Source organism: Varanus komodoensis, unplaced genomic scaffold (assembly GCF_004798865.1).
Source record: "Varanus komodoensis strain SLA01 unplaced genomic scaffold, ASM479886v1 scaffold59_1, whole genome shotgun sequence".
Taxonomy (NCBI): Eukaryota; Metazoa; Chordata; class Lepidosauria; order Squamata; family Varanidae; genus Varanus; species Varanus komodoensis.
In genome coordinates, this window is record NW_025336221.1 from 1,980,992 (window position 1) to 2,052,758 (window position 71,767).

The window sequence follows — 71,767 nt, forward strand, 5'->3', positions numbered from 1 at the left end:
GCCATCCACCCATCCGGCTGTGCTGCTGTTTGCTACCTGTGCGGGCGGGGAGGTGGTGGCTTGCTCGCTGGGAGATCTCTGAGCGAGCGAGCGAGCCACCACCACGCACGCCCAATGCTGCCTCGTGTGCACCCGACGGCACCCCACTGGCCCGCGCCCCCAGGCATCCCCACCTCACCGGCCCGCAAAGGTCAACGCAGCCTTTCAACTGGCCCCCTATTCAAAAAGTCTGAGGACCCCTGATTTAGACTCTGTCCCATCTGGCCTCGGCATGTGCTTCCTTTATAGCAGACCAGTCTTTTGGGGTTGGGGCAGAGCCACAGTGTGGGACCTCTTCAGCAGGCACATGAATGCGCATGCATGGCCAGCAGAAGTACAATTCAGGTGAGAAAGACCTTTGTTACTGGTCCTACCCTGCTTTCTTGCAGGATCCCACAAAGTTAAGAAACAGCCCATGTGTACATGAGAGGAGAGGAGGAGGAGGGAGGGGCTTGAGGGCAAAAAACCAGACATCTGCCTCCAACATTTGATATCTGTGGTTTCCATTTTAATGTTTCCAATTTTTACTTAAAAGCACCTGAGTTAGATTGAAGCAGTTGAAGGTGCAGGAGGCAATGCTGAACTACCGTGTTATTTCCCTGACCATATTATTTAAGTTTTTATTGCTTCTGTTTATAAAAATTTAGTTTATACCCTGTTCATCAACTGAAAGATGGAATGGAATTAAACAAGAATACTCAAAATTAAAATTAATAAACTTGTAACTGCACAGCAGAAAACACAAGCTGTTGCAGAGATTTAGATGGAGAGCCAGTGTGGTGTGGTGGTGAAGAGCGTGGGACTGGGACTCAGGCGATCCGGGTTCAAGTCCCCGCTCAGCCATGGAGCCAACTGGGTGGCTTTGGGCCAGTCACAGACTCTCAGCCCAACCTCCCTCACAGGGTTGTTGTTGTGGGGATGAGATGGAGGAGGATGATGATGTAAGCTGCCTTGAGCCCTTTGTAGGAAAAAGGCAGGATATAAATTGAAAAATAAATAGGGAGCTGACCATCATTTGACCATCTGCGAGGATCCGGAGTGGTGTTCACACCACGTGTGCATGTGTTCCTATAAACTAAAGAGACGACAGAGCCAAGAAGTACTTTCCTCTGCACTGCGAACGGTTTTCGATAAATAGATCAATAGTTCCTGCGTTTCCCCAGGGTGGTATAAAATAACGTGCTCTATCTGTAGCTCGCTTCGCGGCGGAGTTCTGCACCCCGCTCTGACGAGCGAACCAACCAAGATCCCTCCTTTACTTGTCAAGATCGCTATCTTCTAGGGATGCTCCTCCGCTGGGCATCTCCCTGCCTGAGCGCTTTAAGGTCGCCGAAGCAAACAGAGGTCTTATCGAAGCGATCGTGCCCGAGCCCCCTCCCTCGCCGTCCATTTTCTAGGACAATAGCTGGGACGCGGAGCGTTCATTAATAAAAAGAGCGCGCGCGTGTGTGGCGGCTCCTCGCCCGCGCGCTCGGCGAATGTATCCACCGATCGCAGGCATGTGCAGCCACCCCCGCTCCGCCGCACCCCCGCCACCTGACCGTCCAATCAGGGAAGCCCGGAGGGGAGTCGGAGCTGGCTGAAGGGCCAATGGGAAGTGTCCGGGTGACACCCGCCCGCGCGGTTTTGGGCGCACGCAGGGAGCGCGTCAGAGCTGCCAAGTCCTCTGAAGTGTGTCTCCTGAGGTGCGGTGGCGGCAGGAGGGAAGGTGCCTGCCTGCCTGCCTGCGTTTAGCGCGCTGCCGTTCGGGGCGCAGCGCAGCGCAGAGGGGCACCATTCATTCCGCGGCGGGCGGGGGATGGATTAGGACTGCAGTCGTAAGCACACGCACCTGGATGTAAGTCTCCTCTGAAACCCATCGCTTCCGTGCCAAGTTGACTCGGTTAGGATGAGGGTGAACAGCAGCCGCGGTCGTGCGCCTTCTCTTATAAAACCTGTCCTTTCTTGAACACCACCACCACCACCAACGCAGAATTGTCCCACCGTCGCCACGTCCACATTTTCCCCCCGTCCGGTTTTAAAATCCCGGGAATAGGTTTCGGGAAACTTTTCTGAGAGGATCCACCTCGATTCTTCAAAGTGAAGGTACCAGTTACTTTCAAATACTGATCCCCAGATATTGGACCAATGCGGCCTGTGACCCACTCCCAGCCTCACAATTTAAAAATAAAATACTTAATCCTTCCAGCACATAAATACCACATGATGCAATTTGATGTAGATTTACAAGAGCAGACCAGGGCTGTCATGGACAGGATATTTTGGAGGGCCTTCATTCATAGGATCACCCTAGGTTGGAGGCAACTTGATGCCACATGCCAACCACAATAAATTCAATGTAGAGTTGTTGAAATGCCATTAAATTCTATTTTAGTCCAGGTGAAGATTTTGGCCTAGACTGATGGATGCTAAGAAAGAATGAGGCAGGGAGGGAGGCTCCAGAAGGGATGCCTTCTGCCCCTCTATTTTCTGCATTAAAAAAAAAAAAGGTTACCTGCTTGCATTTGGTCAGGAGCTTTAACAATGACAAGGGTTGACCCATTCCAGCATTGGATGGTGGAAATTCTAAGGTCATAGTTGCTCTGTGCATTGCCTCTGCATCCTACACAGGTTGTGAGGAGCAAGCTGGGGTGAAGTGCATCCAGCAGCAACAGAAATGCATGCTCTAAGTTACAAGAGCTTATCTGGAAAGCTAATTATAGGTTGCACAGAGTCCTTGTATTAATGCACATGACATTTACAAAAAAGGCAGCTGAAACTGATTTCTGGAAACTATGGACCACATATGTAATGCTTTGAGTTCTTGCTCCAGTAGGAGTGCAGCCCCTAGCACACTGTGAGGCACTGCTTTCTGTAATGCACCCAACTTGGGTCTGTGAACCCTAGAGTCCTATGGAGAGTAAGGAACACCTAACCCCACTGATTTGACCAGTCTGGGCATGGGAAATTCTACATAGGATTAGGCTTAACAATTGCACATCTATGTAACTTAGTGGGAGCGCCACCAAGCAAACACAATGGGACGACAGTGTGAAGGAACATGCATAGGACTGAGCTGTAACCTTGTACACATATGCTTGGGAGTAAGTCAATGTTTTCCAAACATTTTATAATAGGACACAGGGCTTCATTCTGAATTAAAATCAATGAAATGTTTCACTGTTGCACTCAAAAACAGCCACATAAGTTTTCTTGATCAGCTTCCAGAACAACAGGCAAGGATTCTTCTGACAGCTGGGAAATAGCATAAGAATCCCAGCCACCAGGGTTTCAGAAAGGATCCATACCTCTGGGTCATGCTTCTGGAATTCCTGTCATTGCTCAGCATGGACCTGGGCAGTGAAACCTTGTTTGTTCTGTCTCCAGATAAGGTTGGATATACTGACAAAAAGAGAGGAAGGAAATCTATGCTGCTTACTCTAAGAGCCAGAGAGCACTAGGCTTGTCCTTGGTGTTGCAGTCTTTCAAGGTGCGCTTCTGCCTGTCCTACACTACACGGTATGAGAATCATTGACATAAGCCCTGCTGACCAACCTCAGTGAGACTTGCTTCTGAATAAGCATTTATACTAAGAACTGGGAGGCACAATAACTTAAATGAAAGTACTTCCTTCCAGTTCCACCCCCTCTAAGTTTCTACTACCAGGAAGGGTTCTGCCTTTGAAAATCTGGTTCCTCATTCAAGAGGGTAATTTTATGTAACTATGTAGGACCAAATGATCTGGAGGGGAAAATGCTGGGGAAAGCACCTGGCACACGATGTGGATTGCCATACATAAACTGTAATGATGCATGTGAGCCCTACTTTGTTCAATAGGATTTCCAAGAAATGTGCATATGGAATTTTATCTGTTTGTCCCAAGGCAACAAGCAATCCATGCTCACTTGCATGGAAGTAGGCTTGGGGTAAACATTCTTAGGATCAGGCTGCAAGTCATCTACATCCTCTTGAGTGCCTTCAGTTAGAAAAAAGCCCTGTGGTTCCCATGTATTTGTCCAGCTCCTAGCACAATGGGCTCTGCTGCATGATAAAAACTAATTATAATAATATGATTAAAGGCAATCGTTCTACTATTGAGAAAAAGACACCAGTTGCCAAGTTTTATGCATGGTTATTAGTCTTGCTTGTTTTGAAAATGCAATTAAAAATTAAATCCTTGAATTAAGCACATAGATGGAGACAAGAAAAATGTGTGTGCGCGTGTGTGTGTGCATAAAGGAGTAAATTAAAATGAAGAGAAAAACAGAATGGAATCACTGAGTTCAGATGCACTGTGGCAATAGAACTTCCATAAAGTTCAGAGGTTTTGGATTTCTGTATTCTGGGACTGCCCATAAAATAAAATAAAAACCCCCTAAAAGACAACAGATCCAGACTTCATAAGGGAACTGAGTATAATGGGGGAAGGGAGGTGGATTGGCTTGAAACCTGCACGCCAGATCCAATCTCTAATTAGAACCTTTTGTCTAAGTCTTTTCTAAAGCATTCCGTGTCTGTTTAATATTTAACATATGGGGGGGAGTGAACAGAATTTTGTTGGTGTGCCAGTTATATTACAATCAGATATTGTTTAGTTAAGATGCAGAATAAAAAGAAAGAAAAGGAAAAGGCCAATTTTCTAACATGAAACTTTAAAGAAGAAGGTCGTGGGGGAGGGGGGTTATACCGCAAAATGATTTCACAGTCTTGCACTACTAAAGTTGACCGTCGGTCCCCCCTCCCTCCTTTCCTCCCTCCCGCCTTCTCCCCCTCCAAAAGAGCAATACAGCAGTTGCTTTGCATTGTATGGGAAAATAAAAGGAAGAGAGTTCAAACAGCAATTGATCTTTATCTCATGGGGGGAAGGAGTAGGGGGAAGGAATGATAGTTTGCAAAGAAAGGGTTGAGTTGCTTGAGCAACGGAAGGGTTAAAGGCAGGGAGTGGAGCTGGCAGAACCGGGAGGAGGGAATGTTGCCTGTCCCTTTAAGGTTCCTGCAGCAATGAGAGAATTGCAGGGATAATACGATTGGGGCGGCAGGATCACTTACTTCTGACGTTCCAAAGCCTGGGGGAGTTGGCTAGAGATTGTTTCCCTTTGATAAGGTCCTGGCAACTTAGTAACAACTGAAGAGGCAATAATAATAATACTCATCTAAGTCTAAAAGCTTTAGCGTAAAAAATAAAATCTCTAAAGGGGGACAAAATAATTAGCCCTCTAGCACATGCCTGTACACAGTGTTAGCATCTCGGCTGATACTGCGCCAGTAAGAAGTGTGTCTTTTATTCTATGTCATGTTTTGTGTGTGTGTGTGTGTATGTGTGTGTGTTTTTAAAGGGGGGAAGGTGTTGCAGAAAAGACGCTTATCTCCCTTACAGGACCGTTCTCTCGGTTGTTCACTTTGATGTGCACAGTTAAACCCACAGCTCAGTGTTTGTTGGAATAGCCCGGAGGACATTTGGTGTATGGAATGACTGCTTGAAACAGGACCTGAGTTGAAAGAAGGGGGGTGGGTGGGGGGTAAGGAGAAGTGGGGGAGGGATCAGGTCTTTTGATTTTTTTCCCTCTCTTTTGGGTTAAAGAAGAAGGGGGCAGTGGAGGGAGGAGAGGATCACACTGAACTCTCTCTCCACTTATACATTTCCTGCAACGTCCTAATCCACCCCCCATTCCCCCTTTTTTACTCTCAGATGCTACTGCGAAGCTTGAGAGGAGGTGGATGATGAAAATATAGAGGGGGGGAGATCGGCTCGAGATTGCGGATTATTTTTCTCCTTTCCTAAAGGAGGCGAATTTGAGTGTGAGGGGGGCTATTCTGAAGGAAGTGCTGAGCGCCCGTTTACGGAGGGGGCGGAAAAAGAGCCCCACCAGAACTACTGGATCAATGGTAAGTTGTAAAAGAATGTATGTGATTCCCGAGCTGGCTGATGCCTGCCTGCCTCCCTCCCCTTTCTCCCGGATCGCTTTGATGTCCTCTTGGCTGGAGCTTTGAAGTTGTTAAGGAAAGCTATTTATGTGTTAGTTATGAGCAAGCAGAGCCTGGTAAGAAGATAGATCAGGGTTTGTATGAATAAACATGATAACAACTGAGGCGTCGGGAGATGAAGAGGGGGGATATCTGGTGGTAAAGGGGGTTCTTCCACAGCCCCCCCCCCCCCGGTCAGTGAAGTGGGAAGGGTTTGTGTTCTTGTTTTCCATAATGTTTTCTGGTTTGGCAGGAGAGCTAGAGACCCAGGATGTATTTTTGTTTGTAGGTAAGATGTAGTGAGGAGGATGCGATGCCTCTCTGTCTCTCTTCCCTCACCTCCTCTTGTACACCCCTCCCATTCCAATCAGCACCCTCTGTGAACTCCAAAGAGGCACTGCATGCTTACTTAGGGGTCAGTTGTTGTGCAGGACTTGGGAAAAGCAACTGGTTTTAAGACTTCTCGTCCTCCCCCCCACCCCATTCCTCTTTGCTGTTCCTGAGCTCTCTCGTCAAACCTCTCCCACTCCTTTCAGTCAGTCGCCATTTCTGGAGATTTTTTCTTTAATTTTTTTTAACCCCCTCTTAAGGATTATTCTTTGAGGGCATGGTGCCTCACAGCCTATAAATTCTTCTTTTTACAGAACAATTTATTACTAAAGGCAGCGACGACACCCAGCCCCATACACACACATGCATGCAGACACACATACACTGTGTGTGTGTGTGTGTGAGAGAGAGAGAGTGAGAGAGAGTGTGAGAGAGAGATCCGATGTGATGGTTGATCTAAGGTAGGGAGAGAGAGCTTGAGGATATAACAGCCAGTTGGACTGTCTGCTGCTGTTCAGGTATATTGCAGGAGAGTAGCAATGCTGTCTTCTTCTTCTTGAAACAGGGTTTTATTGCAAGCCAAACTGTAGCAAAAGTTGCTTGAGCGGCGAAAACAGCACATTGAACTTCTCTCTCTGTGTTAATTTCTGTCTTTGGGTGGTGAGGGAGAGGTTAGTGGGGTTACTGGAACCTGGGAACTGACTTGCTTATATGTTCTGATTAGTTGTGAACTCTTATTAGATTGGATGTTGTTGATTTTATTGAAAGTATGTAGAGAGCTTTGGAAGACCTTTCTGTGCTGTACAACCTACTGAAAGGTGTTGGGAAGTAATACAAAGTGCTTAATGATGGAACTTGACCAGGTTAGAATGAATCAAGGGATGGGAGCAGAATTGCAATCCTTTGCTGCCAATGGGTGGAAGTTTTACATGTGTGGCTAGTATAACAACCAAGCTCAGGTGAAAAACAACTGAAATGAATTGGACCTATTTTAAGATAACTCTGGTCAGGTTTAATTTGTTCTTCCCATTTTCTTTAAACACTTTCTTAATGTGCAGCTTTGGAGAAGCATCCAGTGTTGTGCTTAGAAGGGTTTCTGGTGATCATAATCTAAATGTTTAAGGAGTTGAAGAGTTGGAGGGGGAGAGAAATGGAAACCAGATGCTGAGGAGAGCACGTTTTGTTCTTTGCCTTGAGTTATCTACCAAAGAAAGAGGGAGGGAGGCAAAACTTGAAGGATATTTTGTGGTGCAAAATGGGTATAACAATGCAGAGATCCAAGATCCTGGGACTTCTCAGATGTTATCATTAGTAGGAGGAAAAAGTTCATGATGGTTTTCTTTTTGCATGTTTTGACTTTATAGGCAATGTAATAATTAAGAAGCGGTCTGTTTCCAACTCCCCTTTTGCTCCCTCCACACCAAAGTTAAAAGTGTGCCCAGAGTTCAGTCTTTCTCTTTGAAAAGCGTATCTGATACTTTTGATTAGCGGCAGATAGCTGCGGTTGCCTCTTTATTTTAATGTGAAGAGTTGAAAAGCCTGTTTACTTTTTGTCTTTGATGTTGGGTGGATCTGGTTTTGATTAGATCAATACTTCCCCCCTTTTTTCCTTCAAGAGAGAAGACTCAGAGGATCCCCTGCTGACTTGAGAAAGGAAAGAGAGAGAGAGAGAGGCACACAGATTCCTGAGGAACTTAAAAAGAAAAAAAGCTCTGCCAGAAGGAACTCCAGGAACCATGAGCAGTGCAGCATTGCTGACTCACCTTCCAGACCCCAGTAGCAGCTTCAGAGAGGATGCCCCACGCCCCCCTGTGCCAGGGGAAGAAGGAGAGACACCATGCCACCTGGCTGCCAATTTGTTTGCCATGAAAAACCAAAGCTTCAAGGCCATGTCAGTTTCTTCCACACCAAGGAGGAATGAGGATGGTCTTGGGGAGCCAGAAGGCAGTGCATCTCCAGACTCTCCTCTAGCACGATGGACCAAATCCTTGCATTCCTTACTGGGAGATCAAGATGGTGCTTATCTCTTCCGGACCTTCCTGGAAAGGGAGAAATGTGTGGATACTTTAGATTTCTGGTTTGCCTGCAATGGCTTCAGGCAGATGGACCTTAAGGATACCAAAACATTAAGAGTAGCCAAAGCTATCTACAAAAGGTACATCGAGAACAACAGCATTGTCTCCAAGCAGCTCAAACCTGCCACTAAAACCTACATAAGGGATAGTATCAAGAAACAGCAGATCGATTCTATAATGTTTGACCAGGCACAGACTGAGATTCAGACAGTGATGGAGGAAAATGCTTACCAGATGTTTTTAACTTCTGATATATACCTCGAATATGTAAGGAGTGGGGGAGAAAATCCTGCTTACATGAGCAGCAATGGACTGGGAAGCTTAAAAGTGGACTGTGGCTATCTCCCTACTTTGAATGAAGAGGAGGAATGGAGCTGTGCAGATTTTAAAAACAAACTCTTGCCATCTGTACTTGGGCTGTCCAGTAAGACACTGAGGGCTACAGCAAGTGTCCGGGCTACAGAAACAGTGGAAAATGGGTTCAGGTAAGGAAATAGTTTTGAATTAATATTGGAGTTGTTGCTCTTTAGGAAGTCTTGTAAAGTGGGCATGTATACCCATCACCAGTGTTGTATGTCTGTTGTAAATAGATTTTGTTACAGATTCCTTTTTAAATTTACCTTAAAACTTTGGCATTTATTTCTGGCTTGTGGGGATGGCAGCCTTTCTCCCTAATAAAGAAAGCAGTACATTGTGGTTCTTAAGACCCTAAAGCTCTCTTAGACATCAAAAAAGAACTTCAAAGCGACTCTTGTTCTTTGAGACATGCGTTAATTGTTACCACTTTAAACCACATTAAGAGGAACTGGGAAGAGCACCATCTAGGCATGTGAATGAGTAATGAAATACTAGTTTGCCAGCTTCAGCCCTAGCTAGTGTTGAAATATGTGGATTATATGTAGAAAATGGGAAGCAATTATGTGACACTGGAACAAGAAACTCCATATTATTGCAGTAACCTGTGTGACTGAACCAAGTCACTTACAAGGCAACAATGTATGGTGATTACACATACATACCGTCCTTGAGGATATCTTGTGTTAGTTTGGTAGTATGGTGAACCAAAGGAAATACACTTGGCCAATAAATGGTTTCAGCTGGAGGTGGTATGCTACCTGTCAGGTCAGAGTGCGAGTTCAAAATCCATAGGAAACTGCCTTGTTCCGTGTAAGACCATTGGTTCACTGAGTTCAGTAACACTTACTCTGGATTGGCAGTGGTTCTCAAGAATTTCAGAATGAGGTCTTTGCTAGTCCTACCTGGAGATGCTGCTGGGTGTCCTCGAAACCTTTTGCATGCAGTGAATAAGCTCTAGCAGCAAGTTACAGCCCTTTCGTATCAATAAAGTTCAGGCTCCATTAGAAGGTGGTTCTGTTTCAGATTCAGCATTTTCCATGGTAACCCAGGGGAGTGATATGTTCCCTTTCATTGCTATGTAGTTTGAAGAAAGTGGGCAAGAATAGTTTCTCACAGAAAGGCAACATCTTATTCTCTTTCTCTCTCTGATCATGATAAGTGTTATAAGCTTCTGACACCTTACTCTCTTTCTCCCCTCCCTTTCCCCTTCATAAATGGGAATTGGGTGAACAAGGATCTGTAGAGCAGAAGGACCTGCTCGCTCCCTCTATTGTGTGTATTCTGTCTTGTGTTGGAAGTTTCCTTCTCAATCTGGTAAGTATTTGACATCTGGTTTACAGGAATTTTTGTGAGTGTTTCTGTGATTCATGGACATCAAAGGACTTCAGGCATCTATTCTGTTTGCAGCTTGTTTCAACTATGGCCTGCCTCTAAGAGGAGGGTTCTCGAATTGCATCTGTTGTGTTTCTTGGTTGCCCTTTAGAAAAGCAGCAGAGTTTATGGTCTTTTCTAGTGATAGGTTTGGAAAGACAGCTGGTTCTAATTCAGCTTTCACTGACACCAGTGCAAATCTGGAGGGGCTCCAAATCTATAAGAAGCTTCTTCCAGTTGTTGCTTGTGCAAATGACATCAGTGTGTTACCTGTTGATTTCATCCCTGTGGCAGGAGATGCTTGGCAAAACTTCTGTTATTACCTAAGTACAGTATTAGCCAGTAAAGGAATGTTTCTGTGTTTGAAGTCCTAACAAGTAACTTTCTTTGTGGGGCCTCAGGAGTTGTGACCTATTCCAGCTACATAAGTTTAACATCTAAATTTGCTGTTACCCAGAACTTAAAAGTGGTTCTTTCTGTTTGTTTGCCTGTTTAGCTATCTATACTCACTCACCCCCTACCTCAGTCTAGGTTGAGAAAAAATTGTGGAAGGCATTGACACTTCTGGCACTCTAGTGCCAACAGAAGCTAGAAGACATGGATTCTGATGCTTTTCTGGTTTGGAGTTCGCAAAGTAGGAAACTTTCTGTAGTTACGAAATTTTCATTTGAACCTTCAACTTCACATGGATGCTTTTGGATGGCATGTATTGATGGTCACTTTATGCTGAAAGTATTTATGCCTTTATGGGCAGCAGATATGTGGCTTGGTGTGCTTTTTTTTCCCAAGAGGCAAGAAGTTGCTTCTTGTTTTGACTCTTCCCTCACCATGTTGCTTGTGGGTGAGTGAATTGAGGCTTGTCAGAGTTGACACTGAGTTCCAGTTCTACCACTGCCATGCCTTGTGCACTCTTAGGCAAGCCTGCTGTGAAATACCTCACAAGGTTGGTTGTAGGCTGGACCTCAATAAAGATTCTCAAACATTTCAACAGTTAGAAGTGCAGCACCACAGAAGAGAAGCAGTAGTTTTTTTGATGCAATCTCACAGTTATATGTTGCCCAAGGCAACTAGCTAAGAAACTGTTTCCTCAAGCTAAGAGGCCACCAATTTTGCTGCTTCTCTGCTTGCAAAGATATTAAAGTTAATATTTTTCCATTTGTGGAAGATTGTTGTTAAAGGGCTAGTTTACCTGTTTCTGGTACTAAAGGCTGACAAGGAGAATTTCTTCCAAGGAGAATGTCTTCCCTTTAGCTATTACTTGAATCCATCTATATACTCCCTGACTTGTAGGTAACAAAACCCCTTTTCACATCAAATGTAGAGAGTTGCCCAGCACTATACTGCTCACCAGCTCCAGCAAGCATGGTGAACGGCCAGTGAGGATGGGAGTTACAGCCCAGCAACATCTGGAGGGTACCAGGAAGGCTGGTTAGCATGTCAAATTCAGAGAGGGTTGAAGCTGTAACAGTTTTCATCTATTTTTATGCTCCTCGGTTTCAGTTATAGCATGAAGTTAATGTTGGCAAACCCCACCCAAACCAATCTAGTATGTGTTAAATGGTATATTTGATACATTTGGGGGTTCCTGCAGCAAGACAAATACATCCAGTTTGTCACTAGCCTACAAGTAGCACATTGATCATGAAGTTTTTTCCACTTTTGTTATACTGAGCTAACTAAAGTGGAACCAAAAAGTTTTATGTCAGATTCATGCACAAGTTCTTATGCATAAAACTGCCCTTTCAGGTGCAATTTTATACCCAAGAAGACAAACTCTTTGCTCTCTGTTAAGGTCTGTTGTAACTTCAGTGCAGCTGGCTTTGCCGCTTAATAAGCTGTCTCTAGGAAATTCCTCTCCATTGACTCCAAAGAGTTTGCTGATTGGAGATCATTTTGTGTGAATTTGCTGGAATCATGGTGGCTTCAGTTATCAAAATCTAGTTATGCCATTACTAAGAAGAGAGAAGAATTAATGCACCTTTGGGCACACACATACAATACCTTGTCATTCCATTGGGAGACACCTTGTGAGGAATGCCACATGTTTGCTCCATGTGAAAGTTATAAATGTTGCCAACATAAACTGGCCATCAATATTCCTGACCAAAAGAATACACCAGATAGATGGGCTGCAGTTTCAAATGAAACTTTCTCAACTACTAAGGGAGTCCAATTTAGTAGTTTCCAGTTACAGCAGCCTTCACCACCCTGGTGTTCTCCAGATGTGTTAGACTATAGTTGGCAAAGGATGATAGGTGTTTTAGTCTAATATATCAGGAGGTACCATAATGGGAAAAGCTGAGCTAAAGCATTTCACAGGTTCTTCAATGTACCATGGGCAGGATGGGCTGCTTTGGGTTTTCAGGTTATCTGATTGAAAAAGTAGCAGTCATGCAATGCCACCTTCTTTGTTCCCCAAACCCCCAGTAACAGTGGAGTCAAACTGGTTGATTTTGCAAAGTCTCTCTAGATCAGCCTTCCCCAGCCAGATATCCTCTGGACATTTGGGAAGATGTCCAGGATTTCTTATAATGATGTCTAGAGCTGATGGGGTTTGAAGTCTAAAACATCTGGAGAACACCAGATCAGGGTAGGTTGCTATAGGTTCCAAAACTAAAGCTTTTTGCACAGAGGTAAACAACCCCCTGAAAAGAATCTTAAATTCTGCCTTTTTTGCAAGGCCACCAGAAAAACCTTCCTTGAAAACATTAGTTCTTTGTACTTTTTCTGTGATACAGCTCTGCTCCTTAAGACAGCACATGGAGTGACATACTAAATGTCATTTTAAAAGGGAAGAGGTAATAATGTGAGACCAAGGGCCTACCTTGAAGATGGAGGGCAATGTCCATCTGAGACCAATGTCTATCTAAGTGTTGAAAGCACTTTCCCGTATAGCATCTTAAGATGGGGGTGGCCTTTGAGAGTGCATGTGTGCAGAAATGTGTGTTAGAGACCAGTGCTTGACACAGAAATCAAAACTCCATGAAGGGAACTTGATAGCATCTGGCTACAATTAAGGTTGTAGTGTGGTCAAGATTTTTTCTTCTTTTTTAAGTAACTATGAAAACATCTCTAATTGGTTTACTTAATGTACACAGGGATTTTCTGTGTAGATTTGTTTTTAAGAGAGCAAACTTCGATTATTATTGGTTTTTAAAAATCTATTTAATTATATGATTGTAGACAAATATTGTTACCCACCCCTGGTCAAAGTTCTGAAAAAGTTATTTTGCCCACTAAATGCCTCAGCAGTTTCTTGTGTTTGTGTTTTTGTGGATGATTTTGAGGTAGTTCTAAATGCATTTAACTTTGGAGCAGTACTTCTGAAGTTCAGCCTAACTTGAGAAGATGAACCCTCTAAAGGGACTTCCTAGAGCCGGTGAAGCGCTTCCCCTTAACCCTCTCATAAGGACAAACAGTAAACATCACTAATGGTTGTTCTTGTTTTGTCATGATGGTGGTTGTAACCTTTAAATGTGAGGCTGGCAGGATCCACCATTGGTTCTGTACAGATGGTGAGCATCTTGAAACCAGATACACTAGAACAATAAGTCCTAATGGGCCTGGATTTTGTTAAAGCAGGACATGAAACACTTTCAGGGAGAGTAATAAAAAGACAAGGCTTCAACCTTCCCTTCCTTAACCCCACTTCCCTGAAAACTCAGATCTCACAGTGGTGTGAAGAATGTCCTTGGAACGTTACAAACATGGGTCCTTTGTCAGGAGAGGCGGCCGTTCTAAGGTACAAAATTAGGATCTCCCTCCCTGCCTTGCTTTGCTGGCGGAGTAACTTTCACTTGGAAACATGTGGGGCCAATCTGACTACTACTTCTGTCACTCTTTGCTATCTCCCATTCTTTCTTTCATTCTCTCTCTCCCTCTGCCCGCCTCCTCTCCCCCACCATCATCTTTTGAATGTCTTGATCTTCCGACTGCAATATCTTTGTGTGCTTTGGAAAAGAATGTGATCCCAGCTGTGCTTAAATACCTGACTCTCTTGCAGCGAGGCCTCCTGCAAAGGTCAGCTTGAGACAGAGGCCTAGAACTTCACTCACGCTGTTTGCCATCATAACTTGAAGGGGGCTGGCTGTCCGTCTGTCTCTCTCTCCCACCTCGCTCTCTTCCTCTCTCTCTTCTCGCCCCACCATCCTCCCCACCTTCTTTCTTTGCTTAAGCCTTTGCAAGGGCTCATGTTTTTCCTCTTGCCAGTGAAACAGAGGAATGCAACGCAGCAGGGGAGTGAAGGGAGGGTGGGGGCGAGGAGACTCGTTTGTGAGGGAGCGGAGTAAAGACGACTGAAGAGGTCGAAAGTGGGTAACCAGGGCAAATGGAGACAAAGGGACTAGAATACTCGTGGTTGTGGAAGTGCTGCTTTTCATTAAGACTACCGGGCTGCTCACTTAAATCAAGCTTTGCATCTCTGAAAGTGGCTTGGGGGATTTTTTTTCGAAAAAAGTTTCTCTCCTTCTGTTTCGTCCTGAAAGAGCCACCCTTCCCCCACCCCCTTGCCTCTTGCCTCCCAAGTTGCTTGCAAGTGACTCTAATTTTAAGCAAGTGACTCCCTTAAAACTGAACAGCTCTCAAGAAGAGAAAAGCCTGGATTGATCAGAGTTGCCAAGCTGAATTTCTTAAGAATGAGGGATGTGGTCTGGCCTCTTGTGATGTCTCCTCTGTGGAATGTTATGGAAGTGGTATATGTTTGAAATAAGGGGTGTCCTTTTTTCCTATTCTGTGGAGCAAGCATCTGGAATAAGGGGTGATTGGTTAAATAAGGAACATCTGGTAAACTCAGTCTGGATTCCAGGCATTTGGGGCTTGTGTATTTGAAGATGGTGGTGTCTATAAACAAGATCTAAATCCTCCGCTATGAACAGTTATCACAGTCCTGCAAACTCCTGTAAATCATACTCGATCCTGAAACAAACCTTAAAAGTCTGTATAGTGTGTAAATACAGAATATAAAATGCAGACATGACCTCAATCCCTCTTGCTTTCCCTGTATTGTTCAGGGTGTTGCTGCCTTGCTAGTCCCACATAATCACGGAGAAATGGATGGCAGTGACCCCTTCTAATGGACCAGTTTAGTGGAAATACAAAACTGAAGTTTGCTCTTTCTTTTGCCCTTTCCCTATTATTTGGTTCTGCAAAGATTGATCTCCACCTAACCTGTCAGCAGGATCCTCTGATATTTGACACTTACAGACCTTTGGTGCGAGTTCCTGACATTTATGTCATGGTTCTGCAGCCCCTTTAAGCCTAGACCTTGTGGGCCTTTAGTAACAGTTAATATGCACCAGTTTCCTAAGCACTTCAGCCTAGTCTTTTCTACAGCCCTGTAAAGTAGGCCAGTAAAGTAATTATTCCTGTAAGAGATTGGAGAGCATTTGATATGCCATTAAAGCCACTTAGTGAATACATGACTGAAATTCACTTTCAAGGAAATCAGCTCATAAGAACTCATTTGTCCAAAGTCTTTCCCTATCCTATAGATGAACAAGCAATAAGAATATTCATGTAGGAAGGTTTAAACCAGGTTTTCCTAACCTGACATATTCAAGATGTTTTGGACTACATCTTTCAGCATTTTTTTACAAGTGCTGGTGCTGGTATTAAGTTGAAGTCTAAAATATTTGGAGAGTACCAGGTTGGGGAGGTAGGGAGGTAGGTTGAGTGCTGGAGGGAACTAATCCTAAATGTTACATAGTGGATTTGATAGTTTTTTCTTCCAAGTTATTTTTGAAGTCTAGACAGGGAAACTTTATTTAAGGATATTCCAACTAAGTACCATCCTACTGTAGTAAGGTGGACTGCACACCACGATCTGTCAACTTTGTGGAGCACAATGAAGCAATGGCAGTTATGTTCCTAAACCATGCTTCTCAGAAATGTAGCAATCTGTCACACTGTTGACTTGCATTAATTGACTTGACAAATGTTCGTGTGCCATACTGAGAACAAGCAAGACTGCTATCTTATACCCACTTAACTGGGAGCAAGGACCATTAAACTCAGTGGGGATACTTTTGAATAAACGTGTGTGGGATTCTGCTGAAAAACCATAAATATATTACAGTTTTATAATGGCCTTTCTTCCTCTCTAGACTTTTGCCATCCTTTCCATACTGAGACCCACATGGTGGACAAGCTTGTGTGTGTAAGATCAGGAAGACCCAGGTTCTAGCACCCACTTAGAAACAAAGATCCTTGGGTGACTTAGGCTCATCACTTTCTCTCAGTTTAATCTATCTCACAGGGCTGTCATGGAGATACAATAGGAACTGAACTCTTTGGATGAAGGGTGGGATAAAAAAAGATAAATCTTGTTATAATTAGGTATATTGTTTCTACATGGTGTAACACTCAATAATTTTAAAGTAGTGGAGGCAGATCTACTAGTGAAACTATATGGGAATACTTTATATGTACAGCAGTAGGTAGAAAATGTAGGCTATGATTCATTCTAGACACCTCTTACTTCCAACTGTTCCTTTGAAATTGGTGGGGCTTATTCCAATTACTGGGGATGCTAAGCCTGTAGTTTGCCCTGAGTGTAATATTCTAGCTAGCCCATTGTTCTTTGGTGTTTTCACATGTCTGTTTCCAGAGTTAAAAGAATAACTGGGCTTCCCATTTTTTGTTTACCTCCAGGTCCTTCAAGAGAAATGATCCTATTAACCCTTACCATGTGAACTCCGGCTATGTCTTTGCTCCTGCCACTAGTGCAAATGATAGTGAAATATCTAGTGATGCTCTTACTGATGATTCCATGTCAATGACAGACAGTAGTGTGTAAGTATTGTCCTCAGACAAATAAAAAAATGTTGGTCTTAAAATAATTTTGAGTATTTCTGATTTGAATTTGATTAAAATGCTGATAGCCAGTCAGACTTCAGCTGGATACTCACCACTATATAAAGTGAAATGAATTCAGAGCACAGCAGAGTTTGCTGTTGGTATATAATTTGGCTTTTCTAGTTCCACAACTTTACAGAAACTTTCATCCAGCCCTATGTGAATGAGCTAGTTCTCCCAGTAGGATTAGCAAGTCAGCCTCTGACCTATGGAACATATCTATCACCTTGTCACCATATCCACAACATTGCCTCAGACCTTGCTTTTAGTGCTGGATGTACCATTATCTAATTAAGAGCCATAAAAATAAATTGCTTCCTCTAGAAAATGCTCTCTGAATTTGCTGCTGAACTTAGGAATCTGACCTGAAGAGCCAGTCCTGCTTGTGCTGGTCCTAGATGACTTTCTGTAGGGTGGGTGGCTGGGCGGGCTCTTTGAGATACAATTACAAGTGATTTTTGTGAGTACTTGGAAGAAGAATGGGAAGAACAAGCTGTTGTGCAAAATCCTGGTTTTCTCTGGATTAAAAAAAAAGATCACCTGTATCGGCCAAACATCTGTGTAACCTATGGCAACTAGACATATTTTACTTAGACATGCTTGTCAGTTACCTTCTCTGGCTGCCCCTTCCTCATGTCTGGTTGTATCCCCCTGCTTGCTGCTGTGAAGAAGCTGTGCTTTATTGCCTAAGTATCCCAGGGAGCTGTGAGATGAGGGTGGTGGTATGTTAAAAAATGGACAACAGAAAGGGTACTTTTCAAGAATTGATCCATTTGGTATAACTTAGAGTTCCACCTCTAAGCCCCTATGCTCTTTTGAAGCCCTAAGTCCAGGTGCTTAATCCTGACACTGGGAATAATCCAGTTAAAAACAGCAGGGCTGACTTCTGTGTAAACATGTGTAGAAAAATTGTGTTGTCATTGTACTAACTGTAGTCTTGAAATCTGATGTTAAAAACACATCTTAACTGCTGTAACCGTTTTGGGGTGGTGGTGGCAACAATCAGTGATAAAAATAAATGCTTAAAAAAGAAACTCTCCATAACACTTGAGGCATCTAATGAAGTGGACTATAGTCCACAAAAGCTTGTGCCAGGATTATTTTTTTAGTCTTTAAAGTGTGCCTCAGGATTCTTTGTTGCTTTGCTGCAATAGATGAACAGCACCAGCCTCTGGAAAATATACATTTTCTTTGTTTGTTTTTAAAATTTATATACTGCATCCTAGAGCCCAATTTAGAACTCTCTATAACTATATGAAACCTATAGCTAGTTTTAAAAATATGCTAAAGAAGAACAGATTCCCGCCTCTCTGATTGAACAGCCCTGGCACCACCACCATCATTAAATGCAGCACTTTTTATTTCTGCTTGCTGGCTGGCTGTTTGTGGTGGCCTGTATGTGCTCATGTGTCAACAGAGCATTCATTGGGTTAGTCATTTCTGGACCAGTGTTGGGTCACTTGGGACACGCAGGGCTGGGATTATACCCTCTCTTCACAGTGATGCCAATTGTAGGGCCTTCCAGAGATGAGAGCACTGAGTGAGAAATAAAGTGCATGGTGGATGAAAGGCTTAACTGAATCGCTTTCAGCCTATTGTTAGTCTAGGGGAGCTTAGAGGGGATAAGAGGGTAGCAGGCCGCTTTGAAATTTACTTGAACAAGTGAATAGGAGCTCCCCATAAAGCCTTGCATGAAAGGAGGCTGGCTGTTTTTTCCTACCATGACAATAGCCGGTACAGGCTGTGAGGAGCAGGGGAAGCTTGCTTGATTAAACTGCTGGGAGCTTCAATATTTGGGATGGGGAGAGGTGGAGTGGGGTTTGTGGGGCAGTGTGGCTGTCAATGGGATCTGGAGTGGCTGTATGACTTTAAAGAGCAACCTACCAAAACTCTGGCATCAAGTCTGTTCCTGCTGCAAGCAGATCCCAAACTCCACAGTCCTCTCACTCAGGGAGTTGAGAAATTGGCTGTAGCCTGTCAGGAAAGGAGCAGTTGCTAAGAATTGAGAAGCAGAGTTGTGTGCATGCACACAGTTGGAATACTTTCTTCCTTTTGGAGTTCTGTGGCTAAATAATGCTGCAAGCTCTCAGGTTTGAGAGTTTGTTGATAGGCTCAAGCAGCTGTTGCTAGTTGTGGTAATACCAGGACATGCACTAAGTTTGGGCTTGAATTTCTTTCCTTGCTATATGGGTGTAGGAAAGAAAAGTTTGAGCAAGCAGCCGGGAGGGCAAAGGGGAGAGGTTGGCGGAAGAGTGAACTCCGTGACTGCTGTGGTGGATGCACCACCTGTGATTCAGGGGCTTGGCATCCTGGTCCTGTCCGATAGTAGGTGACTGCTAAACTGTTCGGTGCTGACCTGCTGTGTCTGTATGTTGCATGTACAATAGCTTTGGTGGGGTATAAACCATGAGACAGAATCTACAGACGTCTGTAACCAATACAGTCCGGACTGTGTTTTCATGGCAGCTCCCAGGTGGCCTTCCCAGAAATAAAATGCATACACTCTTCTTCTGAATTTAGATTTAACCCCAAGGATCAATATTGTGTTTTTGTTTAATCTCTCTTTTTTGGTGTTGGCCACAAAGCATCAGGCAAATTAAAATTTCCATTTCTTGATTGGAGGGAAGGGGAGAGAGAGACGAAAGGGGCTTTTTTATTATTTGGTTATATCTTATTTATGGATTTACTTTGGACACAGGGGAATACTGCTGAGCGAACTTCAAATATTACCTTATCTTACAAACCAGGCTTTTGATGTTGGCAAGATCAGAGGCTCCGTTTCAGAGCCATTGCCAAATGAAGATGGGAGTGAATGCATATGCGCCATGAGTCTGATATTTCAAAAGAATCAGTGAAACTACATTCAGGTTAGGTCAGGCACATCTAAGTCAAAAGGCTAAGATAATTGGCTCAGCTTAAATGGCAGCTGACTGGAAAGAAGACTTCAAAACTAGTGTTTCCCCAGAAACAGATTGGCTTAGCACCAGACTGCTTAGCTAAAATGTTTATAATTAAACTGTGCTGCTCAGTGCCTAAAACTGTGCAGTTCTTTAGCCTAGAAAGTTGGATTTAGAACAGCACACACACACCAGGAAATTTAGCTCAAATATTGTACTGTGGGGGAAAAGAGGAAATTACAATCCAATGGGTATTTCAAATTCTCTCTCAAACAGCATTTCAGTTTTGGATAGACTAGTCTTTTGTTTAAGACGCCTTCAAATGTTTTCAGTGTTATCTGGATACATTGAGTGTCTTTCCACCCGTGTTTGTTTTTATTACTGTCTTGGATGTGTTCTTTATCAGATTTGTGTTCTTCATTTCTTCCATGGAGCTCAGCATGGTATATATGGGATTATACCATTCTAGTTGTACGCCTGTCTTACAATATATATTATTCTGAGATATAATGACTTACCCAATTGAGCTTCATGGCTGAGCAGAGATTTAGTATCACCCCTGCTTCAGGTCTCACACTGCCTGCTATATAGTACACTAACTCAATAAGCAAAGTACTTTACATTCTCTATTTTTCTTGGGCTTACAACTATTTTATGAGACGGAGTCACTAGTCCTTCCATTTTTGCAATGAGAAGTGGAGGGGAATTAACCAAGACCATCCTGTAACTCTGTGTCTGAAATTAGATGTGAACCAAAAGTCCAGAATACTTTCTTCTGTACCTCACCTTTGCTTACCCTTTCTTTGGCTACCCTTGGAGGTTTTAAAATTCAAGCACAAGCAGCTGTGTATCTTGTCTGTATTAATTCATCATCAATTCTCATTTTCCTTCAGTGCTCTTTTATCTTAAATGCTCAAGTAGCAAAGTTCTCATTAGGATGCCCAGTTGTGTTTCCTAGGGCTGTTAGGTAAACCTGCCACCCTCCTCCTCAAATGAAATTCACCAGGCCTTTTATTTAATTTTAATTAACATCTTGTTCCAAGATAACTGCTGTTTAAGCAAACCAATTAGGAGGATACCTTCATTTATCCAAATTACTGTGTTAGGAGGTATGCAAAACATTTGGGATAATTGGAGGGCTCGGTCAATGGACAGTGGGTGTTATATGGGCCTAGATTACTATATTGCTGCATGGTAGACCTGTAGTGTTCTTGTATTATGAGGGATTCATTAGATCAGCTTCCCCAGATGGGTGCCTTGCAGATGTCTTGGGCTGCCTCCTATCCTTTCTCAGTTTTATGACCATTATTTTCCATGCTGGCTGGAGATGACACATGTTGTAGTCCAGTACATGTGGAGGACACCAGTTGGGGAAAGACTGCTTAGAGGGCTTTTAAAATTCCTTACCACAAGCAGGAAGTTCTCCAAACGAGAAAATATAAAGCCACATAAGAAAGTGCTATGGGTCAGAGTTCAGTTGTGTACAAGATTATTTGTACCTTTATGCTTGATAATAACATTAGAAAGTAGCCAGTAGAAAGAGAAATGTTAAGCTTCCATGTTCCCTCTGGGTAACTGGTCTTCTCCCCAGGTATTTCTGAGCTTGCCTTACGCAGAGTTGGATCCTTTGAAAGTCTGTCTAGCCCAGCATTGTCTCCTTTGATTGGCAGCAGCCCTTCAAGGTCTCAGCTAGGGGTCCTGCAGGGCCTGCTGCTTGATATTATTTAAGTGGAGATGTGGAGGCCTGAACCTCTTTCAGGCAAAGCACCTGCTCTGCTGCTGATCTGCAACCAACCCCACGCCCCGATATCTTAGCCATTACTTACTCCTACTTTTTCTCCTGACATATTACCAAACAAGAGCACAGTCTATCTCCAAGAACTGCTGCCATTCATCCCGTGCTCCCTTTTGCCTCTGTCAAGCTTTAGACTGTAAGCTCCATGTGGCGGAGACCTATCTCTCTTCATTATTTTTACTTTGCAGTAAAGACCCCACATATACACTGGTGTTGTAAATGATTTCCGACATGGCGTATGGACAGTTCTTGGCTGAGGCATTACTGAATGCGATCTCGCTTGAACAGTGGGCATTTGGTAAAACGTGCCTCTTCTCCCACCCCTCAGGCTTGATAGACTTGTTGTACTTGACGGAGTTGTGCTTTGCCTCTTCCTAGACTTGTCAAGTCTGAAATCACTCGGATGTGTTTGCCTTAGAAATGGCATGCTTTGGATCTTCTTCCCCGTGGATACTTGGACTGGCATCCTAGCCTGTCTTCGATTTACGATTGCCATTTCTGGATCTGTTGGCACTTAAGTTGAGACACAGAGATTCTGTATGAGATTTCTTTCTTGGTTGTCCAGCAGCTTTCTTGGCAGCACCCAAAGAATAAACATAATCTGGGAAGGGGGAAAAAACTTCCTTCTGGTTCACGGTGCAGCTGTCTTTTATTTTAGCGTGCCGCAGAAATTTGTTTTTGTGACATGCTGCTTTATCTGTCCAAAGGTTCCATATGCATGTTGCTGTAATTCCAGTTCATTTGGAGATGAAAGCCTAGAATGTTGGCACAGACTCTGAATTGAGCCACAGTCTACAAGCTTGTTTCACCCATATCTTGAAGAGCTTGAGGCAGGTGAAATTGCACAAATGTTAAAAGACACTGCCCCAGCCTCAGAAATGCCAGTCAAGATGAAACACATACAGTGTGTAATGTTTTAGGAAGATGTATAGCCTTGGGTGATAGCATGTCACCTGAGGAAGAGTGTGTGTAGGTGTTGCCTTTCTAGTGCATTTTTGCTGTCAGAATAGAGCTTGTAGATGGTATAGCAAAGACAGTTGCTTTTCGGTGATCCTATAACAATGTAGTGGGGATCTTTTAGGAGCAGAAGAACTCTCTTTTGGACTCTTACGACTTTTAGCCTTTATAGATTCAACCCAAGCTTAAATTGCTTCCAGAAAAATGTGTATCCAGTGCAAATGGTGACACATTGGTATTCCAGCAGAACCGCCCCCCCCCCCCCGCCCCACCACTCAAATAAGAGGCAGGTGGCAACATTTTAGACCAGTGTAAGATTGCAAACAGTCACTTAAGAAGTAGCCCTGTGGCATGACTTTTTGCTGGGAGTAAAATGCTTGTTGCTTTGGGAGGTTGGAAGGACAAGACATTCAGCCACAATGAAATGCTTTGGGTTGATGTGAACCTGCAGATAGAATTTGCAGAGTTCTGAAAGGGACACCACACCACATTTAACAGCCCACAATAATGTGGCAAACCAACCTCAAGGCCATGCGGAAGTGGGTGAAAGAGCAATGATTTGGGGGTTAGTTTCTCTCTTGCCCTTCTCACCCAGCAAACCCACAACTGCTGATTTGGATGGACTGTGCAACTTTGATACAGCCCAGCATGTACTTTAGAACGGATTGGTAAAACATCCAGTAGCAGATTTGTTCAAATGTAAAAACTTGCTTGAATGAAAAAATCTATTAGGAGGAAATCTGTAGAGTAGACTTGAAGGTTGCTGCCTCTTGGCATGGAGGGTCCAATGCTATTCATCCATTAGTGAAACAGAAGCCACTGGCAGAATGGATTTCAACTCTTGAGGGTTGAGGAAACCTCTGTAGAAAGTTTGGGACATGCATAGAAGGGAGAAGATGATGGGGCAGTTCCTCCCACCAGGGGAAATCTCATTGAAGTTGGGACCAAACTAAAACGCACTAAGCAGGGAAGCCTAGTGACTGATCAGTGCACCTTTGGGGAGGCAGCTCATTCCTTTCTCAGCCTTCCCCAACCTGGCACCCTCCAGTTGTGTTAAACTGCAATTTCCATCATTCCCAGGTAGCACCAGTTGAGGAAGACACTTTTATTTGCTGTTTATAGTGGAGTATGTTGGGGTCAGTGGATGGGAGAGCTGTAGGTACTATTAACTATTTATTTGGGGAATTCAGTGTCCTCTTCTTCAAGAGCCAGAATAAATCCTGGCAAACGCTTTCATCCCTAGCACTTTAATAAACAGAGGAAATCTTGTAAATCCATAGTCTTTCTCCACTCCAGCTAAAACAGTACCTTGTCACAAAGCTTAGCCCTGATTTAGACAGGACGTATGCCATCCGGAAAGTAGATACCTCATGCACCCCATAGGCTTAGATGGGCAGAAGCTTCACCATAGTCTGTCCTGTATACAATGTGGCCCTAGAATGACATGGGGAAGACCATATAACAATTCTGCCTAGATATCCCTATTTTCTTCTTATCATTCCTCCTGTTTTGCAGACATACAAATAACTAGAGCTGAGACTACAAGGCAGTGGCTTGTTCAAAGCTACCTAGTAAGTTTATGGCCAAGTGGAAATTTGTGACAGGGCTCTCCTGGTTTACAGCCCAGTCTATTAGCCCACTTCCCCAGCTCCCAGAGGTCAGTGTATTTGTTGCTCCTTGGCTGTGCTTGAAGGTTTTGTTTTTAAAATGTGAACATCTTATTTATTGTACAAAAAAGACTTTTGAAGCCCAGTTGGCTTCCATATGTTTCTGAACTGAGCAGATATACAGTGGCACTTGGAAGTAAGAGCCACTGTATTCAGTAGACATTATTAAGAAATGTTGTGTGTGAAGATTTCAGCCCTAAAGAAGCCATCCCTTGACACCAGGGATGGACTATTTGTGACTCTACAGCTGTTTTGGCATAGAATGTCCATCATCCTTTGCCTTGGATATGATTGTTCTGGATGATGGGAATTGGTTAAATACATATGGCCAACACATATGGAGGGACACAAGCTACCCTCCCAGATTCACAGAGACACAGTAGTGTAGTCTCATATTCTTTAGTTTAACAAGCTCCAGAGTGCAAAGAACAACAGTAACCTTACCCAGTCCTTCAAAATCGATAGCATGGCATTAACCTACCAAAGAGGTTGAAAGCAGGTAATATCCTGAAGGGCCAAACCCCATTCCTGACAGAAACTGAAGAATGGTGCCTTTAAAAACAGAAGAGGGGAGCGTCCTTCGTGTAGATCTACTATTCCCACAAAGGAAATAGGAAGATTTGCAACATGTTATACAGCAGTTTCTCACATTCTGCACCAAATATTTCTCACACTGCACTAGTGCTTTGCTATCCACAGCAAACACATACAATTTGGTTAACAAACGCTCATCTTCAAATACCCATGGACACATGGGGTCTACAAAAGTGTTCTTCAGACATTTCTTCTGAGGTGCTAGAGACGTGAAGTTTGGATTGCAGACATCTGTTAGGCAAAGAGAGTGCTTGAAACATGGCCCACAGCCTGTAGAGCAAACCTAGCTTAGCAACTGAAGTGACCTATGCCTGTCGGTGAACAGAATGGGGGCTCAGCCACCCCTCTGGCCCCTTGTACCCCATGCGTTTGTTGAACAGAGAGGACTTGCCAGGGCGCACCGTGCACGAAACCTGCAGGATTCTTTCTTTCCACAGAGCTTGATTCTTGAATGACTGGCACAGACTCTGTATCTGTATATCAATGCAATAAGAATGGCCCTGTGACTGCAGAACTATTACGCATTGCTGTTCTATGTTGCAATTTAGAATCTTTAGGTAGGTTTCCAACAGTTGCAGGTACATTGGCTGTTCCCATTCACAGAGCCGGGTCATGTTACACATCTGGTACTCCTAGATCACATCCTCGGAAAGCCCCACAATGCTTGCTTCTCATATTACAGCGTAAGTGTGGCAAAAAGCTGCACAAGTCAGTCTCTGCTGCTGCAGTTCCTGATTTAATGTACTATATAACCAGTCCATAGACAGGTTTCATAGGCAGAGGCAGGAAAACAAGAAGAACTTCCAACTTCAGTTATAACTTTTCAACACATTCATCCCAACACATTCATTTCACCGCATAACAAGCTATCACAAATTAACAAAATAGAATAAATAATGAAGGAGAAGGAATGGGGCATCTTAACAACCAGATTACAAAGCCTAACAAGTAGAGCATATTCTTCTTTAGCCCTGGAGGTGGTGTTCAGCCTGGGTTTTTTGTTTTTTTATTTTCTATTTTTGCACTCACAGAAATGTCTTTAGGTGCACTTAAATATGGAAGAAGAAGTAACAGACTTTGACTGGAAAGTATGACTAGTTATCTGAAAGCTTGGCTTCGGTTCCGGGCCTGGCTTTAGCTTTGTGTGGAGCCCTTAGCCCTGGCTGGTCCTTCAAGCTGCTTCTCTAAACCATAGCTAGCTAGTAGTATCTCTGAGTAGGATTAACTTCTGATACAAAGACAAAAACAAGATTCTGCTGCAGGGACAGGGATAGAACCAGTCATGGTTAAGCTTTCTTTCTTGAAAAAGTGTTTTCCACCCATGTTCGTTTTAATGCAGCCTTGAGGGCCTTGGCTGAAAAACAAAATCTTATGTTTTTCATTTCTAGTGATGGGATCCCTCCTTACAGACTTGGGAGCAAGAAGCAGCTCCAGAGAGAAATGCATCGTAGTGTCAAGGCCAACGGTCAAGTTTCTCTACCTCACTTCCCAGTAAGTACAAGAGATTTTGAGGCGGAGGAGAAAGTTTATAAGGCCCGAAAGCACTAATGATCTATTGCAGTAACCAAAGAGAAATGCCTGGGGAATGCTAGAGTCACAGGTCCTCTTTGCCCATACCCTCTTGCTCTATGGATAATAATGGTCAGATATTTGGGATATACAGATGCATCTTCTTTGGAGGAAATATATCTGAAGTTCACATTTCATCCAATAGTTCACTTAAATGATAGCAGACATAGACATCTGTCTTCTACCAGGATAGACTGTGGCCATTAGCCCAATTCCATAGAGCCACGTGATGGATTTTCACTCCATATTACTGCACCATGTATGGGGAAAACTGCTGCTTCTCTGAGCAATCCTGCCCATGAGGGTTTCTTATTTATAGCAAAGCTTATATTTATGGGCATAGGGATCTCTCTGCTATGATAAAGAGTTTCACAAGTCAAGCTCTTGCCACTGTCCTTCCCAAACACTACACCTCAACCAGCCAACCTTCCCCTTCACTCTCCACAGACTAACTCCAACCAGTCATACTTCACCTGTCATTTCCCAGCTGCTCTTTCTTCCCTGGCTAGAATACTCAGCCAATCAGAACTGAATTTACCCCATCTAACAATACTCAAAGCTACGAGGTCTTTTGTTACCTCCTCGGAAGGTCACTAGCAACTGCTGCACAGACCTTTGGCTTCTGCACGGTAAAGGAGGCCTTTGGCCTATGCGGATGCTTTGTAATTTCATTGAGCCTTCAGGAAAGATGCATTATATAACAATAGTAGTTGTATATAGGACATTTCTCCACATCTCTCCCCTTTTCTGGCTGCCTGATTAAGAAATATCAGTGCAAACTTTCCCCCCAATTTCCTATATTGAAAGGAAGGAACAACCTTGCTTTCACCAACTGGATGTATTTATAGACTAATTTTATTTGTAGGATCCTTTCTTTTGTTTTTCAACACTAAGCTGAACTGTTGACTTACTTACTGAGGATGAAAACTTTAAATATTCCTTCTCACATGTAAAATTCAGTTAAAGAACTATACGCACACAGCTTTTAGGAAAAAAACATAAGACTCAGTTCTGTATTAGCTTACTTTTCTACACCTTGCATGAATGGAAATAGTCTTGCATAGTGTACCATATCTGAGTTGGAAAATTAGCTGTTCACCCTTTTGCTTGTTTTCTGCATGGTCAGGTGCTCTGTGCAAAGAATATCATGTGCTAGTTCCAAAGTGTGTTCTCTGTACATATTTGGAACATCAAATTGGTTTAAGGTTCCAATTTCAGTTCCTATTTTTAGGCCAACATATCCAAAAAGTAAACCATCTTTCCAGGTCAGTCTCTCTCTGCTTTTGCTGGAATTTCCCATGGTCGAGCAGCTTCTGTGAGACTTCTGGTATTGGACCCCCATCTCTGGAATAACCTGCCTGCTGTGACCTGCCAAATTTGCCATCTTTTTGGCTCCAGGCCAAGACAGCCCTCTTCGTGGATGCCTTTTAAGACCTCTCTGGTCATTCAGGGGCCTGGCACAATTAGTCAGGTGCCTTTTTATTCTTGGCTGGCTCCTTTTAATTGTTTTAATTTTAGGCTATTTTAAATTAATTTTTAATTCTTGTTAATTGTTTTATCTATTGTATTTTACTGTTTTTAACCCTTGTTTTAAACTGCCCAGAGAGCTTCAGCTACGAGTGATATAGACATGTATAATAATAATAGCAGCAGCAGCAGCTTCCCTGAGAGTTCTTCACTTCCTCTTTAAACATTTTCCCATTTTGGAACTTAAACTATGCACCTATTTCTATATTGTCAGATACTTCTGGATCACTTACCAACCTTTGATGTAAACTTACATCTTCCTCACCTTCTTGTATGGGCTGATCATCTTTCTCTTCAGTCAGAACCATATTATGAATAGCCTGAGAATTTGTAGTCCGACTGTGTTTGCACTTACAGAACCCACAATGCCTCCATAGGACAAATGGATTCTCCATCACACCAGCCTCATGCAAACCTCTCCATCCCAGTGATAACCTAGTGCCTGAATGTCAAATAGAATGTTTCCCAAATCTGTGACCACAAGTAGCTTTCTGGGGGTGGTGGTGTATGTATTGTTTGGTTACCGAATCAGCTTTTATTAGTGATACAGATGTTTCTGCATCCAACATTCCCTTGCTGCTTTTATCCTGTAGTTGAATAAGTTCTTTGCACATGGAGTTTACCTCCTCAGCATTTGTTATCACAATGCTACTGGTATGTTTCACCTTTTGTACCACCTCTTCTCCAGTCTTGTTTGCCTTGTATCCACTAGGTCCTTGTTTACCTCCACAGGTCCTTTCTTGTTCAGGGCACTCTGCTTTAAAATGACCTCTGTGGCTACAATCATAGTAATTCTTCCCCATTCACTGAAGCATTGCAGTGTTAACTTTTTGCTAATTCATTATTTCTTTGGCCTGGATAAAAAGCACTTTTTATTGGAAATACTTTCTTTACCTTGTAAGCAAATTGGTTATCATTTTGAAATCATGATGTTTTAGTACCGTAACTTCCATGAATGAGAATCAGGTGGCTTGCGATTTCTGCAGCCTGCTTCAGGGTTTCTGGTGCCCTGTCTTGTATCTTGACCTTTATGTTACTGGAGATTTGAAAATAAAACTGATCCAGATCCATCAATTCAACCATTTTTTCTAAGCATCTACCTTGGCCCTTTAATCCATTCCCACAACAGAGCTTACATGTTAATTGCAAGCTGCATCATAGACCTAGATCCCTTCAGGTGAACCTGTTTAAAATGTTCTAATATTCTGAGGGTCCAACTGGTACTTTTTATAAACCATTTCCTTGAATTCCAGATAAGATATGTTTCCATCACCTGGTGTGCCATTAAAAACCATGTTTTATGAAGTCCACCCACTGAATCCCCAGCTCTTGGCAGCTGTTTTCAAGAAAGGACAAAAAGTGATTCAAACGTCGTCCTGCGATAAAGGAAGCAAAGCCCTTTCGGGTCACTCTCGTGGGCTGCTGTTGAAGTGGGCCACTTGGGTGAGAGTGTAAGGAGTGTAACCACCCTTTTCCAAACTCAGATTTATCAGCACACTGTTGAACTGCCATCTGCATATGCCTTTTGTCAGGCGGTTCTTGGTCCTTACAGTGCTCAGCCATGTGCCAAAGCAACACTTCGCACTGCATACACTTTTCTTCCAGCTGCCTCTGTTTTATCATGATCCAGCTGAAAGTTACTTGTTTTTATCTCTGGCTTTCTGCAACCACTTCTCCTTCAGCCTGCTCTGTTCTCAAGTCAGCTGCATAGCACCAGGCAACACTGAGCTAACATTTGCCACTGTTGCATCATCATGTCTAAAAGGCATAACTCCCCACTACTGCCACCACCTATGGGGAAACTACTCCTTCCCTGGGCAGCCTCACCTATGGGGTTTCTTATTGGGCCATCCATTCCTAGGGCTAAGGAACTCTCTGTCATTATAATAAAGAGTTCTGCAAGCTAGCCCTTTCGCACTGCCACACATTCTGTTAGAATATGTTATAACCCATACTAGCTGAGATGGGCATCAATGAAGGAGACAAACTGCACAATTAAACAAGCAATATCCTGAGGGAACATTTTGTAGAAAGGGATTACTTAATAGTTACTTTCAGGGCTACTCAAAAAGTAACTTCACAGAGCCTACATGAAGTTACAGAAGCACAATAAGTTATATACTGGACATTTTCCCATAAGCCATCTTTCTCATCCCACTCTCTGGCTGCTGAGAGTCTAGGTTTGCTCTCCAGATGGCCTTCCTAGGAATCCTTCCCTCTTTAAGTTTTGTTTGGGTACATGAGAGAGAGAAAGAGAGGGCGTGGGACACTGGTGAGCAGGTTGCGAAGATATGAAGTGGTAGAGAAAAAAAACACTAAGCAATGCAATAAAGTCTACCCAAATTTGGCTTTAGGTCTGCATATGACATCAGATTTGGCCTTCAACATACTTTTTCCCTTCACTGGAAGAAGGTTCTCCACCCTTGACATAGCCAAATATAGTCTACTCTGACTGGCAGCATCTCATGGGCAAATGGTCTTTCCTGTCACCTGTTACCAAATACTTTTTGAAACTGAAGATGCTAAAGACTGAATCTGGAACACTGAATGCGAAGAAAATGCTCTACCACTGAGCTCTGACCCCTTCCCAGTCTTTTATTCTTCATTCTGCAAACTTAATCTTACAGAGTAATAAAATAAGCCATGCATTTTTAATGTCAAGGGTTAAATCATATCTCTCTTTGTTCAGCCATGAAACTTTGACTAGGCTAAATAATCTATCGATAAGCTTTTATGCCAGTTCTTTTTCAGTTGCATCACTTTGGAAAAACTATAGGCCACTTTAGTTGTTTCAGACCAATTTGGTCACAATGCAGAAACCAATGCTTATTCCCCACCCCTCAAAAATTAAAATATGAATATGTGACTGTACAAGGACACATGGAAGCATTGCTCCCTGCTCCACACCATTTTTCTGCACTGTCAGGCATAGGAAATATCGGCAGCAAGTGTCCAGGGCTGGAGCACCAGTACCAGTAGAGGGTGATCGCAGCAGAATCCAGGAGGGCCAGAGACAAAAGTGAGGTCAGGAACAAGCAGGGACCAGATATCCAGCAAGGCATGGCAAGTCTAAAGGAAAAGGCAGAGCTAAGAACAAACAAGATCAGATACCAACAAGTCATGGCAGATCAGAAAGCAAAGGCAGAATCCAGAACAGGCAAGGATTGGATTCCAGCAAGGCATGGCAGAACCAAAGGCAAAAGCAAGATCAGGAACAGGCAAAGATCAGGTAACAACAAGTCATAGCAGTAGCAGAAGCAAAGGCAAGGTCCAGAGGCAAGCTGAGGTCAAATATCAGCAAGAGAAAGCAGGGTCCACAGCAAGATGAGTTCAAAAAGAACAAGGATGAGGTAAGGCAAGGGCAGAGGCAGGCGCTGACAGGAGAGAAGGCATGGGCAAAGCAAGGCTGGAAGCAGCATCAGGACCATGGTATTTGCCACCATAGATAATTTTCCAGAGCACCCAGCTGCACACAGTGTAATTACACAGGTTCCAATCCTTGCAAGTACCCGCAAATGTGATCCTATCGTGTGTTCACTGGCACAGTGAACCATACTGCAGATTTTGGTGTACATGGCTAAACCAAGGGATCAGGAATCCTATACCAGCAGCAAGTCAGTATGGTGGACCAGCTGTCTAAAAGTGCACTTCATCAGGATACGTTAGTGGGGAGTAGAAGGTAGCTCTCAGGGTGATTTTGAGTTGGTCAGCAAAAGTGTCTGAATCCCAAGTTTGTTGTTTTTTTTAAACAAGAATAGCACAAAATAACTCCTCCCGACAATTATCCTAGGAGTAGATTTTGAAAGGTAGTTTTTGTTGCTCAGTTCTGACACTTAAAAGACATCATTGGGTTCAGAATTCTTTACTTCCTAGTGTCTTACACTAGCCTCTGGATGGTTAGTCTTGGGATTCTAGGGGGAATAAAGGGAAAAAGTAGATTATGGAGGACTGAACTTTGTCCACCTCTGGGTGCACCATCTGGATCTTAAACAAGTGAACAAAAAGTTTCCAAAGAGTTTAATTCCTGGCAGATGGGAAGTTACTCCTAATGGAAGCTTTTCCCCTACCCCTTCCTGTTTTCTTTGGGTGTGCTTGCACAATCACTTCAGCCCACTATGGCTTATTGTACTGTGTGCTGGTGGTCATTTTGAATATTTAACCTTGGCAGGAGTTGCCTTGATTTGCTATGTCGTCCAAATCCAGGTAGCAAGGGCTGTTGGAAGGGCAACAACCTTCAAATAACCCAGGGTCTGTTGTAGGGGGAAATAAGCTGCAGTGGGCTATGAAACATGAAAACCCAGTCGTTGTCTCTGGAAAGCTACTTCCATAATAGCTTGAAGTTATACTGAAACTTTCCTCAACCCTTCAGATGAGTGAGCTACAGCTTCCATCGTCCCCAGCCAGCAGAATCAATGCGAAAGGCTGCTATTTTTCCTCTGCTTCAAGGGCAACCCAGATGATAACCTGGCAGTCATCTTTGTTCTTCACCTGGAAGCATCTGGCCAGCCACTATAAGAAAAAGGTTGCTGAACTAGAGAAACTTTTAGAAATGTCTTGTTTCCATCCTATTGTACCAAACCTTCCCCAGCCTGATGCCTCCCCGTGCTGTTGGACTACAGCACCCACAATTTGGGGTAGTTACTCAACACTGCTGGAGGGCACCCTTGTCACTGGATTACATGTGCCTGATCTTTCTCTTTCCATGGAAAAGGTAGAAATCTCTTCCCATCCCCCCCCTTTTTTTTGCGGGGGGGGGGGCGGTTGGAGGCCATTGCTGTGGACCTGCTTATCTTGTCTCCTGTCCATTTTAAACCATACAAGAAAAGGACTTGGAGAAGATGGGAAAGCCCGTCTTAAATCTCTTCTCTAACATCCATGGCTGATTTTTTTTTAAATCATGCCTTGTATTTTCTGCTCTGCTTCAGGTCCTCAAAGAGAGGGAAGCTCACCAGGAGAAATCCTGTGCTCATTGAAGTCAGTGGGAGCTCTGTTCTTTATCTGAGCAAAGCCAGGATTTCTCCCACCATTAGCAACTTCTTGGCAGGAAATAGATTTCCCAGTTCTTCCAAAGGGAAGAGATTATTTGTACCAAACGGTTACTCCCCCAAACCCCCTGCATGCACACGCACATACACACACATGTACTCTCTCTCTTACATGTACATACACATACTCCTATCCATATTCAGATATAGATACAGATATTTAAATCACAGCTTGCACATCTCTGGATATTTCACTTCCCTTTTCATCTAAATGCAGCAGATTTCAGGAAGATGCTAGCGTAATTCTTCTAGTGAATAATTATCTGCAAAATTGTTTACATAGACAAGTACAAACTTATCTTGTCTCATGATTAGAATAACCAAAATTCCTCTTCCTGCTGTCTCCTTAAGTAGTGAGGGGGGTGTGTGTGTGTGTGTGTGTGTGTAAAAGAAGTATGGAAGTGCTTTGTTTCTGTGTGCTTTATTTATTTATTATATTTTGCTCTTCTTCCATAAAGAAAGTTCTATAGCCTCTGCTTGTAAATTAGATTATTTTGTCCTGGGGCGTGCAAATCGACTTTCTCTGTAAGGCTGTGCTTTGATCAGGGAACTGAATAGAGCCAGCTTGTGTAAGAGTGACAATTTCCAGCAGAGTGGCCTTTTTCTACCCTCACATCATTTCTGAAGCTAAGTGGTTGCCGGAGAGAGAGGGAGAGAGAGGCCCCACCTCATCTCATGGGTAGTATGTGAAAGAGTTGGCAGTTCAGATTTCTGCTTTTTTAAAAGTGTGTGTGTGTATGTGCATGCATGTACAAGTATGTGTTGTGTGTGTATGCAGAATTTAAGGGCAAAGGAGAGAAATGGGGGAGTGCTTTTGGGGGGATGTGAGCAAAACTGTGATGGGGGGCTTTCCCCCATTCTTTGCTTCTTTTGGCAGAGATATTCGTTTGCCTTTTTATATTCTACATTTGATTTGGAGATGTTCCCTTTTCCCTTGATAGATCTGCTTGAGGCAGCCACGCTCAGCAGTGTATCACTGCTTGCCTGCAGCAGCTTCCTTCATTTTCTGTACAAAGAGTTGGGGCGGGGGGAGAAAAAGAGAGAGAGAGAGAGAGAGAGAGATCTAGGACACTGTTGAGACAACACTACCTCAAAGGTGCCCAGTGTGTAGCCAGGAAATAAATTACCAGCACTTCTCTGATCTGCAACCGTTTGACTTCTTTTTTCCTCAGTTCCCTTCCCTTTTTCTCCCCCATCTTATTTTTTTTTTAATTTCCAACTCCTTTCTGTTTATACTCCACTTTTATTCCTTGAGTTAAAGTCTCTCCCTCCCACCTCAGAGTTTTTTATTTGATGTTTGACAACAGTCTTTGAAGATTTTCTACTTCAGAGTAGCTACTGATGGGCTGGTTGTACTACAGAGAGAACAAGCAGGGTTCCTCGGAGTGCGACCAACTGCTCCTGCCGAAGGCAAACGCTATTGGGGAGGATGTCACTCCATGAGGCCACAGCACTAGCTCATAAAAATCCAGAGCAGACCATGCCTAGTTGCGGTCTTCTTTTCATCCAAACATGGAGACACAACAAGCTCTACGGGGCCAGAAATGCTGCTTGGGCTGAGCTTCCTTGGCTTGCACTGCTTGCTAAACATGGCTCATTGTCTTTGTCCCCGCGCTGCGTAGAGAACCCACCGTCTTCCTAAGGAAATGACCCCCGTGGAACCAGCTACTTTTGCAGCTGAACTCATCTCTCGGTTGGAAAAGCTGAAGCGAGAGCAAGAAACCATGGACTCTTTGGAGGAGAGGCTGCAACAAATCACAGAGGTAGGTGGATTAACCCTTTTGGCATGGATGCCTGCGGGTGTTCAGCCTCCCTTTGCTAAGGTTGGGTTGGTGTGGCACTGGGGAAGACAAACACGCTTGTGATGACAAGAGCACTGGCATCGTACGGCATATTTTTCAGAGTGGAGGCTATCTGTTGATTCTTACTTAGGCATGTACTGCACTTAAACAAAACCAAAACCTCAGTGAATCTGCCCACCCACCGCGTCATCTTCCTATTTCACTGGTATTCGAGCTGTCTTGGTACCTTACATGTATAACAAACCTAACTGTGTAGCTCTGTTCTTTCCTTGTGAGGCTACTGTTTGAAGGAATAACTAGATCTCTTATTCAGGTTGCTTGCTTGCTTGCTTGATAGTCTTCATCTTTTCCCTTTGAAGGATGAGGAGAAGGAAGTATCAGACCTACCTGTTAGTGCACAGAACAGCCGAGAAGTTACAGTGATGCAACACCAGCAGCACCCGCTCACCCTCTTACCATCTGGCAGCTATGAGGACGACCCTCAGGCAATCCTGGACGACCATCTTTCCCGAGTGCTGAAGACCCCAGGGTGCCAGTCTCCCGGCATGGGGCGGCACAGCCCTCGTGCACGCTCTCCAGACCGCCTCCCCAGCAGCAAGTTGCTGCTGACTCCAGGCACAGCCTCCACCCCTACGACCTGTGCCCTGGTCAGCAAAGGATTTGTCACGAAGCAAACCACCAAGCACGTGCACCACCACTACATCCACCACCACACCATCCCCAAGACAAAAGAGCAGATAGAAGCTGAAGCAGCCCAGCGGGTCCAGTGCTTGTGTGCCGGGGGCAGTGATTATTACTGCTACTCAAAGTGCAAGGGGCACTCGAAGGGGGCAGACCTTCCTGTGGCTCAGCTAGAGCCATTCAGGTGAGTTTCCTTTTGAGCATGTTTTGTAATTGAGCGAAGGGGGAGGGTCAGGATCTAGCTGCAGTGTTGTGAGCAATGTCAGCTTTTCTGAACATGGGGATTGTTGGTGGCTTGTGAAATCCTAAAGCTTTGGTGTTTGCGGAGGGGGGGCAGGAGAGGCAGTGAGGGGTGATGGCAGTGCGCGTGTGTTTTTGCCATAACTGACCCCTGTGACAAGCTAAGTGCTCTTCTTTCTTCTCTCATGGAAGCATCGGCAGAACTGGGACACTACCAAAAAGGAACTGTAAGCTACCAGATGGCCTTGTCCTGCCAGGTGGGGAAGGAGGAGGGGTTTCCATACCACCAGGGATCCAGCTACCTGGAGGGGAGGCGGACCACTCACATAACGTCTGGCAGTGGATGCTCGAGAGTGAAAGACAATCTAAGCACAAGCCCCATAGGTAAATATAAGCTGTCTGCAGCACTGTTGCTCCTGGTAAATATTTATCTATTACACAGCTGTCTATTTTTACAATCACTAAAAACAAATGAAGCTCTTTTGCTCCTCCAGTTTAATATGAAAGCTGTTCTGCGGAACCAGAAAAACCACAAAAATGTCATGTTTTTGGCAAGAGCCCCTTTTCATGTTATGACAGACTTTTCTTTTCTTTCTTGTTTTTTTGAGAGTGCACAGAACAGAAGCTGCTATTAAAATCATATTTTCCAGCTTTTATAACCTTGTACCTTCCTTCCCCGTCTCTCTTCCCTCAGCTCACAAAGCACAAAGAAGGCCTACAACTCAGAGTCCACCAGAGGCACATTCGCGGAGCGCCCCGCTCGTCACCATCTGTGGGGGAACAGCAGCCACCTGCGTGGTGCTCAGCCTGCTCACCCCTTTGTCCAGGACCCTGCCATGCCCCCGCTGCCACCACCTAACACCCTGGCCCAGTTAGAAGAAGCGTGCCGCAGGCTGGCGGAAGTGTCCAAGCCACCGAAGCAACGGTAACTTCCCACAGGTTGGGAGTGGGTGGGGTTGAAGCCCCATTTCTGCTCAAACCGGTACACACCCTGTGAAAGATGAGCTGGTGCAGGGGTCTGCTCACACATGGCTTCAAAATCTGTAGATCACCTAAAATGAGATCTAAAAAATGTTTATATCTAGACCCTAATTAGTTGGTGATTTAGGGCAAAAAGAGAGTCAATTTAAGTTATTACATGCTTAGGTATGATGAATGCTTGGAGAATAAAGGAGATGGCTTGGGAAGACTGTGTTGCTGATTATTTTCTACTCATTTCCTCCAGATAGATGAGTTGGGATTAAAGCACTGTGCCCAATCACTAACCCAGTATGTTTTTCTAACTAGGAAGAGAGTAGTTTAGTTTAAGTTCAACAGATACCTTTTAAGATGAAGAAACAGAACTGCTAAAAACAGTCTAATTTGCAAGTAATCTTGAGAGTGAGTTACATTTTTGTTTTATCATGTCACCCTATATTTTTAAAGTTTTAGCATTAGCATGTGCTTTTGGCCTTTTGTTGTGGAACTCTCATAGGCTCAAGTTTGTAAATAGGGCTGCAGCTAAACTGAAACATGATCTTGTGCCCTCCAGATTTTTCAATTACATTTTCCATCAGCCCCAGCCAACATGACCAAGTATCAGTGATGATGAATTTGTGGCCCAGTTTTTCCCTCTTTTTCACCATAAAGCATTAAAATACTGCATTCTCCTTTTGTTTATTTTTAATGGTCATGTAATTGTTTCTGGACTGTATTGAACTGGATCCAATTGTGGTTAATTCTGGGCCATTCAATAGCTCCTTGAGTGGTTCAGAAGAATTGGTCAAAGTGATGCTTTTGCTGTCTTTCACTGGAAGGTACTGGGTTACTTTCATTCTTGCATCCTTAATTCTCCCCTTGTTTTAGCTCATAGATCTTAGATGTACAAATGGGATTTTGAGAAGCTCACTTGTTTCTTTCTCTTTCCTCTCCTCAAACTCTAGAAGTTCAGCTTCAAATCAGCCAAGGGATCGCAACCACTTGACTTCTGTACCAGGAGGAAATGGTCCTTTTTGCAATGCAAGTGTAGCAGCAGAAGAGTGAGTGTTTTCAACATATATAACATATAGCTTAAATGCTTGCTAGTTTGTAAACATATTTTATCAATAGAATAGTGCTTTGAAAATGGAGCCTCTTCTTGGAGACTTAGTAGAGTTTTTTAAAATGTGGGTGAAACAAGAACAAAACATTTCCAAATCTTATCTTCTGATTCTTTTTAGCTTGCATTCCTATAAAGTGGACAAAGATTGGATTAGTCTAATTACAGGATAGTTCTTTTTTTAACAAGAAATCCGCTACAGTCTAAATAATTAAAGTTTTCTTTCTTACGCTCTTCATCTTAAGCAATGAGTAATGTTTGAAGTCCAAGCTAAGCCACCTGACTATAGGCTTTCATTTTTAATTGGTTGACCTTAAGTCCACCAGCTGTCTTTGCTAGTAGCTTTTTTCTCCTCCTGAAGCCACTCTACAAAGACTTGGAACAAATTAGGAAGAGTAAATTACTGTGGAGTAACACTTTGTGACCTTTTGACATGCCAAGTCAGTGTTGCCTCAGAAGTTGCCTCCATGGCATTCAAGGCACTGTTGCTACTCTGCTAGGTAGCTGGGCTATTTGTTATTCTGTAAGACAATCTCTGTTCCTCATGCTTCCAAGGTGTGAAGAGGGCATTACTTTTTCTGCCACTTCCACTTGCATCACAGGGCCAAGGCTCAAAACATCTGTATACCTGCAGCTGCAGAATCTGATGCAACAGGCATGTATCCAGCATGGAGCAGGAAGTTCTTGATAGGCACATTTTTTGCCCTTGTTAAGTGAGGTCTTTTTGAATTTTACCAGTTCAGAGCACTGGTAAACCTGACATCCAAATCCTGCTCAACTGGACACCTTCCAGATGTGTTGAATTATAACATCTGTGATCTCCAACCAGCAGTGGGAGTTGTAGTCGAATACATCTGGAAGCACCAGATTGAGGAAAGCTGGTATAGAAGGCAGTATAGAGTATTTCTTGATTTAAATGAAGAGGAAAGGCCTTTCTCATGTGAAGCGCCATGTCTGAGTTAGAACCACTCAAAATGTGGGTTATAAAACTTGGGGTATTACATGCCCCCTCAATAAAATAGACCAGATTCTATCCTTAAGTGCTGTGGAGACTTAGATAATAAGGAGCACTAAATACACTAAAACAGACCATGGATTATCTAAGGATCGTTTAACCCTTGCATAAACCAGGGTCATAGGGTTCTCACAATGTGACAGCTTCCAAATGGGGGTTGCATGTTCAGAATGGCAATATGTACATCTGAAGAAGAAAAGACAAGGGAGTCAAAAGGGCCAGGGTTACTACTCTTGTCAGTTAAAGATGATGATAGTCCAACACTGGGAGGGCCTCAAGTTCTCCAGCCCTACAATAGGGACACCAAAATATATTATGTACAAATAACATTTTAATTAGACAGTTATGGAATTTAAATGTTTAAGTACAAGATAATGGATGAAATGTGATTTAAACCATATTGACAAAGGTTCAAAAGTCAACTACTGTAATTTTTAATGAAAAAGCATGATAGCTAGTTGCTTGGTTGATTTTAGGAGATCCTTTTCATCCAATTTGTATTGATGAAAGTTCAAACCATTAACATGGAAGAACAATAATAGTCCTACCGCTTCCTAATCAGGACTGAGTTCTTCTCCTTGGAAGCTTACCAGACATATTCTGTGGAAATTTTGGATGTTCTTTAACCCTCAGAACCATAGCAGAAAGCTTCCTCAAGACTCATTCTTTCTCAGAAAGCACATATATAGATTTCAGCTCTTAAGAACAGTTCAGCTCAGCTTTCTTAAGGAATCACCATCCTGGGGCAGAGTGAAATTTGAGGGTCATGTGGGTAGGAAAATGGCCAGAGAGTACTTTGCCCAGTTGCTACCCATATTAGCCAGATCATAAAAGATGGGCAAGCCTAAACATGGAACATGGGCTTGACTGTACCAGTGCTCAGCTTCCCATGTAAGCTATCTACCCAACTCATGTACTGCATGGAGAAAAGTTTCTTTAAGGTCAGTGGTTTGTCTGTACCCATACAAATGAATTAGAAGTAGGAATGAGGCTATAGCTGCAGCCTTGGGTCCATATTTGTGGGAGCAAGTCCAGCCAAACTCCATGTGACTTATTTCTCTGTCGTTATCTGCAGGATTGCACTGGGAAGCCCTGTAGAGAGCTTTGGCCTGTGAAGCAAATAGTCTTTCAGTGATAACCCCAAACGTTATAAAAGCTAGCTTAACTTTCTCAACGTGTCAGGCTGGTAATTAAGGTTATGTATTTCTGACCTTTAACATCTTCACAATATATGAAGGTTTTTAATCAGGGGTCCTGAAACTTTTTCAATAGGGGGCCAGTTGAAAGGTGGTGGCTACACACACAGGCCGGAGAGGTGGGGGTGCCTGGGGGCATGAGCCGGTGAGGTGCCTTTGGGCGCATGCGAAGGGGCATCGGTGGCAGCTTGCTCGCTCGGAGACCATCTCTGAGCGAGCGAGCCACCACCTCCTCGCCCACGCAGCAAGTGTGCACACGGGCGGCGAACAGCGGTGCGGGCCGGATGATGGCCATGGCAGGCCGGATCCGTCCTGTGGGCCGTAGTTTGAGGACCCATGTTTTTAATACTCTGTGTGCAATATAATCCTAGTTTCTCAATGCACAAACTGTCAATGCTTATTTGTTGATCTGGCATCGATCTCCTCAGGGTTTGGTGTTTTTATTTTAAGGTCTGCTTTTGTTTTAATTTCCAGTTGCTATGAGTTGCTTTGCTTCATGCTGTTTGGCTCTTGACTATGGTATAAATGCTTTCTAAATGTTGTGAAGTCTGACCTATTTCCCTCCACCCTCTTTCATGTTTCAGTCATAAAGAACCAAAGAAACTCCCTGTTGCTCACTCCTCACAGCCGAGTGAGTTGGTTGTCACTTACTTTTTCTGTGGAGAAGAAATTCCCTATAGGAGGATGTTGAAGGCCCAGAGCCTGACACTTGGGCACTTTAAAGAGCAGCTGAGCAAAAAGGGAAATTATAGGTAAGGATCATTGTGGTTTCTTTCTTCTTTTTCTTGTGTTTGCACAGACTGTGTGCCAAAATAATCAAGAGATCTTTGTAAGTATGCCCTCACAGGGACAGATTTACGATGTCCCTTTGAAGGTTGGCTGGTGACTAGCTCCCTAGTCTTTCTGAGTTCTTGTGCCTCCTTCATATTTATCCACCAAACCAACATGGTTAATAAGTGGGTTAGTTACTCTGGCAACCAAATTAGACCTCACCTGATAGGCAGGCTCTGTAACTATGTTACCAGCATGATGGCCCTTTAAAAGTGGATGAGCCCATTGTTTTATGTAACAGATGTTCATTCAAAGTTCTTATTTCATTTTCTGGCTACATTGCCACTTTCGAACTGTTCCTTCTTGAACTAGCAACTTGATGTCCCTGCAGTTGATTATTTTTATATTTAATTATTCTCATTTTGCAGACTGGACCCTGCAAAATGGAAATGATCAGCAACACAGTTAATCAACTGCAGAGGGATTCTAATGTACATCCAACTCTTGGAGCACATAAGTGATTCTTACAAGATCACATCTCTGTGTGTTATTAGCAAGAGGGATGGAAGCCTCTGAAGTGTATTATTTCTATTATTGTTTTTTTGCACAAGGCTAAGTAAATAGCCAAGCATTGAGCCAAAGTCCTGTTTGTCCATGGAGCTTAACTGAAGTGTTGCAGCCTGCTTTATGAAAGGAAACAGCCACCTTTGAATACTGCTGTATTTAGTGGCATATTTGTTTATGGTCCTGGGTACAAATTGTTTGGAAAAGGATGCAGGTTTCACCAGGTGTACTGGAAACTGGATAGGGCAATGTGTTCCCCAGAACTGGAATCTGCCAGTGAAGATCTGAACTCTGGAAGGTACCCTTGGACAATCTGTAGAATCAACAGCATGTTTTGTTTATTTCTGTTTTTGAGCCACCTTAAGACTACTTTTATCATTAAGCTTGTGTGTCTTCTTTTGCTTGTGAGGGCATACAAGTATCCAAAGTGTGAATTTGTCCGTCTCTCCCTTAGTGAGATATATGCCTTTAGAATGTGTGCATCTTGCCACCAAATGCTCAGTTATTACAATAAGCAGGCTGTGAGAATTTCTAACTCCACATCAGTGGAGACAAATATATTGAAAACATATCTTGAAATTGCCTTAACATCAGTGTAGGCTCAAAAGCCATCTGTGAGGCTTCATTCTACACCATGACACATGATTAATCTTGTAGCTGCTATTTTCTCTCTCTTCTCCTTGTCCTTTAATGGTTTTTTAAGTTCCTAAACTGTATATGATCACCATTCTGCATTAGTCTTACACAGGAATAGTACCAATTGCACAACAGTTAGTTCAACAGTTGCCGCTTTATTCTGAGCACTGAATATTATTTTTCTTGGGTTAAATTTTGCAATTTGCTTGGCATCGTGTATGCACAACTCTATGCTTCGGTATTGGAGGTCATATTGGCCAAGTTTGGACATAATGCTAATTTACAGTCCACTTAACCAATGGGTTGTAAAATTCTGGGTTGTTGCAATGTTCACTAATATGGTTTATGAACAAATGAAAAAATGGCTTGCTGTTGGATTGAGAACTTTGGATTGTTTAAACTGTGCATTATCATTGGCTGTGTTCACACAACACGCTAAACCACCGTAACTACAAAGTCACGGTGGTTTAGTGTACTGCCTGAACCTGGTATGATGCCTGGATACCTTTTAAATCACCACAACAAGCCTGACTTCTTGTGAGTTTTGCTTGATCCTGCGTGAGTTACTGTGTTGGCCAAACCCATGGACCAAGGAGTCCCGGTCAAACAGAGCTGGTTGGCCAGAACAGCAGAGAGGCTTAGATATTCCAGCTGAATGGCTAGCAGGGGGCCAACATTGGCAGCTACTGTGCAAGTGCCACCACAGCACGTGAGGAATGGCTGGCAAAGGTTTCCTCCTGTGGCACCACAACAGAGTCCTTGGGCTTCCTCTGGAAGTAAGTTTTGTTTTTCATTTTCAAAAGCCAGAGGGCTTGAGGACATGAAAGCAGGCCCTCAGGCCCTCCTTAATGATTCAAGTGGGGGCATCTAGAAGGTGGCCCTCCAAGGATTTCCAGCAGTACTTCAGTGAGGCTGCCTGTTGTCCCCCTGCTTTAAATACATACACACTCTCACTGTGACTATCCGTGGAAATAGTTATGCCCCATTCCCCCCCAAACTACCCCTTTTGCAGAAATGGGGCAGGTAAGGATGAAAAATGATGGGCCTACTGGTTGTTGGCTGCTAGCCGAAAACAGCAGCTCCCTAATCTTTGCCTAGCACTGTCAGCAGCTGAATATTTCCCCGTTCCCTCTGCTTTGCGAGAATGTGTCAAATTGGACAGGTTGGGACCAGGCAGTGAGGCTGCACTTTGCAAAAGGGAGCTCTTCCCACCCTCAGCCCAGTGAAATGTGGGGGGAGATCTGGTGTCCCCAGATGCCCACCCTCCAATTTTGCATGCCCTCCCCCCAACTGGTAGTATGGGGAGAACCTGCAAAGCTGGAGGTAATCCCAGTTCATAACAGGTAGGACTTCATTGGAAAATTTCAAAACCCTGCCAAACCATGTATGTGTGTGTGTTTGTGGGGGGGGGCACAACCTTAGGTGGCTTCAGAGCCATGATGTACCTGCGCTCCCCAGAGAGGTCCACCTGGCGCCGTCGTTATTTGTTTTTCGGCGCCAGGTGAAGACCTTTTTATTTAAACGTCATTTTAATTGTTAACGATATTTGCTTATTTATCTGGCCAGGGCGACTTCTTTTATAACTTCTTTTATATCTTTTATTTTTTTAATTTATTTTATAGTGTTAATTTTAATTTTATATTGTTATTTTTGTATTTTATTGTATTTTATTGTGTTGTAAGCCGCCCCGAGGCTTCGGCAAGGGGCGGCATAGAAATGTTCTAATAAATAAATAAAAATAAATAAATTGTTTGAAGGGCACATCACAGCCCCTGGGCCAAAGGAGTTATGGTGTGTGGCTTACTAAGCCGAAAGGTTGGATGTTGTACACACCCTCCCATTGTGAACCCAGAACCATGGGTGGTTTATGGGTTGTTTTGCCAGACTGCAAAGGCAGCAGGCAACAGAAGGAGGCCAAGTGCTCTCATGCTGCAGCAACGATGCCACAATGGCATTAGGAGGATAGGGACTGGAAGTATGCAAATGAGAAAGGAAGTGGGCCACTTATAAATGGAGAAGGGAAGTCCTAATTTGTCTGAAAGTCTACCAAGACAAATCTGGGTTTTGGTTAGGGTCTACCAAAATCTACCCTTCCTACGTGTTCCCTGTTTCATCAAGACAGGATCTGCCTAGAGATTAAGGTTCTTGGTGGAGCTCTTCTGCAGGCCCTCTGCTGTCTCAGGAGAGGTGAGCAGGGATCTGAGACGGGATTGTCTCTGTGGCAGCATGCAGACTTTGGAACATGCTCTTTAGGGAGGTTTGCCAGGTGTTGACTATTTGGTACCACTTGGTACCATTTGAAGGCCTTTTGATTTGCCTACACTACCTTTTCAGTATGTTTTAGCTTCCCTCTGATGCTATTATCTGGCTTCTAGGGAAGTTTTCTCTGTTGCTCATTATTCTTCTTTGCCTCTTTTTGGGATGATACTGTGTTTGCAATATAACTGTAAATCGCTTTTGGGAGGTTGCCTTCTGAAAAGCAGCACATGCAAACATTGAACACCCTCACCGATGGGGCCTCAACCACCTCCTGTGGAAGCCCATTCCATACCCTTGGGGTCCTAACTGTCAGGAAGTGCTTCCTGGCATCCAAACTGAATCTTGGTCCCCTGAGCTTGGCTCCATTGGAACATGTCCTGCCCTCCTCTGCAGGGGAAAATAGGTCTCTACCCACCTCCATGTGGCACCCCCTCACGTACCTATATGTCGCCATCAGATCCCCTCAGAGTCTCCTCTTCTTTAGACTAAAAAGACCCAGCTCCCTCAGTCTCACTTCATCTGGTTTTCCCTGTAATCCTTGTGGCTCTACGTTGCACCAATTCCAACCTGGCTATATCCTACCTATAATGTGGAACCCAGAACTGAATACAAAACTCCAGTTGTGGGTGCACCAGTCATACAGAATGGCAGTAATGCCTCTCTTGATCAAGAAGCCACACTTCTGGCTATGCTACCAAGGGTGGCATTCGCCCTTTTGACCAGCGCATTACATGCGTTCAAAAGTTCCCCTGCCCAAGCTCCACAGCAACTGGTGTACAAAGGCATGCTGCCTCTGATAATAAAGGGACGCAGCCAAGAAGGCCAGTAGCCATTCAAAGCCTTCTCCTCAATGAATTTGTCCAATGTCCTTCTAAAGCCACCCAAAGTGATGGCCATCACTGCTTCTATGGTAGATAATCCATAGCATAACTATGTGCTGTGTGAAGAAGTACTTTCTTTTATCTCTCCTTTTTATCTGAATCTCCTATCAATTAACTTCATGAGGTTCTGCTCTTCAGTATGCTGTGAAATCTTTAGTGAGGGACTGTGTCAAAAGCCTTTTGGAAGTCCAAGTACAGTTTGCCTATTCTTTATTGTTGGCCTCGATGTTGTTAGGGATATGCTCCTCAAATTATTTCTTTGCTTCTTTCATGCTCACCAGCATATGCCTTGCACAAGCTTTTGTTTTCTTGTTTTCCTTAATTGGGCAAGATTTCCCATTTCTTTAAGGAAATCTCTCTTACAGCTTCCTTGAATCTACTTGTTACTCATGGTGGTGACCTCTTGGACTTGGTGCTACTTTTCCTAACTTGTGCTATGCACTTTACCTCAATTACAGTGGTTTTGAGAAATCTCCAAGCATTTTGAAGGGATTTAAGCCTCTTGACTCCTCTCTGCAACTTCTTTCCCTCCCTCAAGAGAAGCTTCCTCTATTGAAGTCAAACATGACTGTGTTGGACCTCTTTAGCAAGCATCCACTTAATTGTGTATTAAATCTGTTGGTGCTGTGTTCACTGTTTCTGATCAGTTCAACAACATTTACATCCCATATTGTCCTGGGTACCTGCATTTAGCATTAAATCTAGGATTGGTTGGTTCCATGACCAGCTATTCTAGGGCACAGTCATTTAGACCATCAATCAGTTTAACCTCTCCGTCAGAACTGGAACGTACATTTAGCCAGTCAATGAGGTGGTAGTTGAAGTTGCCCATTATTACAGCACGGCCTTTGTTTGAGGCCTTCCAGATTTCATTCTCCATCTTAACAACATTCTGAATATTCTGGTCCGGAGGGTGATAGCATACTCACATGACTAAAATATTTTTGGAACCTGATATTGCCACCCATAGCGCTTCTGCTACAGGAGTCTGCACTTTTTAGTTTACCAAGTCTGTTGGTCTCTGTGCCCTCTTCGATGTATGCAGCACCACCTCCTCCAATACGCCCTTCCTTGGCCTCCCTATACAGTTTTTATGCAGAGATGGCCATACCCAGTTGAGTCTCTCCATTCTACCAAATGACCGCAATACCTGCTATACCCAGCTTCTCCTTCAACACCAGGCACTCTAACTGACCTATAGTCCTGAGGTTTACCACACATGAAGTAGGCAGAGGCTGCTACTGTTTCTCCTTTTCAAGAAGGCAGGTGACCAAGCAGGTGGCAATGGTGAAGAGAAGGAGCAATTCCAGGGTGTTCTGGTTACTTTGACCCTGCTGGGACTGTGGACCCTCAGCCTACCCTCGATGCTGGCCCTATAGTCTCTGTTCCCAATTGTCTTCTGGTGGTCTGCCATCACAAAAACCTGCAAGGTCATGCATTAAGGGGAACCTTCCCTTTCCATTTGTCCGTCATGTATCTGTCAATGGGATGGAGATGTGGATTTTAAGACCAGTAGCCGATACAAACCCACAAGCTCAGTGGTGTGCACTTACCATGTTTGACACTAGCAGCACATATTTATCTGGTGTACATTATGATGGTCATGATAGAGATTCAGGGTAGGAACCTGGGAGGGCATCTTTCAGATGACATCTGCAAAAATCTCAGGATGACACCAAAGAGCAACCATCACATTATAATTCCTGTGCTTTTAAGGAATTTCCAGCTGTTGCTGCTTGGGCCATGGTATATAGTAATTATTAGATAAAATTAAAGTGACAGATAATGATGGATTTCTAATTCTCTTTTTTTGGGTTTTCAAATGTGTGTACAAAAAGGAGCAAAGGGCCAAGCCTGGTGGTTTTGGGTTTTTGTTTAACATTGTACAAATACAAGGTGAAACCAATTATCCAAATGTGTTGCTCCCCCGGGGAATCATTTTGATCTCAGCTTTGGGTGTTTTTTGTTTTTTGGCTGGACTTACAGTGAAACTGTAGGTGACCTTCAGGGAAGAGGGCCATACTGCCCAGAGTAGCAGGGACTGCTTAGGGAAGGACCGGCTGGTCACTCTGGTCACATCTGGCATTGATTTTGTTTTAAGGTTCACTTAATAAGCGTGTCTTTGAAGCCTTTGCCTTTCATTTTAACACACAAAGACATACATAAATGGTTGACACTCAAAATTCTTTATTGAATGAGTCAGTTTGCAACATAAGCACCTCAGGTTTCTGTTGGATGCTCTTAGTTAAAGAGTGCTATTCAGCATGAATTTAGGATAATCTGTCTTTAAAAATATAGTTCATGTGTGTATACTCTGATCTTGTTTTGCATGTGTGTTCTCTCTCTCTCTCTCTCTCTCTCTCTCTCTCACACACACACACACACACACACACACACACACACACACACACACACACACTGGAGTAAAATAGTAATAGTTAGAAAAAGCAAGGAAAAAGAAGCCTTAAAGACTGTATGGGTGCCAGATGTAGAAGAAGGGAAGGGGGAAGGCAGATGGGGGGAGCAAGCAAAACTTGCCACATTAAAAATGTGTTTCAGTGGAGAACTCATGTCTATGCACAAATAAGGACCTCCTGATGTGTTTTAAGAGGTTGTGGGGAAAGATATTAGTTTGCATTCTCTCCCACCCCCTTTTCCTTTTTTGCACTTCTCTGTGAGAAATAAGGTTGTAGTTATGGAAAAGGTCACAGTATGTGGAGTTCCCCCCCCCCCCAAGAAAATAAAATGTAGCATTCAAACAAAGAATGTTTTCAGTGCTGCCAGAGTTTAAGATCAAGGGGGAAGTTATTGCTACAGCTGTTTATCCTCTTGGAAAGGAGGAGATAAAACTGAGCGAAAGTCCTTTTGTGCCTCTTTCGGAGTGTTTCCTCTCTTCCCTCCACCCCAGCCTTCTGGCTGGAAGGATTCTAGAAGGAAGTTTCATTGTACTTTGGTTGGAGAATCTTGGCCTCACTGAAGTAAATGGATTTTGTTATGTTCATGGGTTCATCAGGAAGTGACCAAAAGATACTATGACTAAACAGTTTTCCCTTTCTAACTTGATTAAAAGAGTCCTCTTGTTATCTCCTTAATCAAAGTCAGTTAAATAAAACTTCTTGTTAGTATATTCCAAGTTCTTAAATATCAAAGCAAAGTGGTACCTCAGTAGCTTCTTAGCCAAAGTAATACAAAATCCAAAGAAGGGCGATGTTGGCAGGGTGGTGTCCTTTTTCAGATGCAGATGGAACACACAGTCACTTTTTATTCTGCTTACCCTTCTTTTGACTATATTATATGTAACTTGTCTGGGGGGGGGGTAAAAACTTGGGAGAGGTGTTTTATTAGCATGCCCCCCTCCCCATACCTATCAGATAAGATTATTTTCTTGCTGGTGATGAGATGGCAGAAGGGCTTCCTGGAGAGGGTGAGAAATCTGCCTGGGTGCAAGGAGGGGCAAGTGTGCGTGTGTGGTGGTAGACAGGCAGGCTCCCTAAATGCTAACCCTCTGAATGGAAGGCCTTCATTTTGTGCATATGCAATTAAGCAGCCTGAGAAGGAAGAATGCTGGAAGGGGGATAAAAGGAACCTTTAATCAAGAAGCTGAACGGTCTAATTCAGGATAATAGAGGGGTCCTTACTGTTTGACACAAGAGGGGAAGGGGCGCTTTTTGTCTGCATGAGCATTGGCTTCGTGATCTAACAATCTCAGGCCAAAGAAAGGAAAGCGGGACGCTGCTGCTTGACCTTTCTGTGTCAAATATTGCAATCTAAGCCAAGATTGCTCACTATGTAAAGGCCACTAAGAAATATCTGACAATGAATACAGCCGTTCTTGTAATTTTTAAGGGGATGTTCTGTTCTGATGTTTGTTTGGAAAGTGTCAGAAGTTTAGAGCTTTTATCAACAACACTGAAATATTCCCAATTTTACAATGTGTAACTTCCTCTTTCTCTTTGTCATCAACCTTGAAAGTCACTTTAATCAAAGTTTCTAAATTGTACAAGTGGTGCTGCAAAGTTCAGCCATTAGGCTAGATAAGCAGTGATGGGATTTGTTTGGCATTTTTATTTCCTGAAATCAGATGCTTGGCTAGGGATGGCTCCATGCTACCGCTGCCAATATCTATGAATGGTTTAAATAAGTGTCCCAGAGGTGCCCCTCACGTATTTTTAATTTAGTAGTACATTCGAGCAGCTTGCTTGCTTTTGTTTTTCCAAGGGCTTTCTCCTTAGCCACTGTTCAACTGGCTTACCTTCCATCTGTCTATCTAGATGAGATAGTGGCAGTCAAAGGCTTGAGGGCCACACTTTTTGAGCTCTGGGGGTGTTTCACTGCTGTTGGGCCTGTTCTCATGGGGATTGATTTCTACTGAATACATGTGGTCAGATGAAATCAGTAGTGCTGGTCTCACAATTGCTAAAGACAAGATTGCAAGCATTGATATGGGGAAAATCCAGACATTTTCTGGTTCTTTTGAGAGTCACTGGGGCTGCTGTAATCTGCTTGTGGTTACAAAATGTGCTTACATTTCCAGAAGACACTTAGGTCCACCCTGAGTTGGGCATAGACCTTCCAGCACTCAGTTCCAAATCCTGCCTTCCTTCTGTTTATTTAAATGTACCCTCTATTAAATTGTTCATTGCCAAGCTCTGGGGCTGAAAAGGGTAGGGTGCTCTAGACCTGACTGGAGGATAACACTTGTTTAAGGCTGCCTCAGCAGCTTCCCTCGGGGCGTGAACTCGGTCGTGCTTTCCAGTCCAAAAGATGTTTATCTTGTGACAAGGCAGTAAGGCAGAATTCTGAATTGTATCTCTGTCCTCTTAGCATCTACCCATCTTGGGCTCACTGGCAATGCAGAGGTCTAGCCAGACTCTCTCGCCATTTTTGCTAGCATTCTTCTCTCTGGGACCATGAAGGAGGCCTGCCATGCTCCTTTTCCCTGCCTCTACTACAGTCTGTTTGCTCCTAAACTATGTGCAGTGCAGGTGTCGGGGGGCAACACCCCCAAGAACAGTCCAAAGGTGCAGGCAGTTGTGTTGAAACAGGTGAACAGATCAGTTTTATCTTCACGAGGAGCAGACCTTTTGTAAAGCTTAATTGTTCATTCGAAAATAAACCACTCTAAATGACTTTGCACTATATTAGAGCACCATATTATGAATGGAAAGATTAAGGCCTTCCCCACAGTTTCTGTGAGGACTGCGGTTAAGCTTGGAGGGAGCGTGGCATTCTGTGGGGGGTGGCAGAGGAAGTCGTGTCCCTCGTAATCAGAAAGTGCCAGTCTGAGTCAGGAGCCCTGGCTCTGCTGCCGCACCACATCGCAACTGGGGACACTCGCCAGACGTATGTTGGCTGCTTTCGGTAGCATCTCTGTGATAGCGAGGATGTACGTCCCATGTCATCTGCCTCTGTCACTTACCCATCTAGAAGACGAAAGTGTTGACTGAGGTGATGCCATGATAAGATATAGTGTAACTATTAGGTTGCTTTGATGTGCCGCAAGCAGGCAGCAAGTTAGCGCCCCACAATCTCTCTGAGAGACAGGAGCTAGCCTGAGCACCAAATGTGGTCATGGCCACAGACTCAGAAGGCTTTAAAAGGAGCACAAAGTCATGGAGAAGAGATTAATCAAAGGCAGTATCCACACTTAGAGACAATATGCCACTGAATAACGGTTGCACTCGTGCTTGCATTCGCAGGGCCTCCCACACACACACACACACACACACAGAGAGAGAGAGAGAGAGCGAGAGCGAGAGAGAGAGAGTCTTTTCTTGAAACCTTGGCTGCAGGGTGTTAGAAGCATCTGGCTGGATAGCAATGAACAAGTGAGATGCTAAACTAGTCAGAAGCTTAGTTTGATCTTTGTCTCAGTCTACCCATAATTACACATAGAAATATAGGAAGAGCTTGGGTGGGAATGGGAAAAGGGTTTTTCCTACAAGTGCATATCAAAAATTCCACAATGGAATGTTGGCTGTGTGTGTTGTAGCAATTTTTAAAAATAGTATTTCCAAAGTGCTGTTCATTTATTTCCTATCTGTCAATCTTCTTTATTCTAGGTATTACTTCAAAAAGGCAAGTGATGAGTTTGACTGTGGTGCAGTCTTTGAAGAAATCTGGGATGAGGATGCCATTCTGCCAATGTACGAAGGAAGAATTCTTGGAAAAGTTGAGAGGATTGACTGACTGACCGACCAGCTGGCATTGTCTGTGTGAGTGTGTTTAAGGAGACATAAGCTAAAGATGCCAGCTTTCAGACCCAAACACCAAACTAAGCTTTTGAAGGAAGTTCTGAACCAATGAAGAAAAAGCAACAAAATAAATTGAGGTCTATGAAGACTTTGCCAAATCAGCCTTAGCAATTTTCTAAAAAGAGATGTCTGTTGAGCTGGGTACCAAGATGTCAACACCCTTGAACTATTTATTAAGAACATGACCACTCTGGGCTATTGAAGATGCAGACCATGTTTTGAAAGACTTCCATATATAATATATGGCTTCCTGGGGATTCCATACCTATGGACTAGGAGTAACTCTGTATAGCTTACCTTACAGTAACCCTTATTGATATTTATTGAACAGTCTGTTTGTTCCCTTAAGTCCACTTGATGGACATGCTGCTTTAAACGATGGAGAGAGATGGGATATGATGTAAAGAACAGGGGCGGTTCTATATTTTATTTTATTTTTGTTTCCACTAGCTAAATTTTAAAGTGCATTTGTTTCTGCCACCTTAAAATCAAACTGGGGTTATGCTGTACCCAGCATTTTTCCAGTTGTTTTATTTCCTGGGATGTGGGAGGAAGAGAGAAAAAGGATATTGTCCTACGCATTTACTTTACTCCTCTAGAGAATATAGTACATGTACATTGCTGCTGTTGTGCTTTAAAGGCCCAATGCAGACGTAACAGTCTTGATTGCCTAACACCAGGAGATTGGGAGCACCCAGCAGATATTTACAACTCTTCTGCTGCCCTCCTCCCTTTCCCTTTCGGACTTGGCCATCATGCAGAGTTATGTCTGCACTGATGTTAATACGAACTGTGGTTCGCTTTAACAGAGCTGGCAGTCTGCTTCTAATCTTGGTTGCAAATACTGACTTGAATTGTGGTTTCTGTTAGTTGAAGCTAACTCTTGGCTAGCTGCAGCAAGGCAGGGGAGGGGAGGGGAAAGTCTGCACAGGAGGATGGCACACACGGGCATTCCCGATCCCCTGCCCATGAACAAGAGACGGGGAATGTTGTGAATGCACCTGACCTTTCGAGGGTTAAAGAAAATGGCTGCGAGGGGTAATACGCTAGTAGAGGGCTTGTAAGTCCGTTTCTGTGGTAAGTATATACCCCTGCTGTACTTCCCGCCTCCCCTCAAGATTGCATTATGTATTGTTTCCAGTGCCTGTCTTTAGAAAGACAGCTGGTAGCTAGTCCCAAGCACAGAAATAAATAATTTACAGGTACCTAATGGATCATATAGTCTAATCCTGTTTCCTGATAGATGCCTATGCCAAGCATAGGAGGAAAAACGGTACATAAAACTATCTGGTTCATATTGATAAACATATAGTCAGAATTTTTAAATGGTTTCTTCTTCTCTGAATTGACTGTTCTTTTAAAAAACAGTGTAGCCACTTCTGCAATAGTGGCAAATTTTGTATTGCAGTTAGAGTAAATAGGCCAAATTGTTCAAATATTTGGTGCCCCATCTTAGTTTAATAGTCACTGGAATTAATGGAAGTGCCCTGTTGGTGCAGTGGTGATGTCCTGGCTCCAACTTTTTAAGTGATGTTCTGACTTCCCTCAAGAGCTACAGCAAGGCCAGAATATCATTTTCAATGCATTTTCATTGGTGGTTCTGAGAAAGAAAAAGCTGCCAGGCTACCGAAGAAGTCACTGTGTGATAACGTCACAGTCTGCCTTCGGGCAAGTAAGCCATTTTAGCTCTTTTGCTGAGCAGCAGTGACGCTGCTGAACCGCAACTGGAGCAGTGTGGGCTTCTGCTCCTCAAGCTACCACACTCTAAACCTTCCCTGACTAGGTTATGGCTGGAAACAGGAAAATGCTTGGTTGTGCTGTAAAATGATCACACACATTGTCTAATTGGATTATATCATGTTTGTGTGTATGAGGAGAAAACAACATGCCTACCCACCCTGGAAAGACATAGGATTTCTACTTTTTTAATTGGTGCATTGTATGTCAATGTTACATTGCTTTTGTATAATATGACTGTATATAGAGAAAAATGTGGTGGAAAAAATGCTATTAATACACTATCTCTAGTGTGTGTTTTTAAAAAAAACACTTCAATCAGTACAGTACCTGTGCCTACATGGTGTTACTATGCCATGTTTCGCCCTGTGTTCAGGGTCCAAAAGCTCCCTTGTTTATTTAAGGGGTTTATGTATAATATATTTTATGCCTTTTTACTACAGTCTTGTACTTTATGACTTTTGCCATGACATTTGTTCTACTTATACTGTAAATTATGCATTATAAAGAGTTTCATTTAAAGAAAAAATACTTGGTACAATAATTATTGTAATTAAGAGATGTAGCCTTTATTAAAATTTTTATATTTTTCAAATTAATATAATTAACTTTTTTGTTCTTGTTTTTAATCTAAGAGTTATTTTGCATATTTGAGCAGGTATCCACACACATCCTGAGTTCCAGATAAACTTATTAGGATCTCCATTTAAAAAGCAAACTTATTGTGTGGTAGGGTTGGAGATAAAGTGGCCAGGTACAAGTTTTGGCATAGTTACTTGGGTATAAATAAAGGGATGCACCTAAAATAGTCTTAAAGTAACTGAATCTCAGACCATGAAAGCAGACAATTTTGTAAATTTAAACATTTATGTTTGATAGTCCCAGGAAAAGTCCAGGTAGTTTCACAACCAGAGGTCTCACTTTGCGTACCAAGATGCAGTCCCAGAATATGTACTATGGGATATTAATATGGTTGCATATCTCCTCCATGTTCCAATTCTTATGTGACTCAATGCCATTAGTGGAGAATATGTTTCATTTTGTCTTCAAGCAGTGGAAAGTATCTCTGAGCATATGCAAGGTACTATTTTCCGACTGCGAGCTGTGTTATATTATTCGACTTGCATCAGCTAATATCTAGCTGAGAGTATCCTTTGTCATTTTCTATATCTCTAGAATCTGATAAAAGAACTATTGGGACAAAGGAAACTGTTCTTGAGCCACAACAAATTAAGTACTGAAATGTACATGTCAGATATACATGTATATTTCTGTCACACAAAAAAACAGGTGGACCTTAAGTTTAGACTGAATTTAATCAGAACCATTATATTTTATGAGATGCCTTCTGGGTGAGATTTGAGGTGATATTGGAAGAAAAATGGTAGATTGTGCATCATTTGCTTAATCATATCTATGTTGTGGTGAATCCTTGTGACTACAACATGTTCACAAAGGTATAGTAAACAGGTGTTGCTTTTCAGTAAAAAGATTAAAAAGAAGCTTACAAATCCCAGTTGAGCAACATTTGATTTTTGAAATCAAGGAGTATCGTGGTAAAATCCAGAGAAGAATAGCCTGGGGTACCTTCCTCCTTCACATTCTTGCCTAGTGCTGCTAAAGTCATTGCCCACATTCAGTGCAGAGGGCTTTTGCTAGCAGGATCACTTGGCTATAAGCTAAGTAGATACACTTGTGAGTGCCACCAGCCATTGTTTCTGCACGTGGAAAAGCCAGCATTCAGTTACTGCATCTGCTCTTTTTCCTGCCCTGTGATGCCATAATTGTAATTTGTTGATAGTCACTTGTATACAGATCTGACCTGAGTGAAAATGTCTGATCACTGATGTTCAGAGAAGGATGTGCCCATGTACTTGTGATGGCTCACCTAAGACCTCTATCCCATGCCCTTTTAGAGCGTTTTGTCAGAAATGGATGCTTCTTTTGTGTGATCCAGAAGTGGCATCTTTTGCTTCCTTCCTCGTCCCTCTCCCCATTTCTACTTTCATCCAGGTAGTAACACTGCATCTGGAATTATTTTGCATGCAAGAGAAGACTTCGTTCCTAACACACGAGAAAAATCTCATGCCGAGTACACAGGGCTAAGAACTGAATTCTCGGTTAAAATAAAGCTGCAGGCGGTTTCCCACATTTAAATGGATTGCCGTCTTTATTAAACACCTTCTCAAGTTCATGGGTTCACCTTAATTGATGAGCCGGACATAACAGATGGGTAGGCAGAGCGGACTTCAACAACATGGGGGAAGAAAGTTATTTTTTTCCTCCCTATTCTACCATCAAAGGTTAGGAACTTAGCACTGCACAGTAGTATTTTTTTTCTTCTGCTATTAAAATGAATCACACTGAGTCTAATTCTTCTTGGGAAGATGAATGTGTCTGAGTCAGTTTGAAGTCATTCACTGCCATATAAGCCTTTGCATCTTTATATATCAGTGTTCCAAAATACTTGCCTCTCTCTTTTCTTCTTCTTTTCTTTTTCTTTCCTCTCTTTTTTCCCCCCTGGATGTCTGTAGAAACAAAAAATAAAATGTCTTCAAATACATGGCAGGCTGTTTAGTGGAGATAAAAGGCTGTTTGAATAGTCCTTTAAAAATGAATGAGAAGTGAAAACTCTTCTGTTTTGATTATAAGAAGGATGTGGTGATCATTAAATGCTACCTTAATATGCCACTTTTAAAGAATTGCACTACCTTGACTGCTTCAGGAATATGGGTCCTGATCCTGCACTCTGAAGACAGGAGTACAGATTGACCTGACCAAAACTACTTGGAGACTATTTAAGCCTCTTGAAAGCATTTTGAACTGTTCTTGCATAGACTATCAGGAAGCTGAGAATGTGAACCTTCATTAAATGAAAGTTCTACCTCTCACGCTTGCCAGTTGAAGTGAGAAAATGTGACAGCAGAAATATTGGAAAGCAAGAGGCATATCAAAGGAAAGCTAAATAAACATGATTGATTTCTAAGCCTATGTATTAAGCTTTGACAAATACTGGATCAGTTTACCTTCTCGTTCTTGCGTATAGCCATATTTAGTAAGGGACAGGCATTGAGACAGAATAAAAAATGGAACTTCTTGTTGCAATTGTTTCTCTGATACAAAAAATGACTGACATGACATCTCTGTAGTTAAATCCTGAAATGTATTTGTTCATATATGTAAGGGATATCTTGTCACTAACAACCACAGATTATTAATGCTAAACAAGTCCACAGCTTCTCAGCATTTCATTCAGTTTTGTATCCTCCTCATCATAAGAAGGCATGGCCTTGTTTAGATATTCTGCCTTTACACAGATCACAACAGGGGTCGGCAACCTTTTTTGGGGGGGGAGGGGGTCTGTTTGCACATTTGGCACTTTAAGAAACCCTCTTGTGTAAAACCAGAAAATGGGAGGTGTAGTCAGTCACAGAAGAGAAGTAAGGTGCCCAAAACATTGAATACAAAACAGACATTTCAGAACCCCAACACACTTAACTCCTCTGAACCTGCAGCTTCAGCACTTATTCCCCAGAAGGCAAACTCCCTTTCTGCCCCTTCCAGCCTCAGTCAGACAGGCTGAGCATCCATCATGCACGTGGCCCAGAGGAAGACTTGGGCAATGAAGGCGGCAATTGCTGGAGGTCCTCATTGTGCTTGCAAGCAATTCCAGTTGCAGTCAGGAAAAACGTTGCTACCACAACGAAAAGTGGGCTGAGAAGGATGGCCATTGGCCATGGGCAGGCTGCCCACCATGTTGCCTTCCCTGGGAGGCTGCATGGGGGGGGGGGGGGGACACATGGGGGGGGCTTATTTGGAGGTGGCGGGCAAGGCAAGTTCAGTTTGGAAGTAATGAAGTAAGGATCACACCAGGCATAACTTTTGTTGCATGGGTGGCAACCCCGTACAGTTTAAAGCGTGCATGCGCATGCACACACACATACGCACACGACAACTAGAAGCGTGTGGCTGGGGTGCAGGAACTGCCTTGGAACCACAGCTTGTGGAGAGGAGACACACAATACTTTCCTTCACACATAGGCCGCTTACTACAATCTCCCCCTTAATTAAAAAAGAAAAGAAAAGAAAAAAACTCTCATTGGCACCAAGGGGATTTTCCCCCTAAGTTTAATTCCACACCAAGGGAGGGGGATTTTTGTTGGGATTGCTTAAACTTTTCCTGACCTATACTGTGCTCCTAATGAAAAGTGCCTTCTCCATACTCTTGGTATTACAGTTTTTTAAACCCCAGATGTGGTTGCTAACCACACAATAAAACTAACATCTGGTTTCTTCACCCTCACAGTGGCCTCTGAGGAAGTTTTAATAGTTAATCTTCTGTATACCTTTAGATTCTCCTTTTTTGTTATCTTGCACGAGGGAGGCCTGGAACAGAAGGAACCAAAGAGACATAGAAAATACCAAGCGTGTGGTAGAAGCTTAAATGCTGAAATATTTGACTTGGCCACGGGGATGTGGCTGAAAATGGCTGGCATGTGCTGGAGGATCCCAATATGAGGGTAACGTCTACAAATACCAGTCAAAGTCATTATGAACATTTTGTGTTGGCCCTTCTCACTTCACTGCCTTCCAGTTTGTGGTCATGCTGAGCTTAGGAAGCGCCACTCGGTGTGATCTCGGGTCCTTCCACTTGTAGGTCACCATGTGCTTGGGCCATCTTTGCAAGCCCTTCTCTGTGTGCTGCTTCAGTCAGAGTTTTGGAAAGTGGTCATGAAAGCACAGGGTTTCTTGGTGGTGCTTTCCCGTCCCCCTGCCCCAGCTTGAATGCTCTCCATCAGGAAGTGGATCCAGCACCAACATTGCTGTGATTTAGTGCTAGGCCAAGACTTTTCTCCTCTCAGAATTTTCACTTCTCTGTCCTGTCCCACCCTGCCATTTTTAGTTTCTCGTGTTTCTCTTTGTGGTTGGGTTTTAATTCCTGTATCTCTTGAGTGCTTCTGCTTTTTTATAGTCTGTGGTATATTTGATGGTATTATACTGATATATTTATATTGTTGATTTTTTTCAAAGCGTGCTATTTTTAACTACCGGTAGATTATGCCATTTTAAAACCCTAACCCTGTGCAATGCCTAGAGAGATTCTATTTATCATGCATTTAAGGGATTGAATGAAAAAATCTTTAGTCCTATCATACTGGAGTCAGTATGTACCAGCAGCTCTTACTAACAGCTGTGCAGTAAATAGCTCCAGGTGGGCATTTTGGGCTGCTCATCCTAGCTGCATTATCTTTCAGGCCCCCGTTGAAGGACAGGTCATGTAGGAAAAGAGGGAATGAAGGGAAGGTGCTTTTAATCCATTTTATCACGCATCTGTTTGTGTGAGGGGGGCACTTTGTAGATGAGAGTGACCCTATGAGTGCATGTGAAAATCCATGTGATGTATTGTGTGACTGCATCGGTGCAGTGCAATAGTAAAGCTTCAGATGCTTGGAGCTCTGCTTCCAGCATGGTGAATGCTCAGGAATTTTGGAAGTTAAAGCCCCAGACATTTGGCAATCTACTGTCTGCCACCAGTGCAACAGGCTATATGCTCCAACATTTGTGAGATCCCCCCTGCTGGCACAGTGTCATGGCCATGATCCCCTCTCCTTTTCTTGTTTGTTCAGAGAGTTTGCACCCTGCCATAATCAAAGCTGTTTACTCAGGTGGCTTCCGGTATCCTCGCAGCCCTTTCCACAAGTCTCCAAAGTTTGTTGTGTTCGCATGCAATCCTGCTCTCTTTTTTCATGTTGGCCTACTTCTCTACAAGCCAGTGACAAAAGTAGGCAATGTCAGCTGATCTATATGCTGGACGTGCATGCACAAACACACCTGGACATGCACGCAAGGAGACTGCCTGAGGAGCATGGGTCTCGGAACCTTGCTATAGAGTCAGCAAAATCACACAGTGTGGCTCTTGCTGGATTCTCCTCCCTTAGATAGTAAACAAGTGGTTATGTTCCCACATTTATTTATTTTTTAAAGCTCCCTGTATATAAAAAGCTACCAAGGAAAAAAGCTAGATCAAAACTCCCCCCCCCCCCCGTCCCAATTTACTAGCTTTCCACAAGTACATTCAAGTTGCAATCTGTTGCACAACTTACCTAAGTGTGGCCCATGGAACTCTGGGGGACGTAATGAGTAAATTGGAAGAAGACTGGGCTGTATTTTATCTCTTTGGTGAAATGAGTTGTTTCATGTATTATTCCATGTAACAGTCCAGGAAGGGCTGTACCATATGCTAGTTCTTTATGTGATTGTTGTATTTGTATGCTTTAAAGGGCAACCATGTTTTACATGTAGGATCTGTTGCTCATGAGAATTCTCTGTGATAAAGGTCCTGTATCCTAATAAAATAGGCTACCATGTACAAGACCAAGCCTACCCCATTTGGATCTGATACAGGCAGTGCCTTCCCAAAGAACCAGTACTAGCTTGAAGAAGCAGAAGACAAGTCTCCGCACGATCAGCGGAACAAGGTAGCAATAGATCACAGGTGTCGCTCGAAGGTTACTGTGATGTGTCCTTGAATGGCCAAGCCATTGCTGGTCTTGCAAAAGAACAGTGGGACCAGAGATAATGCTGCAGCATTAAGCTGTTTCTGGACTTTTCTCAACAGTTGCCCCTATGTTCATCTCTAGCCTTTGACAACATTTTTGGCAAAAGTGGATAAATCTGCAAACCTACATCCACTTTCCTGCGGGCAAGCCCTTTATCTAACGGGGCTCACTTCCGAGTCAACGTGCATAGGATTGCACTGTAAATGTTTGTTTTCTGAATCAAGCAGCCAATTCACTTCCAGTCTGGATGGTACCTACTGATAAAAATTGCAGGTGGCCATGTTGATCTATTAGAAGAAATCCTAAGCAATCAACCAGCATTGTGACATTGGGGTTGATCCCGTTAAAGGAATTGCTCTGTTGTGGCCTTTGACTAGAGATAAGGAACTTTCATTCCATTAGCAGGGGAGTGTAGATATTCTTGTTTTTGCTTCAGGCTCAGTGACTTGAAGGTATTCTGTTCACCTATGCATCAAGCACACCTTCAAAAACCAGTGACTTCTCCAGCCTATATTTCAGAATCTGATGAAAGAAATATTTAAAAAACCTCTTGTGTACAGTGCACTAGATCCAAGTTTAAGCTGGATGAATTGAGCAGGTGAAAGTGGAGTGCCTCTCCCTTCTGCTTCTCATGACAGCTCTACCCACTGCCTGGAATGTTGTATCGAAAGTCAGAACACCCTGCTGAATGGGGGAACGGTGGTGTGAAAAAGCGGGGAGCCTCAAAAACCAGCTTGAAGGAACTTCTGCAAGTGGAGCATTCCTGTCCTGGAAGACAGATCTTGGAGCCAACCAGAAATCCACTGGAATTTGATATTGTGCCTTGTGGAAATTCTGAGGTCTTGTGGTGTGCCATCTTGATACTGGGCAACTTTGATCTTTTCGTTATCTGTCGTGCTATACTTGTAAGAGAGAGAAAGAAGATGGAAAATACTGAATAATTGTTTCCACCCTATTTGTGTCTTTCTTTGCTCTCTCTCTCCCCACTCCCTTCCACCTCTAAAAACGAAAGATTGGCGTGTTCCTGCATAGTGACACTTGCCCTAGTTAGGATGGGTTTGCGGTGGTGGAATTTGACTTCTCTAAGACTGGAAATGTCCTGGATTATTGTCAGATGTCTGGTTAACTGAGCATGCAGTTGATTCTAAGGCCTGGGGAATGGTTCCTATAGAGCTGGCAAGCAGGGAATTATGTGACAAATTCCAGGGGGTAGCTGTGTTAGTTGGGTGTAGCAAGAACATCAAGCACTGTGCCAATTTAAAGAGCAGTAGCAGATAAACAGAGCAACCAAGAGGGACACAAGAAGGGTCCTGTTGGACCAGAGCAAGAATCCATCCAGTGCTGCATCCTTTTCAACTCAGCACATGAGCTCAGCAGCTGCTGTACGTGGGCAGACTGCCTCTGACGCTGGAGGGAGCATTGGCGTAGCCCTCAGGGCTAGGAGCCTTCCATAGCCTTCTCCTCCATGAATTTGACCAAACTCCTTTTAAAGCAATCCAAGCTGGTGGCCAGCATGCCCTCCTGCAGAAGTGAATTGCACAGCTTAATCCTAGAGTCACATCTGTACCATGAGTAATGCTGGGATTAGAGGACTTGGTGGACTGCAGGTCAAGAAAGCAGCGCTAGGTGGATTCTCAGTCTGATGCAGCAGGACTCTTCTGGTGTCTCTTTGGTTGCTCTGCTCACGGCATTAGTCTTTAAGTCGCTCCAGTGCTTTTCATTCTTGCTGCACCAGATGAACAGCATGTAAGCCCCCCACCCAACAAAAAACTGGGGAGGGAGGAGTCAAACAGAGGGAAAGTGTGACAGGTGGGGTGGCCTCCATTTATCCTGTTTTCTTCCATTGGAGTCCATGCAAAATTCTACCTCACACCTAATTCTATTCTGGCATGGATTCTTGCCACATTCCTGGGTATGTTAGTGCAATGAGGGAGGTTAGGAACTAGCTGAGATCCTCCCCATGCTGCCTGCTTCCCATTTACAACACCCCATCTTCAAGCAGCACTCCAGTAACTGGGCCAGGTAGCACACAGAAGTTGGTAACAATTCCCTGGGTGTGTTTTTCTGGCAGGAGGTAGACAGCTCAGGGTTGCAGAGGGCCTTCTCCCACCCCACCCTAAGCCTTCTCAGCTGAGAAACCAAGGACTGTAGGACTACATTGCTAATGTGCTGCATTACAGACCATGGGCAATGCGCCGAATGCCTGTAAACTCTCCAGCGGATTAAGCTTTATGTTCTGTGCGCTCGCCACAGGTGTTGTCACATCACTGTGCAACAATCTGCCAGCAGTCTACCACCTGGGCGGTCCTGGGGTGGGGGGCATCTGGACGAGCATGTTAATGGGTATGGCCAGCCCAGGATGCTTTGCCGCCTGAGGCAAAGGACCAGGTGCCTCTATGCTCATTCCAAGTAGAAAAGGCCAACTGCCCTGGGAGTTGGATTGTTTTTAGCACTCTGAAGGTGCCAGTATCCAATACCTCACCGCAAGGCAGCAGGATGGCTGCGGGCTGTGGGGCCAGCCACCTGTGCCCCAGCTCCCTCTACGCTGCCTGACGGGGCAGCTGCATTCTGCCTCATGGTAGGACCGGCCCTGCTAATGAGTCCAGGGTAATAAAGGCATTTGTGGGCACATGTCATGCTTACATTTTAAGTGCTTTCCTTGTGGTTGCTGTGTGGAAATATCACAGTCTTCTTTTTCTGCACTGCAAATATTTCTGTCCCAGATATCTGCAATTAAAGAATCTCAGGTTGTATGGCTGTAACAAGCACAACAACCACAATCCCTGACAATGTTTTATTTCATTAGGGCATCCAATATTGGTTATTTTTGTTTGCACAACCTTTCGACTACAGCTTGCCCTTATTTCCAGATTCTTGGAGGATTTCTTTTACGACACAGGGGAGCTATGTAAGACAATACTGATGTTGGACACTAGTCAAAGTAGCTGCTCGACTTGCAGGAATGCAGCTGAATGTGGCAACCGCCAAATTTTGCCCTGGATTTCAGCTGGGAGGCAACGGTTGCTTCCAGCTTACGGACATCTACAGCTCACTCAGCTCAAGCGTCTTGCTGGTTGTGCTAGGTGCGCTTGCACAGAAGCTGCTACTGTATTGTACTGTGTTTTGGTGTTGCTAACCAGGCAGCGCATCAGAGTCCTCTGTGTACATATGGCAGTGTCTACCATGGCTCAGGGATATTCCCAGCATGCACAGTGTCCAGTGGCAGTTCCAGGCTTGGAGGGCCATCACTGAAACCCATCACCAAATGGAGCCACCTCCTTACTGATGTCTTTGGGCCCATTCACTTGCCCTCTCCTTCTAGGCCCAGTCTTGGAGGGGGAGGGCAAGTGACAGAACACTGGGGACAACTGCCCGAGGGGGTGCAAGACAAGAGGCAGCTGCAAGGTGCAAGACAAGACAATGGGAGGGCTCTGCCCCCTACGAGTGCGGCTGCTTGCATTCTCGGGGAGGGTGGATGAACAACCACCAATGGCGTTGGCTCTGAGGGTTAACAATAGGCCCCCGCAAGTCCCCAGGGACGCCTGCCTCTCAGGATGGTCCTGGCAGGTGATGGCTCCTGGCTCCCCACTTTAATCCATTCTGGAAACGGTGCTTCAGACCAGGGTCCTGGCAGACCAAAATCATTGCATTTCACCACCCGCTAGCACAGTCCCAAGCGGAATCCCTCCCATAGGCGCTGGTTCTCTCCAGCCCGGATCCTTTGGGGTAATCTCCCCCTGCCTGCCCAGACAATCCTCCTCTTTTCAGCCCTGAGTATATGTATAGTCCGCACGTACCCCCGACTCGTGCATTCTGTAATTCAGTGCTTCTGGTTGAGAAGATTTGACAGATATATAATATATAAACAGAAAGACCTTTTGGGATTTCTGGCTTTCAGCGTTTGTCTCGGGCACTGCAGGAGCCTTGAACGTTTCTGGAGTTTACCATTCGCTCTTTGAGAACAACATACATTTGCTCACAATGCACATGCTGCCGATAGAGCCGTCTCATTTGCAGTCAGAACACTTCCAGTTCCAGCTTCCACACTTGGGCTCCCTCAAATAGCAACACTGCTTCACAGGCTTAACAGTATGTCACCTTTATTACTCTCCTGGCAACCTCAGGACCATCTTTTACCAGCAAAGGATCTTTTTTATTTAGTTTTTATTTAGTCCACTGAGATTGATGGGAGTGGAGAAAGGCCCCGAAGAAGTGGGGAATAGTGATTTATGTGGTGAATTCCAGAAGGGTAGTTATGTTAGTCTGTTGCCGAAAAACAACAGAGAGCCTTGTGGCACCTACCTTTCTGAGAAATGGAAGAGATCCATCACTGAGGAGTCTTGTGGCACCTTAAAGCAACAGATTTATTGTGGAACAAGCCTTTGTGGACCGAAACCCACTTTATGTACCTGACAAAGTGGACTCTATGCCACAAAAACCGATGCTGCCATAAATCTGCTATTCTTGAAGGTACCACAAAACGCCTTGGTGATGGATATCTTCCATTTCTTGGGAAGGTAGGATGCTTGTTTTTATTGGAAGAATATCAAGATTGCATCATGCCTTTTGTATCTCATTTCAAAGACAGTGCGAGGCATTGAATTAGTATCTGGGGAAGCTAAGATGATACCCCCACTCTTTAAAGCCACTTCCTAACATGGAGTTAATTTCAGAATGAGACAGCATGTGGGCTGGTCCTAAGGCTCTTCAGAAAGGCCCCCACACCTTCATTGTTAATACCCCCCACCCCAAATGGATGCGCGCACACGGGCACACGCGCACATCTTTTCCCTGTCTGGCTGCGGTTGTTGTTTTATGGGAAGTTGCCTTCCCCTGAAATGAACAGCTTGTGCCTTGAACCCAGCATTGCTTGTTCTGACTGGCATCAGCTTGCAGGGCTTCCTTTTGGCCACCTGCTATGCCAGGGAAGAGGCTTTCTGCCTGAAGACACGGGCTCTGCTTCCGAGGGACAGCCCCTCCCCTGCTCCTGTGCCACAGGCTGCCAGGGTTGTGCCAGAATTCTCAGATGACTTGATGACCGGCTCTGCACACGCCAGTCATATGATACGCAGTTTGCTTAATGACCCCGGGGCTGTGCTGGCTGCTATGTTGTCTGAACCCTGTGAGGTGGTGGGAGGTCACTCCAAACCACCGCGAGCCCTGCAGCAAGCCAGGAGTTCCAGGCTGGTTTCAAAGCCACCCCTGCTGCCCCCTTGCTGTGTTCGGGCGAAATCGCCATCCACGTCCTGGGCAAATCCTGCAGTGTGTAACTGGCACACACACAGTAGGGGAAAGTAGCCCCTCTTGATTCTCTTCCCCTGTCAGATAACCACAACATGTGCATTGTCACAGGAGTGCAAATGTATCACGTTTTTTAAAAAATGTAATGTATTTTTATATTGTCTTTCTGAAGGCAAAAAAGGCAGTTTACAACAAATTTTGAAAACTAAGGCAACTATCAAATGAATGCTCAGTGAAACCCTAAGAGCAATTTTCAAGAGCCATGACCAGCGGTGCCATTCTGCCAGGGCAAGAGACACCGCACTGGTGACTGTGGGCACAAACTCTGCACGAGAGCAGAATCCAGCTAAAGGTACTTCTGCACAGATGCAAAACAGATTGTGCGACGGAAGGATCTGGCAGAGTTCTGCTAGTGCTACTTAAGTGTGCAGAATTACACCGTGGGATTCTGCCCATTAACCAGAAAATGACTTATAAAGCCAAGCCACTTAAGCAACGAGGGAGTGGAGCCCAGTTGCAACTCCAGAGGAAGCGTGTTCCTTGGCTTAAGAAAGGCACAGGGGAAAGCCCTTTCCTGCACGTGGGCTTCTGCGAGGCTCTCCTGCTGCTGGCACTGGTGTCCCAGCAAGGCTCAGGCGGCTGGGTCCTTGGCTGTGAAGGGCATTCGAGGTTAAAACCAGATCTGTGCCCAGAGAACCAGTAGCCATCAGTGCAGATCACGGGGTTCTATGATCTTAATATCCTATATCAATTAGCAGCCTAGCTGCCACATTTGGAACCCATTCCAGATGCCATTTCAGGATATCCCCACACAGAGAGCATTGCCACAGTCGGACCAAGATGCAAACCAAGGCATGGATACCGGTTTCCAGATCAGGCTGACTCAGGTAGTCGCAACTGGCACACCAGCTGTGGTTGTGCCAGTGCACTCCTCACCCTCACTCCCACCTGAATATCCAAGGACAGCAGAAGGTCCGGGAGGAGAAGACCTATCATGGGGTGCACAGCTGTATTCCACACAGGCTGAACACGAATCCCTGAGCCAGGCGTTCTCCTGACCAACCGTGTCTCCATCTTAATATCAGCGTGCCCCTCCACTCCAGCCCACGATCAGACTTAGATGACATTCCCAAGTCAGTTGCTTCCTTGGTTAGGTCGGAGAGAGCAATGGGCCACAGTGCCATCAGCATCTCAGACATGAATGGTTATTTTGGCCTGGGCACTTGATGCGCTCAGCAGCTACCCAGCCCATGGACAGATGGCAAAGTCAGCACTACGTAGCTGGTGGCATATACGCTTCCTGCTACGTGGAGATTAGAGGGTTGTGGTGGATGGGCTTCATTCTTGCGAGGGCTCCTGTGTTTTAGCTGGAACTCTGAGCGCTACCAGCTGGAAGCAGGTGCAAAGCGGTGGCTTAGGCAGAAGGGTCAGTTAAGGAACACGGCACGTTTGAGTGCATCTCACGCCAGAGAGGTGTTTTCAGTACCTGAATGGAGCTCAAACACCTTGAACAGAAATATCCTTCGCTTGTTTTCCCCCAGGCATTCCTTCCTTCAGCATCCAATGTTTTTTGTGGAGGCAGAGGAAAGAGTTGTTTCTGTTGCTACACAAGTGGAAGTCAAAAATCCTTAGTGATCTACTGCCATTCCCCCCAGAGGTCTTGATCTATCTTCTGCTGACTTTTGAGGTAGATAAAATACAGGGTAGACAGTAGATGAGTTTCTTTTAACAAGCAAACAAACAATGCTTGTGTGCTGACTCACATGGGAGCCCTGACACCTGACAGCCCACCTCCTCAGCTCTCAGAGTGTGGAGAGGCTGCGGTTGCTAAACGTTGAGGGAAAAGCACTCTGCCCATGTTGGCAGGAAGCACTATTTGTTCCTTATTCCGTATTCCTCTGAAGGGGGAAGGGGGAAGGAGGTGGCGCTAAGTGAGTGCAATTAAAGGAGGAGGGCCAGGGCTGTAAAGACAAAGCCACCAGTGCCTGCAGGAGGCATTGTTTCTACTGGGAATACTGGGGAGACGTCATGGATGAGGAAAGACTGCAGGGAGCACTTCTTTGCTCAGGTTGTGTAAAGGAAGCTCCGGTGATGAAATGAAGACCTCCCCCCCCCCCCCCCCCCCCCCCCCCCAGAAGAGAGGGGAGCCGTGGTCTCAGCCCATTCACAGTCTGCAGCCAGCAGCAGACTGAGGGAGCCATGGCAGCGCCAGCCGCAGAAATCCCCACTAGGGTCAGATGGTCCTCCTTTCTTTTCAAATCATAGCAACAATCTCTCCATGTTCATTTACATATCTAAAGTAGCATGTGCATATTTTTACTGTCCTCTTTTGCCCTCTTCTTGGACAACAAACTTCTTCTTATTTTGTCCACTTGTAAGTGACCACCCCGTGACCAAGTCTGGCAACAGTCTCATCCAGGCAGGGCTGCTGCTTTAGGGCAGCGCAGCTGGTTTGCCTTTGGACAGGCGGAATTCGGCCTACCCTGTTGCAGCTGCAGGGCAGGCAGGAACCGCGCTCTTCCGCTGTACAGGCATTCATGTCAGAAAACGCCTCAACAGAGCCTTTGACTGCTGAAGGCACAGCGATACTGCCCATAGAACGATGCAACCTTCTCCTGAGCCTGCACAAACATTTATGATGCAAGGTAGGGGGACATTTGCCACCAGCCCTTGATCCCAGTGTCACTACAGGCATCCTGTAGTCTTCATAAGCATTATTTGTTTAATTTCCATGTCACCCAATAACTCTTCCGTACCACCATGACACTTCATGGAACACGATTTAACGGATCAGTGATACAGATTCTTCTGTTATGCATGTCAACTATTTTTTTCACAGTCTCTATTTTGTGTGAGATGTCTCTTGACAACGTCCCTTTGGCACATAAAGGCTATGTGTTACGCAACCCCTAGTCAGTTGTGGTTGTGAGATTGTATGAAAGCAAGCACACTGCCTCCTGTACATTTCTTCCTTCTGCTTTTCTAAAAAACCCAGGGAGACTCTGTTCATGGTTTGTTAGTTCTTCATCCAGCTTGGAAACTTCAGTGTCAGTTAAGGGGTTAACACAATCAGAATTAGCCCATAGTTTGTTGTTTAACCCCTGAACAACCCAGAGTTTAGAGGTTTGGATATAATGATAGCAATCCAAGAACAAGACATTCCTGGGTTGTTTTGGAAGGAGGTTAATTGGTAGATTTGCTTGCTCTTGAATACTACACACAACCCATGGTTTCTTGAGGGAAATGAATCGATTTGTCAGCTGTAACCAGCTAGAGTGAAGATTAAAAAAAGATCAGTTATTGTTCTCCATCCTTGGAACTCTCTCCCTTGGAGATCTTCCCAAACCTTAACTTGGGTGGGTTTGTTGCTGGTGAGGGGGAGGAGGAGGAAGACGACAAGGAGGAGGCCACATAAACATTTTTAATTGGGCAGGTGTTTGGCAGCTGTTTAAAAGGGTATGTTAGCGGTGTGTGTCTCTGTGTATATGTGCACGTGCGAGCGTACATAGGTAGGTGCGTGCGTGTAAGATTCTCTTACTTCCGTTTTATAAGCTGCCTGGGGATTACAGAATAGCAAGAATTGAGGCAAGGAGAAATTAGGCAGGAAATAATAAACGGAGCGTCTTTAATGATGGCCAACTCACTTCGGTGTTCAGCTGGCGAGTGTTCGGGCAGCACACGAAGAGTCAGGCAGAGCAACTGGATGTGGAGGCTGCTGCACCCCGCTTTTGTGGCACAGCAGGGTGGGAGAACAAAGCCTTGTTTACCCTCCGAGTGCTACTGTAGCAGACAGGCCTTTGCTGGGAGCAAAGGAGGGTCGTGGAGGGGACTTGTGCAGCCTGTGTGACAGATTGCCAAAATGAAGCAGAAGTGACTCGCTGCTTATTTCAGTCCGTTAGAGCTTTTGTGTTCCAAAGTCTTTGTAGATTTGTAATGTCTTAAAAAGAAATGTCCTCACGACTGTCCAACGTGGTGCGCTTAATTACCAGGTAAAAGATATTTTCCCCCAAGCCTCCATTTAATTATTTGATTGCATAGTAACCAAAGAGTGTAAGAGGGTTATAGCCAGAAGGCACTTCAAAGCAACGCCTTGATGTTTCTGAGTGGGCATTAGTGGTTTCTGAAGGCAGGAGATTGTTTTAAAAAAATATTAAACCCCTCCTTATGATCCTGCCAGCAAATCTCCCCACCAAAAAAGGGGGGAGGCATAAACACTGGAATCCTCTGCCAAAGCGGGTGGGGGAGTTCAAAGAGATCAGAGAGTTTTCATGTAAAGTTTAGAGTTTATGGCGTGACTGTTGGCGACGGAGCCTCACTGTTTGAACTCTTGTTTATTAAAAACAGTTTCCCTGCCTTTCACAGGGTTCCGAAAGACAAGAGAAATGGGCAGGCCTTTCCAGGCTACAACATTTTCAGGCTCTATTGATTCCTATCTGTTGGCTTTCTCCCTCCTCTTTCCCTCTCCCTCTCTCCCACGTTCAAAAGCAAGGAAAGGCAGGGCAGAACTTTAAGGATGTGAAACAGAGGTGAGGCACTTTCCTTTCTCTCCCGGTTTGGCTTTCCTAGTCAGTATAAACAAGCTCCGCAGTTCTGCCCAGCCCCTCGCGCTGAAGACATTTCGATGGCTGCCATGCAGCTGCTTTCTGCAGTTTGAGGAGCGGGTGGACGCGAGCGGGAGCCCCGGGGCTTTCACGCCCGGACGGCAGGAGCGCTGGGCAGGCGGGCTCAGCAGTGCTGCCGACTTGCGGCGCGCCCCCGCGCGTCTTGAGCAGGGGCAAGCCCCGTGGGGCTCCCTGGGGCCGGGAGCATGGGGGCGGCGCGATGGCAGCAGCAGCCCCCGCTGCAGGGGGGCAGGGCGCGGCCGCAAGGGGCGTCAGGCCGCGCTGCGGCCTCCCGCACGGGCTGGCAGCGCTCCCAGGGACGCAGGCCGCGCGTCTCGCTCGGCCTCGGTTGCCGGTGGGAGACACTGAGCGTGCGGTGGCGCCCGTGCTCGAGCACGGGGCTTCAGCCTGCCGGATCTCCCGGAGGCCAGGCACGGCCTAGGGTGAGCAGCCCAGCCCAGCCCAGCCATTAAGGCCCAGCAGCAGAGGGTGAGGGCAAAGAGGGGTTTTTCCAGATGTGCAGATCTGAAACCCAGGCATCTGGGTTGGCATTGGTGAAGATGACATGCCCAGGCTTTTGTTTCACACAGCAGCTGTTGACTGAGCCTTCCTTCACATGTATGGTAACAGGTGACTTTGAGAGAGCAGAAGGTCTTCAGTGGCTGGACATCCGTTTTGCATATATAGAGCAAAACCCTCAAGGGACGGTGGTGTCGGTCAGTGGGCCTGAGGTTCTTTTAGGGGCCAGTGAATTATCAGATGTGTTTGCTGTGGAAATTTTGGAGGAACAGTTGCTCTGATGCCTAAGACGTTAGTGCATCGAGGTTGGGGATGAAAGGTCCCCAAATGCCAGCCCTTGACAGCTCAGCTCCTGTAAACTCAAGGCTCTGGCTTCCCTCAGAGAATTGATCCATCTGATGGGATTCCTGGGTCCTGGGATCTGATTGGTTGTTGAAACAGCTTTCCAAAATGTATCCTGTTACAGGTGATGTGTAGGCCAAGGCAGCATCAGAACGTCAGGTGAAGAGCCATGGAAGCATCAGGAGAAATTGATCCTTTGCCCTCTGAAATGGAAGTTGCAAGAACTGTTTTTTTCATCCATTCTTTGTGCGTGTGTGCAAGCGCACGCGCACTTACACTTTGAATATACATTTAGGAATCTAAGCTGAAGGAAATAAAATACTAGAAACTTGACTAGTGTTTCTTGTTGCTTTTTCTTTTGACATGGATCACTATACAATAATTTGTTGGTCTGTATATGGGTCACAAAAGCATTTATTCTGCAATTGGATGTATTCTGCAGTTTCTGTATTTTGATGTAATTAACAGCAACAACATCCAACAGCCACCTAGGAAGGCCTCAGCAATTATAGGCAGCCTATAAATACATGTATAAATAAACAAGTCCTTTCCAGCATGCATTAGCCCCTTGACATATCTTGGTGGATAGACCTGGAAATGTTCAATTGAACAATAACCAATCTGGCCTTGTCTTAAAATAAGTCCTTGGTACAAAGACTAGAAAATCATCCTTAAAAATAGGGATAAATACTATGGAACATTTCCATACTTTTGGTCAGAATATCCCAAACAGCAGTCAGGTCTCGGTTCTGCAATATACACAAGGAGTGACTGGATACCATGTGCTTACAGATTTTCACAGACCATAGTTCCACAGTGTTGTGACAACCACAAACTCTCCCTAAATTGTAGAGGTGTAATTGTTTTCCTCCTTACTGCTCAGATGACAGTTAAATGGGGGAGCAAGTGGGTACCATTTATTAACTGGACCTGCTCATATTGGGCAAACTATAAGAAATATCTTCTGATTGCTTCCTGATCGTGTCTTTATGCTTTTTATATTTATGGAAACTGATGATACAGAGGTAACAACAATTTATTCAGCTATCAGGACCAAGCTATATAGCCAGTAACACATGAATGGTTTATCTGTTGTTCAGACTGACTACTGTACTTTTGCTAGCATGTCTTTTCCCCTTTAGTCTTTCTTCAAACTGTTTCTAAGTCTCCTTTAACATTTGATCCAACATTTCATTTCAGATGGATGGATGGATACAGACATGCATGCAAACATGTACCCCCGCATGCACCATTTTTCCTTGGTGTGGCAAAAGTGTAACACATTTTATTGTTCTCATTGACATCCAGTGATCTCAGGGACACTCTATGAATGAATGAAAGCCCTCCAAAATGTTCTGTCCTTCACAGTCCTG

At 44.2% G+C, this 71,767-nt stretch overlaps 1 protein-coding gene across 2 annotated transcripts; it reads left to right on the forward strand.

The window, feature by feature from the left end:
* The first annotated feature begins 5,646 nt into the window (after positions 1-5,646).
* Positions 5,647-53,625, forward strand: AXIN2 (axin 2). 2 transcript variants are annotated; one of them, XM_044449562.1, is made up of 11 exons: positions 5,647-5,904; positions 7,929-8,872; positions 16,764-16,904; positions 26,266-26,368; positions 34,641-34,781; positions 35,180-35,685; positions 35,934-36,125; positions 36,436-36,666; positions 37,664-37,759; positions 40,614-40,781; positions 51,203-53,625. In XM_044449562.1, exons 2-11 carry the CDS (start codon positions 8,049-8,051, stop codon positions 51,327-51,329), a joined length of 2,529 nt encoding a protein of 842 aa, XP_044305497.1. In that variant the 5' UTR covers positions 5,647-5,904; positions 7,929-8,048; the 3' UTR covers positions 51,330-53,625. The 2 variants fall into 2 exon arrangements, 1 of the variants encoding a protein (XP_044305497.1); XR_006416577.1 differs by lacking the exons at positions 40,614-40,781; positions 51,203-53,625 and adding an exon at positions 50,010-50,025 and having other exon boundaries at positions 37,664-39,624.
* The last annotated feature ends 18,142 nt before the right edge of the window (positions 53,626-71,767 follow it).

What these genes read in the sequence shown, in the direction of transcription:
- AXIN2 (XM_044449562.1), top strand. Translation starts at nt 8,049, where the DNA reads ATGAGCAGTGCAGCATTGCTGACTCACCTTCCAGACCCCAGTAGCAGC. An exon ending in TCTAAGCACAAGCCCCATAG is followed by an intron (nt 36,126 to 36,435) that starts GTAAATATAAGC and finishes CTCTTCCCTCAG; the next exon opens with CTCACAAAGCACAAAGAAGG. An exon ending in AGCAAAAAGGGAAATTATAG is followed by an intron (nt 40,782 to 51,202) that starts GTAAGGATCATT and finishes TCTTTATTCTAG; the next exon opens with GTATTACTTCAAAAAGGCAA.